The sequence below is a fragment of the Pinus tabuliformis genome, chromosome 1_1 (assembly GCF_031772625.1).
Source record: "Pinus tabuliformis cultivar Carrire ecotype Pingquan chromosome 1_1, CPIR1, whole genome shotgun sequence".
In the NCBI taxonomy this organism is placed as follows: domain Eukaryota; kingdom Viridiplantae; phylum Streptophyta; class Pinopsida; order Pinales; family Pinaceae; genus Pinus; species Pinus tabuliformis.
Window position 1 is genome coordinate 506,380,452 of NC_142297.1, and position 72,089 is coordinate 506,452,540.

At 35.4% G+C, this 72,089-nt stretch overlaps 1 protein-coding gene and 1 pseudogene across 1 annotated transcript; both read right to left on the reverse strand.

Moving 5' to 3' along the window:
- Window positions 1-30,981: 30,981 nt before the first annotated feature.
- Window positions 30,982-44,481, reverse strand: LOC149214006 (fasciclin-like arabinogalactan protein 7; annotated as a pseudogene).
- Window positions 44,482-44,836: 355 nt separating this feature from the next.
- LOC149214007 (uncharacterized) lies at window positions 44,837-50,312 on the reverse strand. The gene is made up of 5 exons (XM_089390835.1): window positions 49,678-50,312; window positions 48,488-49,586; window positions 47,961-48,398; window positions 46,206-47,809; window positions 44,837-45,273 (listed from the first exon to the last, which is right to left on the reverse strand). The coding sequence occupies exons 1-5, from the start codon at window positions 50,184-50,186 to the stop codon at window positions 45,015-45,017; spliced, it is 3,909 nt and encodes a 1,302-aa protein (XP_089246961.1). The 5' UTR covers window positions 50,187-50,312; the 3' UTR covers window positions 44,837-45,014.
- Window positions 50,313-72,089: the final 21,777 nt, after the last annotated feature.

The window sequence follows — 72,089 nt, forward strand, 5'->3', positions numbered from 1 at the left end:
TCTTCAAAACAATTCGAATTTGAGTCTTGGAGGCCACTTAAGAGTGTCTTGGAACCTTCCAAATCACCTACCATGTCACCAAACTCATTCCACTTTTAGGTATAAGCAAATACATGTTATTTTTCTAACTTTTAATCATAAGTTCACTTTAAATGCATAAAATAAATAAATTTGGAAAATGAAAATATGAACCCATATGGTAATGAAAATATAATGATAATGTGATGAAATGAGGTGACAAAATGAGGATAAGGGTGAAAATGGAGTGAAAGTGTATGTTAATTTGACGGCCCAACAATCCTGAACACACATGCATTCATGAGCACATGTACACTCAACTAAGGAACAACCACATGTTTCTTAAAAAGTTGAATTGGCAAGTGTGTGTGGTGGTTTGGTGAGCATGAAGGTTGTAGAATTAGGAACACACACGTTCATGTTTGTGTGCATTCCTTAACACCCCATTACGACTCTTTTTACAATCATCTTAGTGTGAGTATTCTAGTAACTTTAAAAGTATTGTATTATGATACTAACTGTGTGTGTGTGTGTGTGCATATTATTTCCATATATATCAACATAGATGTATACTATACCAGTATATATAGTAACAAATATATATTGCCATTGTGTGTGTGTACAAACAACAATGTAAACTTTAAAATGGGAGCTGTAAACTCAAAACAAGAACTCTAGCCAAAAAACCAAAAGAAAAAACATGAAAACTGAAAGTGTTGATGGTGGAATAACTCCTTTTTTTCCTGGGGTATTTTTTCAACATTTTTTAAAAATGACAATGAAAACCCAATTTTTGTGCAAAAAACACCTTGAACATGAAAAGTGTTGATGTTGAGTAAAAAAACATAAAAGACAAAAAAATCAAATATATATATTAAAAAAAAAAAAAAACAAAAAAAAATAACCCATATATATATATATATATATATATATATATATATATATATATATATATATATATATATATATATATATATATATATATCATAAAACATAATTAAAGAAAAAAAATATCTAAAGAAACAAAAAATAAAAATAAAAAACAAATAAATATTACTTTATTGGACAATTAAAAAAAACAACTAAACAAAAGAGAACAAAAAAACATTAAAATTAATAAATATATAATACATTAAAAAAAAACACATTTAAAAAAAATCAATGAAAATAAAAGTTAAAAATAATAATAATAATAAAATTTAAGAAAAAAAAATTAACAAAAAAATCATTAAAACAATAGAAACACGGGCTATATTGTAGATAGTACTTGTCCCTTAGCTTAAATATAACCTGATTAAATAAAAAAATAACAAAGACAAAAATTTGATCACATAAATAAAACAATTAATAAAATATTCTATTGTTGAATGCCATCACCAAAAATTAAGAAATATGAATAATTAATATTGTTTATATTGACATACATATACATATATTTGTGTCTGTTTTTTATTTTTTTTTCTTCTCGTTAAAACTATTCTATTATTTACAGGAACAAGTAAGACATTTACATTCACATAGTCATTTTACCAGAGGCCAACCTGTGGCACTTTGGAATGGGAGAAATCAAAAGGGCAGCCCTCGCAGGGGCTCCACGTCTGAACAAAACAACCCATGCAGGGGCCCTAAACCACAAAAATGCAACCATATCAAACTAGACATCCCGCGCAGGGGCTCTGGACCAAAAGTGTTCATCCCACGCAGGGGCAACAAAAGACCTTCAGCAATAACCCACGCAGGGGCAACAAAAGACATAGCAAGAACAGGCGTTAAGACAACATGACATAAACAGAAAGCCAAAACAAGACCTGAGCAACGCTGGAGGATGTGATGTTGAGCAGATGGATAACTATTCGTCCGACTCCTCCTCAACCACCTTGCACCAGCCAAACTTCTCCATTTCCTCTGCAGAAGGATAGGGATCCATGTTGACATTGTCCCCCTTGGATGTCGACACCTCCTGAGGCTGAGGAAGGTTGGAAACATGCTCTGGAGCATCCGCTGGCATCTCCTTGACGTTCTCTGAACTCTCGCCCGGGTGCTTCCCCTTGCTGCGTTGTCCATCGCCATCATCCTGAGATTCCTCAAGGAAAAGAACCGAAACGTGGGCATTGATACGGGGTCTGTCCAGAGAGCTACTAAAGGTAAAAATGGCAGAACCAAAGGCAGGCATAGGTGCTGGGTCAGAATCTGGGCTACCAGAGTCCATGAATTGGCTTGTTTGGAGGGGGTTGGCCTCAGCGATTCGATGGCAATGGCAACGAAAACAATGGGCTTGGGATTCTTTGGCTGGAGGACGTGAGGACCCTCCCCGGGCAGAGCCTCGACGGCTGAGCAGGCGCTGTCGAGGCCTAACCATCTTTGCAAGAGCACCGGGGGTGAGGAACAGTGCGGAATAGGATGGCTTTTCAGACTTGAGATGGCACCCAGCCAGTCTTTCAGACTTGAGACGGCACCCAATAGACAGGGGGATGGCAAGAGTTGTTGCCCGGAGAACCAAATACCAGGCAAGAGCTTGAACTCCAAATACCAAATACTGAGCATGAACCAGCGCATGGTGAGCCGTTCCGCCACCTTTTTTAACCTCTTCATCGTCACCTCGAGCTTTGTTCGCCATAACTGCTCTCTACAGTCGCTCCAGTTGTTATAGACATTTTTGTGCCTTACAGCATGAAGCATGAAATGTCAATAATCTGAGGGATCCAAAGTCCCTAAACATGTTGTTCCTACCCCTAGAGGAACAAGGTCAGCAAACCACAGCACTAAAAATCAGTTCTCCACCTGAAAACACTCAAAAACAAGCTATTTCTGGATCATGTCAGCTGCTCCACTGAGCATCTGCGCTGAATGTCAACTGCTCCACTCTGTACCTGCGCTGAATGTCAAAAGCAATGAAGGCTACCTGCGCTGGGCGAGATTGGCCAAGTGGCACAATCATTCTGCAAGATGTCAAATGCCCAGGAAGCTTCCAAAATGACACTTGGATCAGGGAATTCGCCTTGTGATGAGTAAGAGGATCTAGATCTCCAAGTGGAAGCAAGAAACTCCAAGTGGACTCAAGAACTGAAGAATAACTGAAGTGGGAGAGGACACTAGTCAGCTTCAGGCCAGCCTCAAGCTGACTCATCCTTTCTCCAAAACTCCTATATATAGAGCTCTCTCATGAGGTCTAGGGAGGCTGGAATCTTGTGTATGTAAGGAAGTGTTGTTGGTTTGAGTATAGAACTATTGGGTGATTTTCTTGAAGGAGGTGAAGAGGAGATTTCTTTCTGCTGGGAGGTGTTGCTGGATTGGGCCTATTATGGTTGTAACACTCTCAGAACTTTACTTCTTCCATTAATAAAGCATTTGAGGTTCTTCTATATGCATGTGTCTCAATGGTGTATTAATGCTTGTATATTTGATTTATTCTAATCCTTGAATCAATTATGGATGTATGCTTCTTGTAGTTTCCTTTTCTTGTGCTTTTACAGGATCTTTGTGTAGCTGGGCCGGTGAAAGAGCAAGGAGCTGGGAGCAAGCAGCAAAGAGGGAAGATTGGATCAACCATTAGTGGAAGACAACAGTTAGTGGATCTCTTTCTCCTCTCTCTTACATCTCATAAAGAAGTAATCTTGAATAGATTTGCATTCAGTTGTTGCTGAGGTACTATCACCCTTAGAGTGGGGTAGGGTCATTCCGTATTGGATACTTTTCCCAACAACAAATAGCACAGAATTATAATATAATAGAAGACCTGGCTCAATCGCCATCCGCTATGTCGACTCTTGAAGTGCTACAAAATTGTCCAACCCAAAGGCAGGCGTTGTTGTCAGCAATTGGTGGGGTTGATCCTAAGGATTCCAATCTTGTATCCTTTGATCATAAAGGATATGACCCTCAGTTACCAGCTCAACTAGATTTCCTTATTCAAGTGAAAGCCCTCAACAAAATTGTTCATCGGACAATTATTGATGAGGGGGCATCTACATGTCTTATGTCGATGAGTTGCTGGAAAAATTTAGGCTCACCACCCTTGTCGAAATCGTCGACGATGTTAAAAGCATTTGATGGACGATCATACACTCCATACGGGATTTTAAGTAACTTGCAAGTTGAGCTGGGGGGCAAAACAGTAGAAGTTGATGTTGAAGTAATCGACGGAAACCTCGATTACAACATCCTACTGGGAAGGCCCTAGATATATGCCATGGCCGCAGTTGTGTCGACCTACTTCAGGAAGATTGCATTTCCCTTTCAAGGAGGAATTATAGTCGTCGACCAACAAACTTTCCTCCCCGATAGTTCACAAGTTACGGGAAGCATTCCAATGGTCCATGGAAGCAATCATTCGCTTCAAAATATTGGAGTAGGCCTCCTAAAAGACCCTGCCTTAATGGGTATTTTTTCCCTACCACCTGCAAGTAATCTGACGGAAGTGGCAACAGTGGAAACCTACAATATGAAATCTTCTATATCTAATGGATTCAGAAGATTCCTAAACATTTTGTCAGTGTGGATCATCGCCCTAATAGAAATACTGTAAATACAGTGGGCTCCGAGGATGGTTCTTATCTCGTGTCAACCTCATTAAAAAATGAAACAAGGAGTCATGAGGATAGTTCTTTTACTGTGTCAACCTCATTAAAAAATGAAACAAACCCCCTTTCCAAATCTCAAAGGTAAACCTTCATTCCAACCACCAAGTTGAATGCAATGAAGCTTGGGGGGCATGCACCTCGATTTGCATTGTTATGCTGGGGGCATGCAAACTTATCATCGAGCAGTTTTAGCATAAAGTTCATGCTCGTTAAAAAATAAACGCAAGATCCGAGCAGTTTTAACGCGGTCTTCATGCTCGTTAAAAAATAAATAAAAGCAGTGAGCAATGTTTCCTCCAGAGTTTAAGATCATTTTTATCTAAAAAAAGAATCTATCCCGATAAATAACCTCTGTGATCGTAAATTTATCAGCCATAAAAATCCTTGGTCGTGTTTGCACCTGCCACCTCCATTCCATTTGGCCGATCGTTCACCCCCATATGATTGTTTACCCATTTTGAGGAACAGCTGCGAAGAGCGATTTCACCTAGCCATCCTTGTGACACTGCCGTGATTGGAAAATTCCAACCTGTACCTGGAATCTGCTGCTATCCCTGTCTATCACTCGTTCCTCAAAAGACGAGTCTTCTTTGAGATCTTTTCAATTGACTCGTAAAAAATGAAAAGTTTGCCGAGTTTTGGCCTTCCAGCTCGTTAAAAGGACCGGAAGAGCTATCCCTCCTCTAGATTTTAATCTTTTTGGACCTGAGGGATTATTACACAAAAAGGTCGAGCGCTTGTTTATTCGGCTCGTTAAATTTATCGAAAACTCATCCCTTCTGTATTGTTTTATACTTTTTCGGACTTAAGGGATTAGATGACGAAAAAGGAATTTTGGAGTTAACTTTCTGTACCTTTTCAGACTCTCTAAAAAAATGAAAAGGACCGAGTTGTCTTTGTCGCTAGACTCGTTAAAATGATTAAATAGCGACAAACTTGTCTTTAGACGAGAACGAGTTTCCCTATCGCTAGGCTCATTAAAACATAGTGATGGGCTTGCCCGAAGGGCAGGTTATAGAACAAGCATATGTTATCCTCCTCAAGCTTGACAAAAATAAAGAGGTACTGGTCAGAAATGACTGGGGAAAAATTGGGAGAACCTCAAAGCTTTAATGGTAGCAAGTCGCTCTTGAACATGACACTTTGTCCTCCGTATCACATCGGGTTGGGTTGTTTCATTCACCGGTCTCATCACCATGGTCTTCGCCAAACCATCCACATTTGGGGTAATGCTACCGATCCATCACATCAGTGTCATTATATGTTCAAGAGATGTTGTTCAGAAAGAGTCAATCGTGTCCCATCCACTGCCATACAGTATCCTTCATCCACCCATGATCGCCACCCTGAATCATATCTCACAGATTGTTTTCGCCTCCACTAAAATCATTAACTCCGTTCCGTGTCACTGATGTGGGATTCATTAAGGCCCTCCTTTGACGGATCGCTTCTTGTCGACTTCAGCTCATTATCCAAGAAGTTGATCTAGGAACACCCCCCCCCAGTACTTTGAAGCTTGCATGCCTCAATGGTAAGTTTCTCACTTCCGGCGACAGGTATACATCAATGACCTTCGACCAGAAGATTTTGCGTGGTGTTCGACGCCAAGTCCTATATTCACACCACGTGAATTGTATTGTAGTACCTTGAGGGTCATTATCATTATCGGTGATTCCTCTCGCACTTGTTAACGGTTTACATTATTGACCAGTAATCAAGTGATGTCTTTCCATGTTCGACTTCAGCGCAATTCTCACATGGATCGACTTGTACTTAGAGTGAAGATCGAAAGAGTTTGAAGACCCCGGATCTAGTTTCATCCATCTGGGCTGCGATATATATTCAGGAAATATAAAGGCATTTGATATGTACATTATTGCAGCAGATGATCATCCTACTCAAAGGATGATAATTTCAACAGAGAATTATCAGTCTACCATCAGACGATCGTCTGTTATATGTACCAAAATGAATTTATAAAGCTGAGCATGGGAATGCCCGCCTCAGCTAGATCATGAAAGCAGAATGAAAAATAATGTATTGTATTGTATTTTATTACAGGGCACCTCTCAGCGATTGAATGAACTTCGGATCCTCCTGATAAAGAATTTCACCCGATAAATGACCTCATACTTTAGGGGGCAACTATTATAGACATTTTTGTGCCTTACAGCATGAAGCATGAAATGTCAATAATCTGAGGGATCCAAAGTCCCTAAACATGATGTTCCTACCCCTAGAGGAACAAGGTCAGCAAACCACAGCACTAAAAATCAATTCTCCACCTGAAAACACTCAAAAACAAGCTATTTATGGATCATGTCAGCTGCTCCACTGAGCATCTGCGCTGAATGTCAACTGCTCCACTCTGTACCTGCGCTGAATGTCAAAATCAATGAAGGCTACCTGCGCTGGGTGAGATTGGCCAAGTGGCACAGTAATTCTGCAAGATGTCAAATGCCCAGGAAGCTTCCAAAATGACACTTGGATCAGGGAATTCGCCTTGTGATGAGTAAGAGGATATAGATCTCCAAGTGGAAGCAAGAAACTCCAAGTGGACTCAAGAACTGAAGAATAACTGAAGTGGGAGAGGAAACTAGTCAGCTTCATGCCAGCCTCAAGCTGACTCATCCTTTCTCCAAAACTCCTATATATAGAGCTCTCTCATGAGGTCTAGGGAGGCTGGAATCTTGTGTATGTAAGGAAGTGTTGTTGGTTTGAGTATAGAACTATTGGGTGATTTGCTTGAAGGAGGTGAAGAGGAGATTTCTTTCTGCTGGGAGGTGTTGCTGGATTGGGCCTATTATGGTTGTAACACTCTCAGAACTTTACTTCTTCCATTAATAAAGCATTTGAGGTTCTTCTATATGCATGTGTCTCAATGGTGTATTGATGCTTGTATATTTGATTTATTCTAATCCTTGAATCAATTATGGATGTATTCTTCTTGTAGTTTCCTTTTCTTGTGCTTTTACAGGATCTTTGTGTAGCTGGGCCGGTGAAAGAGCAAGGAGCTGGGAGCAAGCAGCAAAGAGGGAAGATTGGATCAACCATTAGCGGAAGATAACGGTTACTGGATCCCTTTCTCCTCTCTCTTACATCTCATAAAGAAGTAATCTTGAATAGCTTTGCATTCAGTTGTTGCTGAGGTACTATCACCCTTAGAGTGGGATAGGGTCATTCCGTATTGGATACTTTTCCCAACAACACCAATAACCCGGACGGAGCATTGAATTGCTTCCTCTGTTCGGCCTTACCTTAATTCCTTGGCGGCGATCCTCGCATTGATTGCCAGCCTTAAACTTGAGGCAACACATGGCTAGCATGTGGCTTCTCATTACCACCTGTCGTGTCACCCGCATCCGGGGGTGTCTGTTTTTTATTATTAATACATATAATTGTTTATAATTAAATTTATTAAAACGTGTTTGTAATATAATAATAAGACATTTTAAATTTAAAATATTGTGAAAAAATTATAATTCACAAAAATAGAAATAATAGAAAAAATCAAAAAGTTAAATAAAAAGAAATAAAACTAAACAAAAAATTAGCAACTAATAGAAATAGAAGTTACTAAACAACCCATAATAAGACCTCAACCAATCACCTTACAAATAAACAAATTTAAATAATAATAATAATAAATAACAAAAATTGAATTCCCAATATTAAACTATGGATAAATGCCATAATTTTTGGGTCAAAGAAAAACTAATAGCCAGTCAAAGCGTTGGGTATAATAAAACATAAAACTAATTAAAATTAAAAAAAAAAAAATTTGAAAAGAAAACTTAATAAAAAAAATACAAAATATTAAAACTAAAAACATTATTTTTTTTAATTACTGTTATTTTTTTAAAATTTTAATTATTTTTAAAAAATAATATAAGCAATTTAAAAAAAAAATTATGACCTCGACCGGTGTGCTAGGAATCAGATAGAGGCTGCCTAGGGCTTGAGAGCGCAATTTTTTTTTCATCGCTTATATTGTTTTTATAATTTTGTTCTCTATAATGCTTATTATTATTATTATTATTATTATTATTATTATTATTATTATTATTTATGTTTCTTTTATTTTTTTTAATTGTTTTTTTTTTTAATGGTTGTTTTTTTGAATGCTTTTTTATTTATTTTTATTTTTTTAATTTCTTTTTTCAATGTTAATTTGGTTTTTATTCTTCTTTTATTTTTAATGGGTTTTTTAATAACCCTGTTGTATTTTTTTATTTTTTATTTTTTATGTCGCTGATTTTTATTGTTTTTTTAAATTGTATGTTTTATTTTTTAAATTTAAAATTTTATCTCAATCATTTTTTGTGGAATTTTTATTTTTCAAATGTCATCATTTTTTATATAAAATTCATCAAATTTGTTATTTTTCCAACAAACAAAAAAAAGTATTCAATTTTTCCATAAAATGTTTTTTTTAACATGTCATTTTTGGTGAAAATGTCCTAAAATACATATTTTAATTATATCTATATGCAAAATGTGCATTTTTGTCCAGTTTTTAAAATTATTAATTTTGAGTGACAATTATTTTATGTGTATTGAAATATTAATTAGCGATATATAAATATAAAAAAATTCATATCCTCAATATATTATTTTTATTATTTTTTTTAACTTTGCAAAAAAAACAAAAAAATTCATTATAAAAAAAATTTCAAAGGAAAACAAAAATCAAAAATTTGGAAAACCATTAAAAACCAAATAACTCAGGACGAAAAACATGAAGAGGAATAAGATAACTTGAAAAATGGTTAAATAATCAATATTTAAAAAATAAAATTATGTATACTTAGGACATAAGAAAATTTAGTGTCAAAAATATGCCTTAAAAAAAATTATTGATGTTTTTCAAAATCCACATGAAAATCACCAACATTTAAAAAATTTTATCCACACTTCATACATTAGAAAATTTAAAGTGTCAAAAGAAAGAGGTTAACACCACATCACCATTTTTCAAAATTAGCGTGAAAATCACTAACATTTAAAAAAAATGTTCATACTTATACATAAGAAAATTTAAAATGTAAAAAATATGCTTAAAAAAAGTATATTCTGAATCAACACTTTTCAAAATCAAATGTTTTTTTGCTACCTCAAAAAAATGGGTACTCAGTACAGTTCCCATTTCAAAGTTTACATTGTTACACACACTACTAACATATATATTGACATATATCTTGATCTATATACTAATTGGTTTATATATATATATATATATATATATATATATATATATATATATATATATATATATATATAATGCTTTCATCACAATCTATTGAATACAAACTTCATAAATTCCACTCTAATTTGCAATAACTTTTGAATCTCTCATGCCTCAATGTTGTTAAAATATTAAGCTCCTTAATCCAACCTAGTAGATCAAAGAGAAAGATATAAGAATACATAAATAATGTTCAAAGCCATCAAATTTATCCCTCTTTAGTGTTTGAGAGAAAAAAAAACCTCCTCCTATTAACAAGGTATGACCTTCAAAGAAGCGTTATTATATGCTTTGTTTTCACTTCTTTTACTTATAATTTGAGATGTTTCCTTGGCGAAAAAGAAGAAGATATCATAGAAGCACCAAAAGGCTCGGTGTGTTATTAGGGAGTTGCGAGAGAATCTGCAACTTTTCCTCATATGAAGGAAATGGGGAGGGGGGAGAGAGTGGGGCTGATTAGAGGAGGTGAGGAGTGAGGGGGATGATAGAGAGGGAGGGAGAATAGGGGAAGCGGGGAGATAGAGAGGCCAAGGGAGAGGGAGAGAGAGAGAGAGAGCATACATGTGTCAATATGTAGGTTGAAATATAGATTACTATTATAGTATTCTAGAATACATATCTAGTTTAGTATACTAGTATAGTATTATACTTACATATTATGTTAGTGTGTGTGTGTGTGTGTGTGTATATATATATTATTTAGCATATATGTTGGCATATATGCTAGTATATATACTAACATTTATGTCAATATATGTCCTAACATAATAGGTTAGTATATATATTATACTAGTATACTAACCTTGAGGGTTAGCTCAGTTGAGTTTCCATTGTTAAATCACCTCTATTATTGAGAGGTCATGGGTTCAATTCTTCCAACACTGTCGAGGCCAGGGTCTATGATTGAGCCTGTAGGATGTGATACCTTCGGGTGGATCTTCCTAGTACAATATTCCATGGACATACCAGTCGCCGATCTTCATGCACAGTGAACCAAATTGAAATATATATATGGTTTATATCAATCTATATACTAGAAAAGTTTCAATATATATACCACACATATGTTAGTATATAGTATGTCGATATATATAACAATATAATAATGTAATATTTTAGAAGTTCATAAAGAACTCACACAAAGATAGGTATATATGCTAGTATATGTATATATGTTTGGATATATATTGGTATATATAGCATCATATAGGTCAGTATATATGGGAGAAATCATGGAGTTGGGCTAGAATTTTTGGCAAGAGAGGGCGCGTTTAGGTAGAAAAAATGATGGCTCGATCAAGCCATTTAAGCGCTCGATCGTTTCTTTTTTAAGAACTCAATCGAGATCCTAGAGCACTAAATAAACTGCTCAATCAAGCTCCTGTGTAACCCCAGGTTAGGAGTTCAATTGAGCTTTATGGCTCAATCGAGACCGAAAGCTAGAAAATTTAAAATTTATGTAAATATCAATAATGATATGAAAACTTTAAAAGTTTAAGTACTCAATAGTTTAAAAAAAATTAAAATTATTAATTACATTTGAATAGGTAATTAATAATGGTGTGGATCAGTCAAGTCCTACTAGCAAAATTGGTTGAGGATGGGCCTCGTTAGCAAGGCGACCCAAGATAAAACCTCATAGACACTGTTGCGCTCGTGTTAGGGGGAGGAGACATGCTAAAATCTAATCATAGTAGGGTTGGTGTGGCCCAGGCTGGGTGTGATCCCCATGTGATTTTGATAGCTTATATGCCCCTAGGTTGAGGTTTCACAAGCCACAGATCAAGCCTGGAGGAATACAAACAACTTGACAAAAAAAATGGTGTGGATTAATTTCTCATTGCATTTCTAGACTTTTGGTGTATAAATTTGAAAAATGATTTTATCCCACTTGCAATTGAAATTGTAATGTTCTTATATTTATAATTTGGTAACTTAAAAATTTGTTTTTAATATCATTTAAATTTTTAATGTTATAATTTAAATAATAAATTGATTAAACATAAGAAAATTTATCAATTTAATTTAATAAATATTATAATTTTTTGATATAAATAAGTGTATTTCAAAAATGTGAATTACGTTGTTGGAAATGTATATTTTATAAAATTCACTAAAGAGTTAATAAACACTATTCCCTCGGTCATAATAATATATATTAAAGTCACACACACACACATATCCATTTGTTTAGGAAAAATAAATTAGTACATTAATAATTAACGTAGTTGTAAGTTATAATTAATATAGTTGTAATCGATGCAATGGTATAAATCTCTCTCAAACTGTAAAATGTGATTGCACTCAATTATGTCATCACTTTGCACAAGTGCGAAGTATAAATAGATTTTTTTACTCTCTTAGGTTTGCTATCTATATATATATATATATATATATATATATATATATATATATATAAAATAATAAAAACATAAGAAAATCATAGATTTTAAAATATTATTTGACTAATTTGAATTTGACTAATCTAGATTTAAATATGTGTATGAAATTATTTTTAAAATAATAATATTATAAAATTTAGTTTAGTTTAGTTGTTTTATTTATTTACTATAATTTGATTTATTTATATTGAAATTTTCTACATAAAAAATTATAAAATGATTAAGTATAAAAATATGTTATATTTAAAATCAAAATAATAAACAAATTACTACTTATAAGAATTTCAAAATTGAAAAGAAATATTTATATATTATTATAATTATTTTCTTGGTAAAATAAAATAAAATTTCGATTAATAATTTCGGAAAATTAGAGTTTGGAATATATTTGAATATTTATAAAAATAAAAAATAAAAAATTGTGGAGTAAATACATTTTATAATTCGCTTAAGGACACATATTGAGAGGCTTCATTTTTTTCAAGGTAATTACGATAACATATCAAACCTTTGTTTAACCATGATCAAGTGAAGTATTTGAAATTGTTGAGAGCCTAAAAAATAGAGTTTTAGCTCCTCTTCTATAGATTTTTCTGCAACATCATTTTGTACCCTATCAGACTCCAAGCAAAATTTGAAATTTAAGTGTCATAGTTGATCACGTTGGATTCACGAAGGAACCCTCTATCCAATGGCATGTGAGTTTGAAATTTTAGAATTCATATGATATTTTTTATTAAACATATTGCTTGAAATTTTTTTGGACAATTTTTAACGAGGTTAAATAAAAAATCAATATCATAAAATATACACAACTAAAAGAATTCAAAAAATACCACTATCTTCGTTTACGTGAACATGTGTCTGCAAAATACAATTGAAATATTACTTCCCCAACTTCGAAAAATAATAAAAATATATAATTTTGTATAAAAAATGATTTTTTAATATCAAAAACTTAGCTCTCTCCATGTTGACTATGTCCATATATAAAAAAAAAATTAATTACATATTTTAGACTAAGTTATACTACATGAACACAAACATACCTCTTAATATGTGTGAAAATTTGCAAGGACAAACATTTCATTTAATGGAAAATTGATATATTATATGACACTAAATAGTTTTACAAAAAATATCATTAAGACAACAACATAATTCTCAAAAAAATTTCTTTTTACTCCATATCCAAATTCATTGTGCTTATATGAATTTTGAGGGATTCAATAAAAGAAGAAAAGCTCTTGAAATGTCATCGCCACATTTGGCCCAAAAGTGTAACTCATCTTCATGCTTTCACCCATATACCAATGTATTTTTCGACACATGTTGGTGTGTGTGTATATATATGTGTGTATGTGTGTACACTAATATATATATAGTAATGTTATATCAATATCTATATATTGTATCTCAATACTAGTATATACAATATTTCTATTTTATGTCTATATATATATATATATATATAAGGTATATAAAAACTAGTATATATACTAATGTATATACTATTAAAGTATCAACATACATACATATATTTCAATACAAACATTAATATATATATCAACATAATATGTTAAATTATATGTTGTACTTGTACACAAAACTATATATGTATTTTAGAATACTATATAAGAAGTCTATGTATCGAACTACGTACTAACACATGTATCCTCTCTCTCTCCGTCTTCCTTTGCCCCTCTATCCTTCCCTCCTTATCCTCCCCCATTTTTCTCTCTCCTCCTTCTCCCTCTGTCCCTCTATTATTCCCTCCTCTATCCACCCCCGGCCACCTCTCTCCTCCTGCCTCTTTACTTACCCCCCTCTCTCTTTCTTGACCCCTATCTCTCTCTCTCTATCCCACTCTCTCTCCCTCTCTCTCATGTGCGCATGCACACACATACTCTCTCTCCCATTACTTTCCTCTTCCTCGCTCTCCCTATCTCTATCTTCCCCACTATCCCTTGTTAACTCTCCCTTTATTCCCTCATTCTCCTTCTCTTCCTCGTTTCTCTCTGCCACCCCTCCCCCTAACTCCTTCACCCCATCTCTCCTCTTTCCCCTCCTCTCTCCACCATACATTCACGAGTATATATACAAACATATTTTATGTTAGTATATACACTAATATAATATGTTTGTATATATATATATATATGGACATATGTATGCCAATGTATATGTACATAGTGTATACCAACATAGATATGTTTTGTTATATAGGCTTGTGTGTGTGTAAAATCTAGTATATATGTTGACATATATACTAGTATAAAACCAACACACACACACACATACCTACTATACTAGTATGTGTACTAGTATATATATAGACATGTATACCTACATGAATTTATGTTGGTATATATACTAACATATATATAGACATATATCTATGTCAATATCATCTTAGTACAAACATTACTAATTCTTTCATTTAGTACAAATATTACTAATTCTTTTAATATCACATATCTTTAATTCTTTCATTTTTCACTAACGGTACTACAAAATGGCCGAGCTAAATTGTATGATGGATGAAAACACATTTCGGGGTTTTGGTAATTCACTGCAATTTGTTATTTTAAAACAAATTGCTAAACCCAAAACCCCAAAATTGAAAAATGGCTAAAGTCCAATTTGTAGAATCGTTAATTCACATGGGTCCCACTTCTCATTAAATCCTCCATTCCAAAATCCTGAAATTTAAAATCACCGAAATGACATTTGTTATGCGATATTACAATTGCGGTATATCTCATATCGCATATCGCAAAAAACAAATGTCATAAACTTCTCATTTAAAAACTTGCGATTGCGATTTTAAAATATGTGAGAGGTTAAAAGTTTTTACTATAAAGTTTTTCGCTCACTTCTTATACCTACAGACACCATGACCTCATCCTAACCTCACCCTCCACTCACTTCACTCCTTATTCCTCCACCTCACTCACCCTCAATTCCATTAACTCTCACCTCCCTCCACACTTACCTTTTCCCTCCATGGCATATACAGTTGACACCATGACCTCATCCTAACCTCACCCTCCACTCACTGCACTCCTTATTCCTCCACCTCACTCACCCTCAATTCCATTAACTCTCACCTCCCTCCACGCTTACCTTATCCCTCCATGGCATATACGGTTAACACAATATATGAATGTGAGTTTTTTTTCAAATATATTATTTTGAGTATGGTTTGGTGTATGGTTGATTCCAATGGTTTGATATATATATATATATATATATATATATATATATATATATATATATATATATATATATATATATATATATATAATTTTAATAAAATTTAATTGTAATATTAATATAATATAATTATAATTTAATTGAGCTTTAAATAATATTTTTTTAAATTAAGTTTTGTTAATAATTAATTTATAAAGTTTAATAATGTAGATGTAATTAATTAGCAATAAATAATTAATAACTATAGTCTAACATAGAATTAGATTTTAATTAAAAATTCTGACTTTTAGTCCAAGCAACAGAATTTCCAGAATTCTGGCAATTTTAATATACCAACTTTGGAAGCTCATAAATGAAGTTTTACTTGGCCAAATGAGGTCCAGTATGGCTCATTAGAAATATAAAATCATGGAGAACATTTATGAAATGGTTTTATTACCATATTTGATCATTTATTGTGTCTAAAATCCATCAAAAGATCAATCTTCGAATTTTTAATGAAACTAATTTCTGAGTTTAAGTTTTTGCATTATCATTTGCCCACAACTTTGTTTAAGTGCAGATATATTAGTCAATGACCTCCTTGACCAATTACATCATCACAGACACCAACAAAAAGCTCATATTTCTTTTAATTTAATTATGTAATTAAGTTTTGATTGGATTTGTTTTAATTCCATATTTGACAATTTAATTTTATTTTTTCCATTTTAATTTAGTTTTGATTTGTTTTTGCAGGGAACCAGTTGAAGAGATGAGGGGAACAGGACCTCAATCAATGAGAATTCTCCAGAAATAGAAGAATGGAATTTTGAACCAATGAAAATTGATGGAGTAGATTTATTCTTCAACAAACTTTCTTGTTGAGAATTCTTGTTGAGAATTCTTTTTGTGAATACTATAAATAACAGATTTTGGAATGTATTAGCGGCTTCTCTCCTCTGCAATTCTGGAATTCTAAAAGCACTTTTGTAATAGAGATTTAGATTTGTAAGCAAGAAGAGAGAAAATCTCATATCTGGAGATTGTTGAGGATTTTTCTTTTGCATTCTGAATTATGTATGGAAAACAGAGCTTGCGCTATTGTAACTCTTGTTGTAACAACGTAAGTTCAAATATTGTAGAGGATCGTTGCAGACCAGAGCCAGAGAAATGGATTCAATAAATTGGTATTTCTAATACTATTGTTTTAAATACTAGTTTCATTTTATGATGACGAAAATGTATCATTTTATTCATATTTGTGCACTTTTGTTAGTATGAGTAATTTGTCTCATTCATATGTAATTATTTATCTTTGCTCTTATGGGTTGAATTTTGATTTATGAGTAACTATTTACTCATAAATCTGTCTTTTAATATTGATTTAACAAATAATGATATGTTGTGAACTATTTCCTCATATTATTGTTTAATTATTCGAATTATTGATTTAACAATCAATATCATTTTGTGAACTACTTCCTAAATGTTGTTGGTTGATTATTTCAGTTAAGAGGTCTCTGAATAGAATGTGTTTTGGTATTCATAATGTCAGTTAATTGAACTACTTCATTAGATTGATATTCATTATAAGCCAGACATATTTAAATCCCAATCTTTTAAATATCTTACTCTCGATTGGGTTAGATTTGTATCTGCTTAACTGAGATAGGATTAGAATTTAGTTCTTTTTTCTTGCATTTTAGAATAATTTTGCATATTGATTTAATTCTTCATTCCTGGAAGTCCTCTTCATAAAGAGGAAAACTTTAGTAGTGGCCTAGCTGAGCCCAAGATCAGCTTAAAGATCACTTTCTCGCTTGATCAGCAAGAGTGATGATCTCATGTCTCCTATCCATTAGTGGATGAAAGTCATAATTTAAGCTTTTTGGAGATTGAGGAAAGGTAACTGGAGCTAGTTAAACTAGTCAGAACCACCATTCCAAAGGGAAAAAGAGTTGATTTAAGTCCGGACCGAGTGGTTTTCCCCCATGTTATCGCAATGATTTTTTAGGCTTCAACATTTTGGCTACTAGAAGGAGGGCCTAGAACTTATTTTTTATTGGAGTCTTTTGAATTCTAAAATTTTATTTAATCACAATGGGTCATCTTAAACTTCCAATTTGGATTTGCATTTCTGGACGTGCATCTTCCAATACTCCACCTGAAGTGGTAAGACTCTTTTCGTAAGTAAAGTTTAATGGTAAGAGAAATACTTCTGCATTTAATCATGCTTTACAATTTATTAAAAAAAAATCAAATTCTACTTTTCAAGGAATTGATGAAGGTATTTTATTCAGGATTTTTACTCTTACATTGTTGGGAAAACTTAGAAGCTGGTGTCAATCGATTCTGGTTGCCTCAATTCACAGCTAGGATCATTTCGTTGCAATGTTCTTTTGTAAATTTGACCGCTATAACTATGAACATGTGTGTGATGAAATCGAAAATTTATGAAGGTTTGATAATGAGTCTTTGATTGATTTTACCATTCGATTTTGTTTAAATTGTTTGAGATTTAAAAGTAAAGAAAAACCTTCGGAAGAGGAATTATTAGATTGGTTTGAATATATTTTCTCTCTTCCTCCCATTCATAATCCATGTGAAACTATTTCAAGCTTTGTCAATATCCTTCTAATTTCATTAACGTAATTGAGAATTCCAATATGGAGGTGCAAACAAATGATGATGAAGTGGCCTCTATTATGTACGATCAATTTCTTCATTTAATGCACACTTCCTATAATATTAATAATGATCACGATGCACCTTCACTTGTGAGTGAATCTCAATCACAAAGCTTGGATAATTTTACTATTCAAATGAAAGAAGATATTAGCAACAATTTTGAAGAAAATACCGCTTTGAAATCTGAAAATCAGTATGAGATAAATTCAGAAAATTAGAATATAACTCAACAAGTACAAGAAGAAATTAAATTTTTTAATAACACACAACCTGTTATACAAATTTCTGAACTATTTTACAATGAGAAAATGCCAAATTCATAACAACAAAGCAACATTCTTCAAGAAAGCACAAGTGGACAAATGAATGATCTCAAATCTGAAATTTACAATGAGAAGAATGCACAAGAGTTCTCAAATAGAGACACTTTTAAATCCATTTCTTATGATTCTCATTTTTCCCTTTATCCTGATATTTTTACTAACGACAATTTATCCCTTCTTAGTATTAATGATATTTCAGAAAATAGAGAGGTTTATCTTAAGGAATTTCCAATTAGTTTTTATCAAGATAGAGAATTGATTATTGATAATTCTTCTAGCATTAATGAACATGTGTTTTATATTCCTTCTTGTTTTGATACATTGGATGAGACTGAAGGGAATTCTAATGGATGTCCTGAAGTCATTCATGACAATTACTCTGATATTGAGGATGATTTATCTTCTTGTTATGAGAATCCTCATAAGCAAGTTAGGATCACATGTGAAAATGAAGAACACTCTAATTCAGAAATTGTTTTGAATAATTCTCAGTTTCAAACAATTAATCATACTCATGATTTCAACATTCGAGAAACCATTCAAATTCATTATTTATCTGACGATTAAGCTCTCATTCATATTCATATTCATAATTCTCTTTCTAATTCACAAGTTGGTATTGGAAACCATTCAAATTCAATTTTAAATCAGACCAATTCTTGTGACGAGGAAATTGTTTTAAATCATTCACAATTTTGCTGTAACAATAATTGTAGCACTAGTGTAAACTATGATTTGATTTTGTTATCTGTCCTTCACTCATTTTGGTTTAAATTCATATTTGTTTTCTATTTTTAATTTTCAATTTTTGGAAACTTTGTCCTAGAATATTGAGCAGCTCAATATTAAACACTCAATTGATGTGTTCCCTGAATTGATGTCTTTTCCATAGCTTGATAATTTTTTATTCACAAGTAATTTTGAAGATCTCATTTTTACCACTCTTGTCTTCCGATGTAAATTTGAGGTGGATGCAATATGAAAACTCATTACTTAGCATTTTTAGATCAAATAAGTAGATGATATTGAACATGGGAGAAATGGAAGATTCATGAGGTAAAATATACAATCAATTTTCATCTATGTATGCGTTTAAAGGTTCATCGTCATCTATTGTTAGTTTTACTTTTACAAATGTTATTTCTTATTTTTCTTTTGTGTCTTTTACAAGTCTTCATCGAATTGATTATGGAGACTTAAAATAAGCAAGCAGCCAGAACTTTTTAAATATGTTTCACGTTCCAGGAAGTACTTATTATTTCATTTGAATTTGAGCACTCATCTAATTTTGCTTATATTAATTGAAACTCCAATAAAAATTTAATACATCACTAGAAGTTCATATCGAATCATTACAAATCCCAACTCTCCTCATAAGAAAGTTTCGATAACATTTTTCTTTGATTGAATACTCCTGATAGTTAATTAAATTATTAAAAGGAGTTTTGTTAAAAGGAAAAGTTAAATTGTTCACTTTATTTTTAATTGAATTCTTTAAGAAGTTACTAGCCTCACATATGGAACATCTTATATAGCAATTCGCATATCGGAGGTTCTCAAATGAGCATATTCCAAATATCTCTGATCCCCTAATATTCCCATCTGCTCAATCTTCAGTAAACCTTCTACCCGATATCGCATCATCAAAATCGCAAAACCTCTATGTCGCAAACATTTGATCGGAAGAAGCTCTTAACTTTCCCGATAAGAAACCGATGATGCAATACCTTTGATATTACTTTTCTCTCATTCTCCTATAAAATGACTTCGCCAATATTGTGATGCCCACACAACCACAGACCTGATATGACATTTAAATCCAGTTCTGAAAGATATCACGTCCGTTCATAAATCGCAATTTTGGTAGGGGCGTACGTTTAAAAGTTCTAATGTCTCAGATTCGATATGAAATTAAATACATATCATAAGACTATCATGTATGTTCTTCATCACACATCGGCGTATCAAGGAGTTTACATCTCGTATTGAAATCTATTGTTCGTCAATTTCTTATAAAACCCAAATTCAGTCCCACTAATGAGCCACGTCATCTATCGCATTCCTGATATCACAAGAATAGTATCGGTGTTTCCTTCTCCTAACAGCTCTGAATTGCGATATGACTATTCACCGATATCCCAATCGCTCCATCGCAATTTCCCATTGCATATGCTCATATCATGATCCTATTATCGCAACATTTCTATCACATCGCAAAACTCAAATCACACCTTGTCTTGACATCCTTCGATGTGATGAACTCTAGTATATGCATCTCTGCCTTTTTCTCTTAACTTTTATATTCAATCACATATTGGTAAAGGTGAATCTTGTAGTTTGAAAATTATGCATGGCAGAAAAGCTTGCGATGTGAAACATCCGATGAGGCGTTGTCTTGTATAAAAGAATTTAAGGCACTTTTGGGCAGCCATTGTGGTAATTTAGAAATTCATAAGAAATTTGGAACATGGCTAAACCATTTTCAATTTCTCTTATATTTGGGTTTTAATATATCACTCTATATTTAATATGCGAAATTAAAGACCTCTCCATCTATACTTCTGCTTTACATTGTCTTGGATTTGGTCTTGATTCTAAACAATTTATGAAAATCATAGAGTTGATATAAAACTTATAATATTAAGAGAACATTTATTGTTTCGATTCATTAAGAAGTATATCTTCATTCTTATTTCTGATGGATTTGGTTTATTTTCGGTTTCTTGAACATAAAGCATCGCATGATTCTAGGTTATTGCTCGTTTTAGATTAAATTTAATAAATGATGGTTTTGGGTCAATAAATTTTCTTCATGTTTTTAATTCTAATTAAAGGAAGAAGTTATCTTTGGTTGGAGAAAATGATATCTTTCAGGTAAGATTAAATGCAATTCTTTAATGGTAAGTTTCATGTGCCCATTTGCATTACTTTACTTTTGTTTTTAATTTCGTTTTTTAATGTTTGTTGATCTTGATCTATGTTTTTGTAGGTCTTCATCGACCTTTTGCACCTTTACCAGATTAGTTTTGAAGTTCATTCTCTTTTGTTTAGTTTTCTTTGAGGTTCTTGAAAGAAGCAATAATGATTCTCATCAAATCAACCAAACTGGGGCATTTCTGAACCTCTAGTCTATTTTCTTAACCATTACTTTTATTAGAAAATGGTTAAGATTCTTTTTGCAGGTTTTGCTTTGAAACTATAACATTGCAGCAGACAAAGACTTTTCATTTAGCATATTATCCATCATCACTGCTATTTCACCCTCTCCATTTTGAGAGCCTCATTTCTTATAACTCGGAAGGATAAAAAAATTAAATCTCAACATTATAAGGAATGTATAGATGCTTATTTTCTTTTTGTTTAGATATTTGTATAAGTAGTCTTGTTGGAGTTTATATTTTAAATTTGGATTTTTCTTTCAATTTTTTATTTCTTCAATTTTATTTTTGTTTGCTGATTTATTTTCTTAATTTAGTTTAGGAATTCTTTTCCTTTTGATTTTGGTGACTTTGCCATGATTTATGTGAAAGTTTTTTTCCTCACCCAACAACGATTAACATACATGGAAAATCTCTTATAAATCTTTTTCATGGAGGAACACAGATCCTTACTAAGTGATGGAGTTTATTTTTTCAAGGAAAGAACTGATTTGAGTTCAATACAATGAATCCTTCCCACCCCTCCACATAAAAGCCTCTGATTAATAGTTTTAGCAAAAGAATTTGGAATAAACATTATGAAAGTAATATGTCCATTAAATATATATCTATGTTACCATCCCACCTCTTTCACTCAAATACATCAAAAACTAAAAGCTTGCAAAATGCGCTTATTAAAAGAGTGATTAAAGAGGAAGCATAGGAAATACAAGTAAACCCATCGGGGTTATGGAGGCTCGCTAGAAGCGGGACTAATCTTGTATGGCATAAAAGACAACTTCATTGAGGTACTGTTTAGGCTCGCTAGCAGCGAAGTGATGTCAGAGACAATCATAAAATGGATATATGCTTTATCAAAAACTCCTAACTCTACCTTATTCTATTATTATATGAGGTAGTTTTAAAACAAATCTTCCCAAATTTCGATTCATGAATTTTACTTGACTCTGTTTTAAGTACTTATCTTTACAAACTCATATTGATTAATCTATTTTTGTGGGACCTATGGAAATGTTTCGCTGTTAGATGATTTCATGATTTCCATTATTTTTAACCTTTGGGTAAATTAAAGTTCATTGTCTTTAACTACAGATAACTAGTTCTTTCCAATGTCGCAATTGTTGTAATGAAAACCCAACACCTATTTTTGGCTAAGCATCTTTCATGATTTTCATTTAAGTTAATTGTCTTTCAATTTTATCGTTTTTTCATTTTCGTCAGATTTCTATTTTGATTGTTTCATTAAATTTAACTTTTCACAAGTTTTCCAAAGATACTTATGTCGACTCATTTTGTCAACCAATTTGTAAATAACACTCCTTTGAAGGTTGATCATTTTCTCCCCTGGACTAAAAAATGGAAATAAATTTATGATATTTCATTTTTTTCACTTAAAATAGTCATTCATTGTGAATATTAACTCTTAGTTAATATTTACTAATTCTTTGATTTTTCACCAACGGTCCTACAAAATAACCTAGAGAAATTGTATGATGGATGAAAACACATTTCGGGATCTTGGTAATTTATTCCAATTTTTTTATTTTAAGACAAATTACCAAACCCAAAACCCCAAAATTGCAAAATGACTGAAGTCCAATTTGTAGAATCATTAATTCACGTGGACCTACCTCTCATCGAATCCTCCCTTCCAAAATCTTGAAATTTAAAATCGCTAAAATGACATTTTCGATGTGATATTTCCATTGTGATATACCGCATATCGCAAAAAACAAATCTCATAAGCTTCTCATTTAAAAACTTGCGATTACGATTTTAAAATATGCGAGAAGTTAAAAGTTTGTAATATAAAGCTTTTCGCTCACTCCTTATACCTCCCGACACCATGACCTCACCCTCCACTCACCTCACTCCTTATTCCTCCACCTCACTCACCCTCAACTCCATTAACTCTCACCTCCGTCCATGCTTACCTTATCCCTCCATGGCATATACGTTAACGCAATATATGAATGTGAGTTTGTTTTTTAAATATATTAATTTGAGTTTGGTTTGGTTTATGGTTTGTTTCAATCGTTTGATATTATATTATATTATAATATATATCTATTATATTTATATTATAATTTTAATATAATTTAATTGTAATATTAATATAATATAATTATATTTTAATTGGTTTTTAAATTATATTTCTTTTAATTAAGTTTGGTTAATAATTAATTTATAAAGTTTAAGAATGTAGATTTAATTAATTAGCATTAAATTAATTAATAATTGTATTCTAACTTAGAATTATATTTTAATTAAAAAATTTGAATTTTAGTCCAAGCAACAGAATTTCGAGAGTTCTGGAAATTTTAATATACGGACTTTGGAAGCTCATAAATGGTGTTTTACTTGGCCAAATGAGGTTCAGGACGACTCATTAGAAATATAAAATCATGGAGAAAATTTCTAAAATCATTTCATTGCCAGATTTGATCATTTATTGGGTCTAAAATCCAGCAGAAGATCAAGCTCTCAATTTTTAATGAAACTAATTTATGAGATTAATTTTTTGCACTATCATTTGCCCACAACTTCTTTGGAGTGCATATCCATTCGTCAATGATCTCATTGACCAATTAGATCATCACAAACATCAATAGAAAGCTCATATTTCTTTTATTTTAATTATGTAATTAAGTTTTGATTGTATTTGTTTTAATTCCATATTTGGCATTTTGATCTTATTTTTTCCATTTTAATTTAGTTTTGATTTGTTTTTGCAGGAAAATAGTTGGAGAGATGAGGATAACAATTTCTCAATCAATGAGAATTCTCCAGCAATAGAAGAAGGGCATTCTAAGCCAATGAAAATTGATGGAGTAGATTTATTCTTTAACAAAATTTCTTGTTGAGAATTCTTTTTGTGAATACTATAAATAACAGATTTTAGAATGTATTAGGGGCTTCTCTCCTCTACAATTCTGGAATTTTAAAAGCACTTTTGTAATAGGGACTTAGAGTTGTAGGTAAGAGGAGAGAAAAACTCATATATACGGATTGTTGAGGATTTTTATTTTTCATTCTGAATTATGTATGGAAAACAGAGCTTCCACTACTGCAACTCTTGTTGTAACAAAAAAAGTTCAAAAAATGTAGAGGAATGTTGGAGACCAGAGCCAGAAAAATGGATTCAATAAATTGATATTTCTAATACTATTGTTTTAAATACTAGTTTCATTTTATGATGATAGAAATGTGTCATTTTATTCATATTTGTACACTTTTGTCAGTATCAGTAATTTGCCTCATTCATATGTAATTATTTATCTCTGCTCTTATGGGTAGAATTCTGATTTTCGAGTAACTATTTACTCAGAAATATGTCTTTTAATATAGATTTAACAAATAATGATATGTTGTGAACTATTTCCTCATATTATTGTTCAATTATTCGAATTACTGATTTAACAATCAATATCATTTTGTGAACTACTTCCTAAATGTTTTTGGTTGATTATTTCAGTTAAGAGGTCTCTAAATAGAATGTGTTTTGGTATTCATAATGTCATTTAATTGAACTACTTCATTAGATTGATATTCATTATAAGACAAACATATTTAAATCCCAATCATTTAAATAGCTTTCTCTCGGTTGGGTTAGATCTATAGCTGCCTAATTGAGATAGGATTAGGATTTAGTTCCTTTTTCTTGCATTTTAGAATAATTTTGCATATAGATTTAATTCTACATTCCTTGAAGTCCTCTTCATAAATAGGCAAGCTTTAGTTGTGGCTTCATTGAGCCCCATATTAGCTTAAGGATCACTTTCTTGCTTGATCAGCAAGAGAGTTGATCTCGCGTCTCTTCTCCATTGATGGATGAAAGTCATCACTTAAGCCATTTTGGAGACTGAGAAAAGGTAACTGGACCTAGTTAAACTAGTCAGAACCACCATTCCAAATGGAAAAATAGTTGCTTTAAGGTCTAGACCAGGTGGTTTTACCCCATGTTGTCGCAGTGATTTTCGAGGCTTCAACATTTTAGCTCTAGAAGGAGAGCCTAAAACTTGTTATCTATTGGAGTCTTTGAATTCTAACATTTTATTTTATCACAATGACTCATCTTAAACTTTAAATTTGGTAAGACTCTTGTCTCAGGTAGTTTAATGGTAATAGGAATACTTCTGCATTTAATCATTCTTTACAATTCATTCAAAAAATTTCAAATTCTACTTTTCAAGGAATTGATGAAGGTATTTTATGCAGGATTTTTACTCTTACATTGTTGCCAAAATCCAGAAGTTGGTGTCAATCGCTTCTGGTTACCTCAATTCACATCAGGGATTAATTTGTTACAATGTTCTTTTGAAAATTTGATCGCTATAACTACGAACATGTATGTGATGAAATCGAAGATTTACCAAGGTTTGAAATTGTCTTTGATTGATTTTACCATTCGATTTTGTTTAAATTTCTTCCGTTTTAAAACTAAACAAAAACCTTCATAAGAGGTATTATTAGATTTCTTTGAATTAGTTTCTCTCTTCCTCCCTTTCATAATCCATGTGAAATTATTTCAATCTTTGTTCAATCTCCTTCCAATTTCATTAACATAATTGAGAATTCCACTATGGAGGTGCAAAAAAATGATGATGAAGTGGCCTCTATTATGTACCATCAATTTCTTCATTTAATGCACACTTCCTACAATATTAATAATGATCGGGATGCACCTTCACATGTCTGTGAATCTCAATCACAAAGCTTGAAGAATTTTACTATTTAAATGCAAGAAGATATTAGCAACAATCTTGAATAAAATACCACTTTGAAATCTGAAAATCAGTATGCGTTAAATTCATAAAATTTGAACATAAAGCAACAAGTATAAGCAAAAAGCGAAGTTTCCAATAATACGCAACCTACTGTACAAATTTCTAAATTATTTTACAATGAGAAAATGTCAAATTCAAAACAGCAAAGCAACATTCTTCAAGAAAGCACAAGTACACAAATGAATGATCTCAAATCTGAAATTTACAATGAGCAGAATTCACAAGAGTTCTTAAATAGAGACACTTTTAAATCCATTTCTTCTGATTCTCATTTTTCCTTTTATCCTGATATTTTTGCTGATGACGATTTATCCCCTCTTAATATTAATGATATTTAGTGGTCTGTGTGGATGACCGCTTCCTTCCCTAGAACATAATCCTTCTATTGATGGCATACCTGCACAATGGAATACATTTCTTTATCGTAAGTGGGGTACTTTCGGACCTGTGTCTAAAAGTGTCTCACTATGGTAAGCCACTGGATACCCATGCTAAGTAAGAACCACACCAATAGCATAGTTAGAGGCATATACCTCATCTCAAATGGTTGTTGTAGGTCTAGTAATGTGAGCACTGGTGCATAACAGAGGTGATTCTTCAACTCAGAGAACGCTTGTTGTTGGGTTTCAAACCAAAAAAACTTTTCTTTTTCTCCGCCCTTGGTGACTTGACTTAAAGGCCAAGTGATATGAGAGAACCCCAACATGAATCTACGATAGAAGTTGGCACGACCCAAAAAGTTGTGGAGGTTTGTTAGAGTGGTTGTGGTTGGCCAATCCAGAATGAATTGTATCTTGGATGGGTCCACATGTACACCCTGCTCATTAATTATGTACCCAAGATATTGAACCTGGGTAAGGCCAAAGGTGCATTTCTCCTAGTTAGCACACAGCTTGTGTTGTTACAGGGTTTGAAGGAACTGTCGAATATGGTGGAGGTGCTCGTCCCAACTCTAGATGAAGATCAAGATGTCATCTAAATACACCACCATTAATGCATTGGTGAAGGGTCACAAAATGTCATCCATCAGTCTCATGAAGGTTACAGGGTTGTTCATCAATCTGAATGGCATGACCAACCATTCGAAAAGGCCCTTCTTGGACTTGAAGGCAGTATTCCACACATAAAAGGGTTCGATAGGCACCTAGTGATAACCTGACTTCAAGTCAACCTTGCTAAAATATTTGGCCCCCTTGAGCTAGTCAAGAAGGTCATCAATCTGTGTGATTGGGAACCTATTCCAAATAATGATCTTGTTCAATGCCCGGTAGTCTATACAGAGCCTCTAGGTCCCATCCTTCTTCTTTACCAATACAATTGGGCTCCCACATGGTGATGAGCTTGGCCTGATGTGCCCTTTCTGTAATAGTTCTTGAATCAAACTCCTGATCTCATCATTCTCCAGAACAGAGTGTCGATAGATTTTCCCATTGGGTAGCGACGTGCCCAGGGTCAGATCGATGGAGTCCTTGACCTAAAAGTGTAGAGGCACCCCCGTAGGTGAGGCGAAGATATCCCCGTACTCCTCCAGAACCTTGTCTATCTGTTGTTGTTGTGTAGAGGAGCCCTGCCGAGAAGTCATGGCCACAACCTTCTTCTTTCCTTGAGGGCGAATCATAAGGAAAACAAAATTCTCGTCTGGGAAATGATCTTATTGCATTGCTTTACAGTGATCAAAGAGATGACGATAGGCCGGGCTACCTCTGGTATCCTGTACAACTTGTTGGCCAAGGTAATATTCACAGAGTGAGGTCTAGACTCATATACAACATGTCGCTTCCACAAGTATTGTTGTCCTAAAAATACATCACAAACTTCAAGAGCAGCAACATCGCACAGTACCTCATCCGTGAAGGGCTTAATGTTGTATGGAAGGCGACATTGTTGGCAGACGCGAAGATCTTGTCCTTGGTGAAGCCACCCGATGGTCTACGATTTTGGATGTGTTGTAGTCTTTGGGCCCAGCCGCTTCATGACCTCTGCTGAAATGAGGCGCTTTTGGCTCCCACTATGGACAATGAACTGTAGTGGAGAACCCTTCACCCACATCTATGAGTGGAAGAGGCATTCCCCCTCCTCTGGATCTTCAAGCTCAATCTTCTGGATCTTGGTGGTGGCCACAATGGCACTGGGCTCTGCATCAATGATCTACTTCCCTTTGTCAGTTCCCTTATTGGGTTCTGATTCAGAGTTGGAACATGTGTCTGATTCAAAACCCTTCAGCTCGACCACTAGTGATTGCTTGGCTCGACACTCACTTGTATTGTGTGTGGAGCTCTTATAGAACTCACACGATTTTCCTATGTCCTTCTTTGTCTTCGTCATGTTTTTCTTTTCTTTCGGATTTGGCGGGTTGTCCTGGGTAGCCCCGCCTTGGCTTGGTCCTTTGTTTTGTGGTTTTGGGGTGCATTTTCCTTGCTTTGGATTCACGGACCCAAAATCTTGCTTCTTCTATTTAAATTTCTGCTCAATCTTGACAGCATACCAATACGTCGTGCCGAGCGAGGAAATGTCCAGGAACTCCATCTCCTCCTGGATGTACTTATGCAGACAACCGCGATATGAGCTCCAAATGCAACTCAGTATCCTTGATACCAAGATTTGTGCGAAGGGTATGTAAAGTATTTTTGAACTCTAACACATCTTGGTCCCTTCCCTGCCGTAGCGTGGTCCACTTTATGTATTTATCTTTATAGCTCCTATTAGAGTAATATTGTTCCTTGATGGCGTCTCAAAAAGAATCCCAAGTGGGTGCGACTGAAAACATCGAGATTCGAGGGTTCACTCTCATCCTTTTGTTCATAGTATGTCTCCCACCAGTCCTTGACGTGTGGGGTGGCTTTGAGAAGTTAAAAAGTAATATTTTCCTGATTGGAAAAGTCATGAACTGAAAAATATCCTTCCAATAGGTTTAACCATTTATCTATGACGTCTGCATCTATCAAGCCTTCAAATATGGGAATATCGAAGTTAACTTGTACCTTAAAAGGGGTGGCATCTCCAGAGTGGTTACTGGATGAATATGCATCACCTGTGGGTAGCCGTCGAAGGATCTAGGCAAAATTATCCATCATCGCATCCCTTTGTTGCTCGAGGGCTTACTCGAGCAACATTTTAAAAGGATATCCTACCCCCTCGTCTTTCTTTTCTTCCACCATGGGAGGTTGTCGGGTTTTGAAAGGTTGATCTTGTAACAGTTCAACCAGATCGAGCCCTAATTCCTTATACCCTGACCTCGTTGGGGACATCCAAAGAAAAATAGAGAAAGAGTAGACCGCTCTCATACCACTAATCCAAACTTAAACAGGAATGCAACAACTTACATATATAATCATAAATACAGAGATTCAGCAGAAAACCACTTCATTTCATTAATAGAAAAATACTTAACTATGTTTACAAACAAAATGGAAATAAGATAGATTAGGCGATGGTAGCTTATCTCTGAGAAGAGATGTGGCAGCTACATACCTCTGAACTGTGTTACAACGAGGTTTAAAGGCCTATTTATTACTAAGAAACAATGGAAAACCCTAAACATCCAAAAACCTAACCCTAGGAGATGAAGTGCCAAAACTATGGACCCCGTTTGGGTTAATTGGTACATCAACTTCCTGGGGTCATAATGTTGGCATAGGATCTCCGATTGGCTATCATAATACCTCATTTTGAAGATCTCGAAGAGAAGGCGAAAAAAAACAATTAACCGAATTTATAGCATTTTTTGTCCCTCCGTTTTCCCTAAAAACGTCGTTTAGGGCCTCAAAACGGCTTCGGAAGTTCAGGACCCAAAAAAAATGCCAAAAATAGTAAATTGTGCTACAATTAAGGAAACCGAAAAACTGAAAGAGACAGGGTTGGAGATCCAAGTGTAATAGGCGGGTGGCCACCAATATCCACCTGGATCACACGGTCCCATGCAATCCGTCCATCCACTGTCGGATTACCCCAGTCCTGGTCTCGCACCATTATTTTATAGATCTGATCCAAATCGTCATCACTTTCCTCATAGTCACGGACAGGTATAGTATAGCGCGGTCCTTCTTCAAGGTCCAATGGTACTACCACATGGAGCGATTTCCTTTCAAACGACATTGTCCGCTTCTTCAAATTGATGACCCCATTAATATCGATAACCCAATCAATTCCAAGAAGTGCGGGGTATGGATTGTTGTCTGACCTGAAAATGGGGTCTAAGACAAATTATAAGGTATTACAAACAATGAAGCATTAAGCAAACATAATAGATAACACATGACACAAAACATTTAATAAGGAGTTCACCCAATACTCCTAGGCTACATCTCCTGGTCCAACCTTTAGTGGTGGCCTCTCTATTATGTCTTCAAAGTAGAGTGTTGTTTACAAAAGTGAGCTTAGTTTGAGCCTCGCATATCAACAAATTACAATAACAAAGAGCTTCACTTGAATCCGTCAAGCTCTCTTTGAGTACATAGACTCCCTCACAGCTCTCAATCTATCTTAAATTTGTCTCGGCATTTGCCTTTGAACACTGCCTCCGCCCCCTACTGTGCTCTTTGTCTGTGGAATTATAGCCAAAAAAATGTGTTGCCTGTTCGTTTCATGGACCTGTCTCTTGGTCTCCCCGACCCCTTGAACGCTTTGAATCCATCTCCAGCGTTATACCATCATTGCTCAACGCATGGAGAGGAGGTGGCCACCCATTTCGCAGCGCTAGAGTGCTTCGGGCTTCTAAAACGCATGTAACGGCCATGCTCTATTTTTACAGTGAAAACACAGTTTAACACAGAAAAACTACCGAAAATATGATATGTCAGACTTCAAGGTCCTTTAAGTATGGTTCAATCCCCCATCAGGTCCACCCAAAGGTCGTATATTGCATATCACATATCGGGAGGGCTCTGTCCCTTTGTGTTTTGGAAATACATGAAAAATCGTGAAATTACATTGAAATAGCCCTGTTTTGGACTTGAAACTATATCAAATTCCCTTTTGAATGCTATCGGGTCCGCAATATCGCATCGCACATGGGTATCGACCTTTTGCATAGTTTTGATGTGCTGCAATGTATCGCAATCACCCATCGCAATATCCCTCGGCCATTATAACGTGCTCCTCTGAAATCCCTCGATAGCAATCTGTGATGTAATAAGGGTCGTCAATCCGCACACTTGATCGATGGTCCAGATCCACTCTCCATTTGCTCATCGAAATATATATATAAAGCGCCAATAGTTACTGCCGATAGCGATCCGCCGATTGCAGTCGCAATACCCATGTGGATCCCACCGATCTCTGGCCAAAGGCTATCGCTGATTACGATGGCCGATCCGATCTGGACCATTGATCGGCCAGATCGGACGGCTATTGTGTGTCCTCTATTCTGCCTACGATTACTCTATTTTCTTCACGATTTCACAAGTTTTGGGGCTCCCGATAGTGTATTTCTCCATTCTAAAGGTTTTCTCCGCCATGCTTACAATATCCCTTTGTGATATTTTTGATCCTTTAAAGGATTTTGGCATGATTTTTAATAGTTTGATGAAGACTTAGAGGCATTCTTGGATCCATTTGGATCACGCCTTCCCACTGAAAAAGGCTTTTGGACCACCAAAAGTTGGTTTTCAAGCATCAATTAAGTGAGGATACAGTTGCCTCACTTGTCCAATCTCTATCAATTTTGCACTGCTGGGTTTTGAACCTTTGAGTCCAATCCTTAGGTACTCAACATCTCCTCTGCGCGTTGTCCTCACCTTCCTGTCCAAAACTGTATCTTCTTGCAGCTCATTGAGATATTCAGGGAAAAAATCATCAATGGAAGGCAATTGACTTTGCTCTTCAGGATCTTCAATTAATGAAGGTTCAAACAGTCTTAAATTTTCTGAATTTACTACTGAATAGATGTGCATATATGTTGATAGATCAAGGCGGAAAGCATTCTCACCAATTTTCTCAAGTACCTTAAAAGGCCCATACCTTATTGGTTTTAGCTTCTTTCTTTCACCTTGCATTTTTTCCTTGCTGATGTACAGCCATACTTGATCACCAACTTGGAAGCTATGCTCCACCCAGTGTTTATCATGTCTTTCCTTGTATTTGGCTTGGCTCTTTTCCAACTGTTCCTGCACTACCTGGTGAATCTCTTGGATCTATTCAATGAATCTGGTTGCTTTGTCCACATCACTGTGTCAAGCAACTGCTATGTCCTTTTCAAAGACAATATCCAAGGGAGACCTTGGTATAAAACCAAAATAGGTCTCAAAAGTAGATCTTTGTGTAGAAGAATGTTTAGCACAGTTGTAAGCATGTTGCACATAACACAAATGTTCATCCCAAAGCTTGGGATGGTTGCTGCAATAACCCCTAAGCAACTAGATCACTATCTGGTTGACTACCTCTGTTTGGCCATCTGTTTGTGGATGAAAGGCTATGCTTTTCTTCAGTCTAGTGTCCATTAACTCCCACAGACTTGACCAAAACTTCCCAACAAATCAGGAATTTCGATCAGATACTATGGAAGTGGGTAGCCGAAAATGTACCTAGACATGCTGTAAGAACAATTTCGCTATTTGTTTAGATGTAATCTGCTTATTACAAGGTATTAGAATACACATTTTGTTGAACCGGTCCATAATAACATATAAATAATAATGACCTTTTCTAGATTTAGGCAATCCCCCAACAAATTCCATGGAAACACTTTCCCAAGGACGGGAAGGGACTAGCAGTCGAGTGTACAAGCCTAGTTTTCTATTGTTGGGTTTGCTTTTAGCACACATGGTAAACCCTCTTACATATCTAGAAATTGTTTCTTTCAATTTTGGCCAAAAGCAGTATCTTTGTAGTTGTGCAATTGTTTTGCTTACACCAAAATGACCTGATATCAGAGAAGTATGTGCTTCCCTAATTATATTAATTCTCTCTATTTTTGGAATGCATAGCTTCCCCAAATAATACAAGAGTTGGTCCTTAATGTAGTAATCCACTTCTTCTACCTTTTTGCCATTACTTAAAGCTGCATAAACATCTTTAAATTCTATATCTTAAGCATATTGTTCAATGTAGCTTTCGTGCATTACTGAGTTATGCTTAAGTATAGTAGATGCATTTATGATTGGTCTGGACAACATATCTGCAACTTTATTGTGTATGCCCTTTTTATATCTGATGACTAAATGAAACTGCTATAGGAAACCCATCCACCTATAGTGTCTTGACTGTTGCAACTTAGTTTGTGAGTGCAAGTACTGAAGTGGCTGAATATCAGTGTGTATTACTATTTCTTTTCCCATTAAGTAATGTTTCCACTTTTTCACACTCTGAACTAATGCATACAATTCTTTATCATATGTAGGATAATTAACTACTGCAGAATTAAAAGTCTCAGAATGGTAGCATATGGGTTTACCATGTTGCATCAACACTACTCCCATGGCATGATCACTGGCATCTATTTCGATCTCAAATGAAATGAAGGGAGTTGTCTTTTCTTGGAAGTTTTTCCGGTGGATTTTTCCCGTTTAATTTCTCTAAAATCTGGCAGGAATTCATTGAAGTCACAAGATTGATGGGTAAATCCTGCACAATTTCACTGCCACAACTCTCCCTAGGTCTCTGAGGTTATGATGCATTATTCTATAGTTGTTGTGGTCGACCTCAACAAGGCACTTGTTCTCCAGGTTCTGAAAACCAATGCCTTCTTCCCAACCAGATCGCTCCCATATTTTAATGGACTTCTCTGTGTTTTCTTGTATGAAGAAACAAACAGTGTCTAAGAATAAACCTCTCTCTTGCTCATCAAGGCTATCAAAGATAATTTTAAGTCTTCCTTATATATTCGTGGGAAATGCTTCTGATATTTTTTGTAACTGGGATCTCCAATACCAAACTTTTAGCTTTCTGAGTAAAGAAGAGCCCCTATCAATTTGAGAGACCCTATCACTTTTTTTTAAAGAGATAATGACAATCCTTGGCACTGATCCAAAAACTGGTTAACAACTTTGTCAAATCCTCCTACTACAGGGTAAGATTCCTAAAAATCTTGCCAGTAAAAAATTTCTTTGAATGTGCATTAGTTTATTTTTAACGAACAAAATTAGTGGTTTATCCATAGTTTAACATTGGGAAATTAATTTTGATTTTGATTTTTTTATTATTATTTAAATTTATTTATTTGTAAGGTGATTGGTTGAAGTCTTATTATGGGTTGTTTAATAACTTTCATTTCTATTAGTTACTAATTTTTTGTTTTTAGTTTTATTTCTTTTTAATTTAACTTTTTAATTTTGATTTTATTTTTCTTTTTTCTATTATTTCCATTTTCATGAATTATTATTTTTTCTCTATATTTTTTATTTATTTAAGATGACTTATTATTATATTAAAAATATATTTTAATAAATTTAATTATTAAAAATTTATATTAATAAAAAATAAAACATATATATATTAAAGTATATATATGTTAATATAAACAATATTAGTTAATCATGTTTCTTAATTTTTGGTGATGGCATTCAACAATACAATATTTTATTAGTTATTTTATTTTTGTGATGAAATATTTGTATTTTTTATTTTTTAGTTTATTGTGATTTTGAAATGTCTTTCTATCACAAGATTTCATAACTTGGGCCAAAACTTTTAGGGTGTTCACACATCGCACACCAGGTCCTTCACTGCATACCACTCTATTTACTTCATCTCTGTTCTTTTTATCCATCTTACCACTCTCTCGGCTTCTTTCCTTACGTTGACCTGGCATGTCCATTGCATCTATCGTTGCAAGTTTGCGTCCTTCTAGCACTTCCTTTTCGCTTGCTTCTTATGTCCACATCCACTGTTTCGACCATTACAACCAACAACGTGACAATTCCTATAAACAATGTTTGGCTGCCTACTGAATGACCTCATCGTGCAGTACAACACATTTTTTGCAGACTTCATCAAATGATGACAGATGCTTCCCACAATGTTTTGGTCTTCGTGACAACTTCTCTCCTGACACACAGGTCTATTACAACTGTTTTATCCAAAAAATTAGATATCATCTTTACACCCTTTGTAGGCTTCACACTCTGACGAATTCAAGTATCACGCTTCACTTTTCACGAGCTTCTTCTCACATAATCAATGCGCTTTCTACGCTAACACACCTGATTCTCCCAATCCATCTCTTTACCAGGCCATTCTAGCTCTGATATTTACTTCTCTGACTCTGATCACTCTGGCTTCGATACCAGATGTTGGGATTATAGAGCACCGAGAGAGATGGTGTTGTCTAAAGACACTGTTATTTGTTCTCAGTGGCCACTGAGAAAATTTACCTTCAATATTTCCAGTCTTTAAATAGTTTCCATTGGAGATGAATACCATGGGAAAAAACCATGGTTTCTCATATACCTAGAGCCAAAATACCACCAATATCTTGATCAAGTCAAGTTTAATCGAACAACCCAAACAATTTTTTTTCTTTCCCAGAGTCCTTCTAAATCAAGGTTGAGGTGCATCACTTAATTGCAATTTATTTGGCATACAAATTTTCATTGAATTTTTCTTGTTACACTGTAAGGTGTTGCCTGTGAGAAGAACTCCCCTCCCATGCCACCTATAACTTTGTGTGCCTTTGATTTAGGTGTTAGATGATGGAAATAACCTCTGCCATTATATTGAAAACTGGTATGAGTGTGTTACAATTCGTTATGTGATAGTTACAATTCATTATATGATAGTGTGATAGAATTAGAGTACCAAGATTCATCCACATGAGCTAGTGTTCATCACGCATCCTCGTATAGACGATAAACTCTCATAGTGTGGAAACAAATATATTGTTTTCAACAACAAATGTTGTATTGTTTTCGACTCGAGCGACAACCTTGTTTTTAGAGCGAAATTTCATGCTTTTGGGATCATTGTGAGAACATTTTGAGCGATTAGCTGGTGGGTCTTGCGCTATCTGGATTTTAAATGGTGTCGAAGAATTTCAATTTTTTTTCTCTTGCGTTTGGGGATTATTTTACCTATGGTGTCTCGGCTCAACTCGTGGGTTGCAGACAGTTTGTTGGGGATTGAATTATCCCACAAATTTGCCAATCCCTATAGTGCCAGGGATTTGTAAAACTCGTCAATGTGAGGACGAATCGTATGAATATTCATCATTGTCTCCTGTGAATGAGAGTATTTTTCAGAGGTCATTAAAGGTCTGTGTTTTGTATAGCCATGAGTTCCCGGCCAGGATGTATCATCCTTTGGCTTGTGCTCTGACCTGTGACTGAAAGGCACCAATCTAGGTCCTTCTAGATCAAAATAAGGAATCCCATGTGCATGTAGATGCCAACAACATAGCAATAGGAACCATTCTAACCAAGCAGGGATGTGGATAACCCCATACATTTTTCTAGCAGGCAGGAAGAACCTGGTCACAGAACAAGAGGCCCTAAAGTACCTGATCACCCAACAGGGAAGGATATTACACTAATGTTGTTCTAGGAGTTCTCATTTAGGGTGGTGGTCAAGTTTGGGTGCGAGAAAAATGGACCTTTGTCGAAGATTTGGGACTTCATATCACATTGGTAGAAGACCTTTTGTAGCAAAAAGGCACTACTTTCTTCCATCTTTTTGGGACCTGTAACCACTTCCATCACTGTTTTTCCTCCATCAATATTTTCTCCAAGTTATGAGCTCTCTAATTGGATTGTATTTTCTTTTGTACAAATTTGGATGCGAGTGGACAAGTGATTTCCAATAATGTAAAACCTATGATCGTGTGAATAAATGGTGGAAATATTAGGGTTTCTCTAAATTGAATTATGTTTGGCATCGTCACGTGAAATACTACACTTTGGCCTCTTGCATTGCGACCGATCCTAAACATTCTTCTTTTCGACTCAGCTTTGCCAAAATGTGTCACCTTGTCATAGTTTTGGACGATATCTATGACACCTTTGGAATGATGGATGAGCTGAAACTCTTCACAGTAGCAGTGAAGAGGTGGTACCAGTGGTGAATGAATTTTAGAAGAATATTTTATTGCTTTTATAATGCCTCTGCAACAACCAACCTATTTAATAAAAAATTGTGGTTATAATTGCATATGATCATATGGGATCTGTCCGCCACAGAGTGGCTTCCAGAATATATGAAAGGAATGTACATGGTGCTTTACGAAACTATAGATGAAATGGCACGAGAGGCGAAGAAGTCTCAAGGTCGAGACATGATCAACTATGTTCGACAAGTTGTATGGACAATGAGAATTCGTACATATATTTATGAAAACAAAAATTTTTCTTTCACAAGATTGTTTTGGCCAACTATCTCACTTCATTGATGTGTGATTAATTAATTTGCTATACCTATGGTTGTGCCTATGTATGTGCAGTTGGAGGTCTATATTCATTCATATATGAAAGAAGAAGAGTGGATCTCCAGTGGTTGTCTGTCAGATATTGACGAGTACTACGAGAACGAAAAATTTAGTATTTTTTATCGCATAATGACATTACAACCCATCCTCACATTGGACATTCCCCTTCCTGACCACATTTTGTAGGAAATTGATTTTCCATCGAAATTCGATAGCTTAGCATTTGGCATCCTACAACTTAAAGGTGACACTCGCTATTACAAGGTAATACCTATATCAAACCAAACAGGCATTGCATTAAGCAAATTAATTTGAAATTTTTTTATTATGCTGACGATGGCATGGTAAATGCAGGTAGATAGGGTTCGTGGAGAAGAAGCTTCATGTATATCATGTTATATGAAGGAGAACCCTGGATTGACAGAAGAAGATGTTGTCAATCATATCAATTCCATGGCCAATGACTTAATCAAAGAATTAAATTGGGAGTTTCTCAAACCAGATAACAATGCCCCTATCTCTTCCAAGAAACATGCTTTTGACATCACCCGAGCTCTCCATCACAACTACATATACCGAGATGGGTACAACATCGTCATCAATGAAATGAAGAATTTGGTCATGATAATTGTCCTTGAGCCCGTGCCTATGTAACCACACATGAAATCAAGTGATAACTTTATGTGGTTTATTACAGGCTATTGTTTCACACAGGAACAAGGATCATCAGATTGATGAAAATGTAACAACTTTTGTTTTCTTAATGAAAGTTTGTCAATTTTTCCTCTTGCAAAAACAAAAAAAAATTGTGTGGTTTATTGGCTAATTATATTATGGATAAGATATTCAGTGTTAACATAAGTTGATAAGTTACACCTTTGCAATATGCCAATGGGAAAATCCTTTTGATTCATATGTGAAGCTTATATCTAATAATTTCCAGAATGTTTGATACCATTCCGCATATATATATTTGAATCTTTTTGGAGAACATAATTCGGTATCTCCATTTTTTCGATGAGAAAATCCTTTTAAGTCATATAGATTATATTAGACTATAGTTGTGTGAATACGTCACACATAACTCTGGACTTTTGAAAATGTTGAGTATCATTACACATAAATTTGAATCTTCTAGTAGCACTAGTCTTAAAAATAAATGGGTACACTTTATATACATATATGTTAGAGGTTTGAATTATTTCCAAATTAAAAGAACAACATATAACTCAATATAAACAAAAATAAGTTACTTCAAAAGCATATTACTACAAATAATTTCCAAATTAAAAGAACAATATATAACTCAATATAAACAAAAATAAGTTACTTCAAAAACATATTATTACATATCAGACAAGTGAATAGAATTGAATAGTTGATTACCTCTTTGGTGTGATCATGATGGTCAAGATAGTTGCATACACAAAATAAATTTATTTATCAGGTAGGTTTCACATACCTAACTATCCTCTTACTAGGAATAGGCCTTATTTTTTCTATTATCCGAAAGCCTCCAAGTCATTTTCAATAAAAATACTACCTTCTCTAATCACATGTAAACAAGGGGTGCATTAGGGGAATTTTGAGGTCTAAAATGGGCCTCCTAAAAAAAATGTACAACCAAAATAAACTTCATAAGAACTAAAAGGATTCAAGATGATGATGTCAACCATGGGGGGTGATTAATCATTTTTGGAGTAAAAAAGTAAAAAGATTAAAAAATAATAAAATAATAAAACTTATTTTTCAAATCATATTTTCAAGTCATTTCCCTAAAGTTTTACTCAAATTTCAAGCGGGAGTACTCATTAGATGCAAAATTTAATTCCTCATCCAAGGAGTACCATGTTGCACACTTTTGATGGACCCTTCTACACAAAAAATGAGAAATACATGAAAAAAACGTGATTGCAATCACATTTTTCATGTATTTCTCTTGCATCGAAGAAGTACCCATGTTGCATACTTTTGATGGACCCTTCTATATGAAAAATGATAAATACATGAAAAAATGTGATTGCAATCACATTTTTCATGTATTTCTCATTTTTCATGTAGTAGAGTCCATCGAAAGTATGGAACATGGGTGCTCCTTGGATGAGGAATCAAATTCTACATCCAACAAGTGTTGCTACTGGAAAATTGAGTAAACCCATAAGGAGATTAGTTGAAAATACGAGTTGAAAAAATAGTTTTTCCTTTTTTTCCCTCTAAAATTTGATGATGTAATCTAATCTTATTTTATTATTTCCACTATTATTTTATAATTTCCTTAGGAGGCCCATTTTAGACCTCAAAATTTTCGTAATGGAAAACTCAAATCCATTTATGATTTAACAATAAGAAACTACCTCCTTTTTCGAGGTTGAGGTTTGAGATTAATTATTGTGTTGTTTTAGGGTTGATTGTGCAAGCACTTTGAGACCAATATGGTGCAATGAGAAATGAACCCAAAGGTATGAAAATATTCATTATTTCCAAATCTAAACAACAATGTATAGGTGAATATAAACGATTTACTTAAAAATCATATTATCACAAGTGTATATAAACAAGTTATTTTAAGACACATGTTAAAATACATAGTCTTACCCAGCTCCTGGTATAGACATAAACACTAGTTGTGGAGGAAGAGGTAGGTAGCTTTTCTGGATGACTTACATGAATTATGTATCATAAATGCAGAAGGTTCTTTAAAAATTCACTAAAGGAACAATTTTTGGATTATTCACTTACAACTCCTACAAATCATACTTGTGTAAAGTGTGAGGGGATTTGTAACATGCACAGTTCTAATGATTGGTGTGGTCAAAAAACCAGAGGACACAGTCACAACCTCACCATCTCTAGTGATATTCAAATTGTATTTCCCCCCATTGTTGCCAATTTCCATTGTGTTGGCATGGTTGTTAAAGGTCTTGAAAATTTTCAATGTGTAAAACTTGGAAATGCAATGGTCCAACAACACATTTTTCTTCTCATCCACAGTCAAATTGGTGAGAATTTCTTTGGGAGAGAAGAGAATGCAGTGTTAGATGTTGCAAATATTGTAATACCTTGCTATGTGTTGTTTGCTTCTGCTTGTAGAACTGTAAGCAGGTTGTTGGATTCCAAGAGACTCAAGAAATTCTTGAACAATCCAGCTAGCGATAACAGATTTGTCAGATTGGCGAAGGTTGGTGCCAGTGTCGGTGTTGGTGTTGGGGTTGGGTTCAATGTGGATGTTAGTTCAACCGTTAAAACTACAATGCCTCCATTCTCATTACAATGGCTACCTCCAAATTACCATGTTGAAGGATGTTATGCCAAGCATTGCTTCAACCTTGTGAACAACTCTAACGAGGTCGTCGCAGAGGTCTGTATGCTCCCATAATATGTATGCTCAGAGTAATTCATTAGACTACAATCATGCCAAGTTCTGAAAATATTTGTTGTTTTGCAGGTGAATCCAAAGAAGGTCAAATCAAATATAAGCATGGGAGCAGATGTGTTCAAACTGATAGTGAGGCATGGCTACAACCAAGCTTTCATTATGGGATTGATTATCACTCTAGATTAGATCACATCATTCGTCTGAACGCCCATACTTTATAAGGGGTACCCGAAGGAAATAGAGAGAAGGAATATTTTTTAGGCATTCCTCCTCTCTCATGGCATTAGAAATTCCATATCCTGCTAAATATGAATTAAACGTGTAGAATCCCACTTCAGAATACGCAAAGATTATGGAATCGGATGTTTTTCCGGATTGTGATGCCATGAGTAGAGTGTGTTAGCTTATCCTTTTTTCATGTATTTTTACAACACAAAGTGGAGTTTGTAAACTCCTTTTGCCTAGGATAAGAATTCTTAACCTTGACCGTCTACAAGGTGTCTTCATTGATCACACAAGCATAACCCTATTTTACCAAAGATGTCAAACATGGTGGCCCATTCCCATGTGCATATTGCAAATTGAAGAACTTGGTGGTTCATTCCCATGTGATTTGCAGTTGAAGTTTATGATTTTACTCATAAGAATTTTGTGGCGATGTTGAATGCACTCCAAAATAATGTCACAAACGATAGTAACCAATAAAAATCAATTAGTTTATCTCTACATGCTTTAAAAAGGAAAACCCTACCTAATGTGTAGTTGACAATTTGAGCACAACTCAATAGTGACCATCCCTTGTTTTATGGCTTAGTAATTAATAATGTTGGCAAGATTAATTCATTAATGAAAGTTGGATCAGTTTGAATTAAGAGTTCCTATAAAATCAATGTGGTGTGGTGATTTGTGTTTTGTTGCATTTACGTGGAATGAAATATGTATATATTCATAGTTTCTGGATGAGAGGACTCTTAATTGTTGTTTCACAAAGATGACATTATTGTCTCTTTCCCTACACATTCTTGTGTCTGCCACAACAATCTCACTTCTCCTAGAGCTTGTATTGAGTATGTCAACCTTATCCACTTTGGTAGAGTCCTCTTGATTTTGTTATTTTTTTAAGGAGTTGTCTAACGAGGTGGAGGAATTGCCCAACCCGGGCAAAAAAATTTCAAAAAATCTTGTAGACACAGTGTTTGAATCGTGTTTTTGATGGTGGAAATGGATTCAACACCATCAAAAATGTCTAGGACACCTAAAAATTTGAAGTTTAACAACTATAACTTGCATTTACAAAAATCCTTGTCAGATTTTCTCTAAATATGACCGGAATTTCCATAACTTTCCGAGCAATTCCTCCAGCTAGTTAGACTACAACTTTTTTTAATTGAATCAATTGACATGATACAAATATCATGCAGTTTCAAGTCATTGCAGGAGAGATTCCCCACATCTGACAAGTCTGGGTGTACAAACACCCACTAATAGCAATACATCTCCTCTCGTACAATGCACTTTTCACATGTGCCCAATTAGAATACATTGGCATGTCAAGCTCAACTACAAAGAGTATAAGGGAATGAAAATTCTATCACAAACTTCAATTACATGATGAATTACGGTGACTGGAATATTGTTGCTCAACATCCAAACTTCAACAACTTGACCCAAATTTTCAGCTTCAACTACAAGCCACTTGATACATATGCATCTCTGAGTAAGTAACTCAATCCTTTTCCCCTATGTTTTCACACTTCACTGTTTCTGACAACACCTTATCAAATTTTCATTTAAATGCTAATAAGTTAAGATATCCCAGTCTTGTTTATGTCTTTTGCCTTTACATATGAAAATGCATTGTTTTGGGGAATCAAATACTACAATGATATGCTTTTGGAAGCTGAACCAATGGGGAATGTCCAGTCTGAATTGCTGCTTCAAAAGGATACACAAACATTCACTCTAAAACAGTGGGTATTCCCTCAAAGAATCTACTTCTATGGCGAGGATTCACTCTTCATCTATGCTCTTTTTTCATATTCTACCGACTTACAACGTTTCCATTGCAACATTTGGTGCAATTGCTTGTTAATTCCCTCATGTCATTTGTTAACACGTTCTCTGGAGTCCCTTTATTATCATCTTTGTGAAATGCTTGTGTTGTTTTAAGGTATGGTTGGTGGGATATATGTATGTTGCTTGCAAGTCGTCTTTAATGAGTAATTATGACAGTGTAGGTTAGAGTAATGGCAAGGGTGACATTGTAGGTTAGAGTAATGGCAAGCATTCTAGCATGGTGCTAGGCAATTAATGCACAATGGTTGTATATGCACATCGTTTGATCTAAGCGAGTATATTTGTTATGGGGATCCAATGATGTACATCAATCAATCTAAGCGTCTATATTTGTTATGAGGATCTAACGATGTGCATATACAGCCTCTATGCATTAACTTTCGTGCAACAGGCTGGATAATTGTTACCTTAAAATTATATTTGTATGTAATTTTGTGCAAAAAAGCGTGGATGGATTTGTGATGGCATAGAGAGTTGCATTCCACATAGGTTAGATTTATGCTTGCATCGTCCTCTAGTTTTTCCCCAAATTACTCTAAAAAATATTCCACACTAAATTAACCAAAATTTCATAAAATACTAAAAAAATTATCATATCACTTTAAAAATATATAAATACTAAATATTGATAAATTTATTAAATAAGATTTCAAAATGTATAAATACTAAATATTGACAAACTTATAAACTTGTTAATAAAATAATAATATATACTATCATATCAACCACATATATATTGTATACTCTTAACTATATTGTATGCCCTTAACTTACAAATTGATTAAACAAACTAATGAAAATAACATTTTAAACTTGTTAATTAAATTCGTTAATAAAATAATAATATATACAATCATATCAACCACATACATGGTATGCCCATAACTTACAAATAGATTTAAAAAATAAATTAAAATAGCATTTTAAAAATTTAGGAACTTAATGGTTGGAGTTGATTTTTTTAATTACGCAATCCCTGACATCCCATTGGTGAAGGATCTAGATCAATCATTCACTTTGACAATAACACCCTATTTAATTAAATTATACCAAGATTAGATGAAGTCCAGTGGCAAAATAGTTTTAAATGGTTTACTAATTACCGTGGACCTTTAATAAAGTGATTTATAATAACTAAAAAACTTCATATTTTAGAACCTTTCGTATTTTTATTTTTATTTATAATAGTTTCAAAACCTCATCAGGGGTTCAGGGGTACAAGGTTTAACTCCATACAAAACGCTCATGGTTTTCATGACGCTCTCTTACTCACCTGACATGGTAGTTCCTTGAAATGATCAGTCGTTAACGAGTCAATTCGGTAGTACAGCAATAATTAAAGAAATAACAGACAATTCAGTAGTACAGCAATAATTAAAGCAATAACAGAGTTTCATCCAGCCCACATAACTAGAACACTGTATCATTATTCAGGGGTTATTGTAAACACTACCCTGAAATTTTAAGAGTGGCAAGCAAGTGTTCCTTATCTCCATTAAATCTGTGAATAATTTCAAAATCATAATGCAGGGCTTCCAAATGATTTAGTTCCAAAAGCTTGAATACAAATCCCTCATACCAGACGTTCCGTTCTGTAAATTAGAAGTAAAATCTCAAACGAAGGCAAAATAATAACAATATCCACCTCTATTTCTAATTTGAAACTAAATAAACCAGACAAATAACAGATCCAAGGCCTGGGAATTGCAAAATCAAAATTGCATACATGAAGTTTTGAACAAAACTGAGTCTACAATGAATTTTTCCATGTACAATTTCTATTATCCTAAACGAATTTCATGTCATCTTTCGTTCAAAGCGCAGGAGGATAAGAAAACGAAGGCATCGAAACCACTCCAAAAGCTACCTTGGCTGACCCACAAAGTGGGCATTTTTCAACCCTGCTCTCACAATCCTTGCAGACGCAGGAATGTCTGCAGGGAATCAAAAATATGCACGGCCTGTTGGTTCTGCAAACTCTGCAAGTTCTCTGTTGATTGAGCTCTCGGATCTCGGAATGGACATCCTTTGTCTCCACGCCCGGAAAGGGCATCCTCTGTTTTAAGTATGACCTATAGTTCATCAAAAAAATCCAAAGATATAGTTATTTAAATTGAAAGCACCATTCAAGAATCAATGCTAAAGAAATAAATAAAATTTATAATTTTTTATAATAATATTTATTCAAATAATTAATTGTTATTAGTTTTAATAAATATTATTTAAATATTTATATTTTTAAATTTATAAATAATAAATAAGTAAATAATCTCTAAGTTCAATAAATCATGTTTAAATTATAGGTAAAAATTATATAAAATTTGAAAGAAATTTTAAAGAGCAATTTAATTTTAGCACAGTTAAAATTTATAAATTTTTTAAACTAGTGCCTAGTGCATCTATACGTTGAATTGATGTTTGGGGATCAGAACTTGTTGCATCTGTACATTGAATTGGTGTTTGGGAATCAGAACTCGTTGCATGGGAATTTGTTTTGGCGTATTGATTTATTTAGGTTGAGGACAGCTTCTACTTTTCAGGTTTAAACTGGAAACTAGAGGACTGAACCTCATAAAATCTATAAAATCTACGCTTCCGAGTACATAGGAATTTTCAAATTACCAATAAATTTGATAAAATTAAAAAAATAGTTTAATGAAGCTGAATTGTATGAACCATTAAAAGTCGTAGGAATTTTGGCAAAAATGTTGTAGAGTTAGTGAATTTGGGTAAAAAAATCTTGTAGAGTTAGTGTTTGAGGGTGGAAATAGATTCAGCACCATTAAAAAAAGTCCAAGACACCTAAAATATTAAAGTTTAACAACTTGAATTTATCCAAATTTTCTATAAATATGACTAAAATTTCTATAACTTAGATTTACTCAAATTTTCTATAAATATGACTAAAATTTCTATCTTTCCCGGCAACTCTTCAGCCTCGTTATACTAAGCCTCGTTAGACTACGCGAATTAAAAATTATCTATTGAAAAAACGAATAAATACCTGTTAAATTCAATCGTTGCCCCAGCCTGGCCTCTCTCATCAATGCCCATAGAGTTGTCCCCCGACTGCAGTGCGGTCGCCTGCCAGTCATGATCTTCAGCCTCGGATCGCAGTGCAGTCGGCCGCTTGCCAAGATCTTCAGCTCTCCTCCATAAAATTCGCTGACTGCTGTTCGTTTTCTCCCCGAAATCTTCACCATCCAACTGCGGTTCGTTTCCCCCCATGAAATCTTTACCCTTCACCTGCAGTTCATGCAACTCCTCTTTCCACAATTTCAAGTCTTTAAACAATCCCCATTCTATCAAATCGCTATGAGGAGCTTCAGTGGCTGGTATTCGAAGATTAGTTGCCTGCGCCAACCCCCTTATGTTCTTAAGACTGACGCATCCAGAAACCCGGAGATGCACCAAAGATATCAACGTTTCAACACCTGGCAACTCCTCCACCGCTTCACACTTTCTCAGGTCCAATTCTTTAAGTTTTGCTAGACCACAAAACCCTGTAATTTTCTTCAGTGCATCACACCCATTCAAGTCCAATAATATAAGTGTTGTGGGCAACGCTCCAACCTCCACCAGTTCTAAACAATCGCTGATGTCCAGCTGACGAAGGTTGGGGCAAATGCCTTCAGCAAATGATAATTCCTTTATTCTTGTGCCGTGCAGGTCTAATTGTTTGAGTCGAAGAAGCATGCCCTTGTGAATAGAAGAGTCCAACAATCGGCGCTCACTCTGATGTGGTGATGCATCTTCTACCTCAAAGTTTTCCACTCTGCCAAATGGCACTTCTCGCAGCGGACATCTAGTTACTTTTAAAATTGTAAGACTCTTTAACTCTGTTGAACTTGCTGGTAAATACTCTATTCTTCCACAATCGATTTTGAGATTTGTCAATTGTTTCAACTCTGCAACTGAGGCCGGTAAACATTTCCAAATCCCGCCAAAGAGTGTCAAGTGCTTTAAGCTCTTTAGCTTACCAAGCGAAGGAGGCAGCATTGCCATAGAGGATTCCTGAAAGGATACTCTCAGAATTTCCAAGTTATTTAAGTTTCCAATATCACTTGGCAATTCTTTAAGGTTTGCATTCCACAAGTAAAGTTTTTCCAGGGACCACTGACGTGTGACCTGAGGAGGCAATACTTCTACTTTCTGACAATCTGAAAGGTCTAAGCTTTCCAGTGTTCTGATATTTCCTAGAGTTTCTGCACCGAGGATCAACTGTGAGCAGCCCCTCAAAGAGAGATGTTTAAGTCCAGTTAAACTCCCGAAGGAATGTGGCAGCGTTTCCAAACGGGAGCACCCATACAAGCTAAGATACTGAAGGTTTGTAAGATTCCCAAAAGAGTTTGGCAGCGTTTCTAAATCGTAGCTACCAGTCAAGTTAAGATGTTGGAGGTTTGAAACATTCCCAATCGCATTTGGCAGTAACTTCATGCTTACGCGCATTCTCAAATGTTTCAGGGAGCGGAGAAGAAAGAATTCTTCTGGCAGTGCTTCGATAGTGCATCCCAGTTCAATCTTTTCCAGGTGCTTCAACATCCCAATAGACCTTGGCAACTGTAAATGGGCTACATCAATATTCAACTCTCTCAACTGAATAGGTACCTACAATGAATTGTTCGTTTTAAATTTAAAAACCTCTATTTGCTATGAAAGGAGAAAAATACACAAAATCTTTTGATCACTGAAAAGAACCATAACGCAACACACAAACTTTTAATTACCGAAAAGAACCAGACCGCATCAAAAGAGTTACCTCACTGCCACTCTCCCAGAGTGTTTCCAAGTGGTTCTCGCCGCCAAAGATTTCTAAAACTCTCAAGTTCTTTATTGGAATACTGGAAGGCAAAGAAAAGTAGCGACACGGCCGATCAGAGGAAACAACAACTTCTGAACACCCAAAACGTGAGGAAGAAGCAATTTCCGAAACACTTTCCGAGAACCCATGTGAGAAAGATACAGTTTCCGACACACCTTCCGAGACATGTGACGAGATCCGATTGAAGGAAGAGAAATCCCACCGGAGCCATAGAAGATTTGACCATCTCAAGTGATTGGATAGGCTTTCACACCATTCACCTTGAACTATCAGCAGCTGCAAGCCGCGCAGATGATTTTCCAAAGAAAAAGGATTGCCGATCTCCAGATGATTTTCCAAAGAAATGCCTGATGTTTGTAAGTTAATTCCGCGTACCTAAATTGTTTAGTGAAAACTGTTAGAAACAATAATAATTCAAAAGATGAAAAACAGATTAAATTGACCATAAATTTAAGAACACTAACCGATGATTGGTGGAACACATTACAGAAGGCGTTGTCTGTTAAGCCCCAAAGACGAACCTTAGGTTCTTTCACTGCCAAAGCTCTGCCCAAGTCTTGAAGATGAGAATGCATTCTTATACGGTTTCTGTTGTCGACCTCTACGAGATACTTGTTCTCTAGGTTCCGAAAACCGATGGATCCTTCCCAGTTAGATGCGTCCCATATTTTGATGGCCATCTCTCTGTTTTCTCCTATGAAGAAACAAGCAATGTCTAAGAAGATCTCTCTCTCTTGCTCATCAAGGCTATCAAAACTAATTTTAAGTCTGCCTTGTACATCACTGGGAAGTACTTTGGATATTTTTTGTAACAGGGCTCTCCAATACCACAAGTCCTGGCTTTCCGAGTAAAGATGAGCCCCTATCACTTTGAGAGATAACGGCAATCCTTGGCACTGATCCAAAAACTGGCTAACAACTTCTTCAAATCCTACAACAGGGTTAGACTGCTTAAAAGCGTGCAAGCAAAACAGCTCTCGAGAATCTTCTCTGTTCAGACCTTTCAGATTATAAATGGACGAGTTCATTCCACAGTTTTTAAGAAGAGCCTTATTGCGACATGTAACTAAAATTATGCTACATGAACTAAGGGTATCCTTCAGTGGTGAAAATAATGCCCACAGCTGCTCAACAGAATCCACATCATCTAGAACTACGAGAACTTGAGAATTCGGGACTTGACATTTTAACATCGCTATGCCTTCATCAATGCTATTCACCGTCTGAGCCTGTCCAGTCAAGTCCTCATAAAGTTTACTTTGCAACGATGTTAAAGAACCCCTAGATGCAGCTTCTCTCACGTCAAACAAAAAGCAAGATCGATCATACTTTGATCTCTTACGGTTAAAGAACAGTTTCGCAAGAGTCGTCTTGCCAACTCCACCAATGCCTGCTATCCCTGCAATCTTGGCTCCCTGGCTGTGATGTTGTGATAACACCGTCCATTCAAAATCTAGTAGCTTTTCTTCTAACCCAGTTTGATAGGTGGCCACATCCAATAGGGGTTTTCTGGCCCTTTTCTGCACTAAGTGCAAAACCCTATCCACGAGCTCCCCCTCGTCCCTGATTATTTACAAATACATAACTAAAGCTAGTGAGAAACACGCTTAAAGAACTTAAAGGTCAGTCGGGAAAAAGGAGTTAGAAATCTTACCCATTACACTCCTGCAGTTCCAAACCGCTTATATCTGCAACGCTAGAAAGGGCCTGTCTCCATTTTTGAACAGTGTTAGGTTCGTATCTCTTTTTCTTTTCTAGCTGGCGAAGGGCTTCAGCATACTTTCCGCAATTGCCTTCATCCTGCGTCCTCCGAAGCTCAGAAGGATTAACATGGTAAAAGACAGGGATAATGGTCGCCCCCGACTTCAGAATCAACAGGAGCTCGTCGAGACACCATTTTGACTCCGCATATCGCGGAGAGAAAATAGCCACATGAACAGAGGCCGTTGCAATAGCTCCTTCAATTTGACAAGTTATATTTTCCCCTTCCTGCATTTCTTCCTGGTCTAGAAACACTCTGAATCCAGAGGAAAGAAGCCGTCGGTAGAGATGACTGGCAAAGGTTTTCTTAACATCCGGCCCTCTATGATTGAGGAAAACATCGTAAATATAATTGCTGTTGGGAGTTGCAGAGGAAGAAGCCAATGTCTGATTATTCGCCATTTCTTGTATTTAGGACTGATAAATTGCACTGGGCACGGAGATGGGAAGATGAAATGCCAAAAGGGGCAGACTCAGTGTGAGAAGAGGAAAGGATTTGAACGATCAGTTGATCTGACAAGTACTAAACTGCTTGCTAACAAAAGTTAGCTCTATGCAGCTCATCTCTCATATTTATTATTGTTTAAATATTTAACTTCGGTGGGTTATTGTGCGATGACATAGGATATGGTCTGGCTGTCATCTTTTAACAGGTTATTGGATCGGCCATTAATAAAATTAACCAATGGGTTGAATGTATACTCCGGATTAAGTGTCTAATGTATATTATGAACTACAACATTAATTAAAATGTTTAAATATCAACTAGGGTTTGCATTCACCGTGGTAAAAGGTAGAATTTGCTGCCTAATTTACAATATCAGAACTTCATGGAAGAATATAACTCAAAACCTTCCCAAAAAATAACGAATTTTATCCAAATATGTTTTTTTAATATCTTTTTATCGGACCACCATGTCATTCAAAAAAAAGTTCAGATAAATTTGACGTATTATCCAAAAATGTATATTTTAATTAGTCTATTATTAAAAATACTTTTCTTGGAATTGCAAAAGATTCTCATGGTTCTGCTCGTTATTTTTAATTCAAATATGTTTTTTTAATATCTTTAATCGGGCTACCATGTCATTCAAAAAAGAGTTCAGAGTTTGACTGAAATATAAGATATGTACCCTTAAATTTGACGTATTATCCAAAAATGTATATTTTAATTACTGTATTATTAAAAATACTTTTCTTGGAATTTCAATAGATTCTTATGGTTATGCTTCCCAGACCAGCCAAAATAAGAAGGTGCCACTTGCTTACACGGACAAGACTGAGGTTAATTAAAAAAAAGGCTTTGAAATAGTCATTGGTCCTTACAATGTGCGTCATCGGTGACGGTCCTTTGCGCGGAAGCTGCATTTCATGGCGCAACATCATTTTATATAGATATATAGAGGAAGTACAGAACAAAACAAATATGTTAAAAAATCTTCGACGAAGTCAATTTTATTATTTAATTAAATTATTTTTATGTTTTTTTTATTGTTATATAAATTTTATATAAAATAGGGGGCACAATAAATATTTTATAATTATAAATTTTGTCTCAATTATTTCTATAATCTTTTCTATTAAATCTTTATTTCTAATATTTTGTATTTTTCTTCCTTTCTCATTATTATATAGATTTCTATAATTCGTCCATATCTTTACCAATAATTATATTATGTAGATTTCTATCTCTAATATTTTGTAATTTTCTTCCTTTCTCATTATTATATAGATTTCTATAATTCCTCCATATCTTTACCAATAATGATATTAGGTAGATTTCTAGAATTAATCTATATCATTACAAATAAGGATATTATTTAGATTTATTTATGATTATATCTAAGAGTTTTGAGTTCCCTTTTGCTCTAAGTACCATCACATAAACTTTGTTTCATTTTTATTAGGGAAATTTTGAGGTCTAAATTGGGTTTTCTAAGGAAATTAAAAAATAATAGTGGAAATAATAAAATAAAATTACATTACATTATCAAATTTTAGAGAAAAAAAATGTTTTTGACTCATATTTTCAACTCATCTCCTTATAGATTTACTCAAATTTCGAGTGACAACACTTGTTGGATGCATAATTTGATTCCTCATCCAAGGAATACCTACGTTGATGGACCCTGTTACATGAAAAATGAGAAATACATGAAAAACATGATTGCAATCACGTTTTTCATGTAGATCTCATTTTTCATGTAGTAGACTCCATTGAAAGTATGCAACATGGGTACTCCTTAGATGATGAATTAAATTTTACATCAAACGAGTACTCCTGCTCGAAATTTGTGTAAAACCTTATGGAGATAAGTTTAAAATACGAGTTGAAAAAATAGTTTTATTATTTTATTATTTTTACTTTTTTACTCCAAAAATGGTGAATCACTCAGTGGTTGACATCATCATCTTGAATCTTATTGGTTCTTATAAAGTTTATTTTGATTGTACATTTTTCTTACGAGGCCCATTTTAGACCTCAAAATTCTCCTAATGTTTCTTTGCTCAATCGGGACAAGCCTTTTTTTATGAATTATCTTCTTGACTACCTTTACCACTAAGATCAAAGATTTTATCAAGTGTGGACTATTTAAATCAGTGGTTTTGTGCACTATGAAGCTTGTCTTCGTCACTGGCCACACCTTCATTTTCTTTAGTGGGTTATTTCTAGTCATACGTGGTTTTTGGGTTCCCATAAACCTTCATTACGCTAATGCTAATGATTTTTTGAGCACCTCTAGTTTTTTTTTAACGTGGGTACCCTTTCTTTTATTAAGATTACATTATCATTGACACAGGTACATACAATATCAACATTTACATTAAGCTAATCTAGACTTTATACAACATGTGAGCAAGACCATTTTCTTTTCATCATTACAAAAAAGTCATTTTTCAAGTACCATTCTTTAGGGATGTCATTTTCGGTGATTTATTGCATTTAAATGGGGCTTTATTATTTACCTTGCTTTGCTTCCTTCTTCATCGTCTACACTTTGATTAATTTATTGTGCCCCACATTTGCTTCTTTTGATCATATCTATAAGTCTACATTTTGTTCTCTTTGTATTCTTCACTCATCTTGCTCCTAATTTTTTCTCTTCATCAATATTAGTGTGATGAATAAAGTCCAAAACAAAAATATAACCTTGGAATGGAACTTAATTAACTAACATCATGATTTAGCATAACTTAAACTTGAATTGACAATTGATTTTATCTTCATTTACTTTGACTCCACACACTTAACTGGATTTCAACTCTCATTTGACTTGTGGGATGAATAAAGTCCAAAACAAAAATATAACCTTGGTTTGGAACTTAATTAACTAACATCATGATTTGGCATAACTCAAACTTGAATTGACAATTGATTTTATCTTCATTTACTTTGACTCCACACACTTAACTGGATTTCAACTCTCATTTGACTTGATATAATTTATTAGCTTGATCTTACACTCTTCTTTGTACAACAAATAAATAATTTCCGCGCAATTAATATTTTACTTAAATTTAATTAAATATCCCAACTTAATTAGACTTTAAATCAATTTATAAAAAAATGCCTTTCGTCTAACTTAAAAAAATAAAAATAAAAACAAAAAAAACAATATAAATCCTCTATAAAACTTTGATTTAAAAAAAAAACAACTTTATTATGCTCCCATTTTACTTTTACATACCCTACTTATATATATATATATATATATATATATATATATATATATATATATATATATATATATATATAATAATGATACTAAATTCTTAGATAAGAATTTTGCCATGTTTACATCTTACTTTCATAACTTATTTATTATGCTTCCATTTTACTTTTAGATACCCTACTTTTCTATATATATATATGTGTGTGTGTGTGTGTGTGTGTCTATACGTTTCCATTTTATTTTTTATTTTTCGATACCATATATATATATATATATATATATATATATATATATATATATATAAAAGAATGATACTAAATTTTTAGATAAGTATTTTGCCATCTTTACATCTTACTTTCATAACTTATCCTTTAACCAATTTTTATAAGTTATCCATGTTTGAAGCACTCAAACATCAATTTTTCCTTTAATGTTTGAACCTTAATGCCATATTGTAATTCATTTTATACATAGTATTTATTGCTTGTGGCAGCTTCTTTACCTCTCACATCAATTCTACTTTTGGTGCAATACTAAAATAAATTTAATTACCAGCTTCGACCTTTCTGTGATATTTTGATTTTTCTCAAATTGTTGAACATCCCATGAATGATGAAGATTTGTCAATTAATAACATCAATTTTCAGTTTTCACTTTAAATTTTCATCTTGCTTTTTATTCTCAGAAGTATTATCTTGGCTTCATCTTACCTTTTATTCTCAAAAGTTATCTTGGATTCATTACTAACATTAAATGTCTTGCTATCCATAAATAAATTTATACGTTCCACATGCATTATTTTAGAAGTCCAAGCACGCCATGCACATGAAACCCAACTCTTCTCTGGAATAAACCGCAACCACAGGCATTTTTTGTTATTCAAATTCATTGAAAGAGAATTAGATATACTCACAGGTCTTCAATTTGCACATATTTTTCCTGCGACCATGAGTTCTTCAATCCCACTTCAAGGAAATACCTACAACTACTACATTTTTCAGCCACAACTTGGATTTGCTTCATTTATGACCACAAATTGGTTTTGATTCCACGAACATGATTTTCTCATGTAGAAGTGTAGGCTTGATCTTTCCACATTTTATCCATTGCTCTCAATTTTTGTTGAATCACATCCTTCGACCTTGAAAATCGGTCACTCACTCGGAAACAATATTTCTTGTAGCTTGTTGTAGTTGTTACAATAGCCCTAAAATTTCAGCCTACTCAAAATTTTGGAGAACTCCATACTTAACTGCCTATCATCCTTTGCTTTGTTGATTTTTTCACGACATATGAGAATCTGGCTTGGGTCTTAGAATCTCTGACACAAGCTCACTCAAATGCCACAAAAATATACTTTGCACAATGGAATCTGTTATCACTTAGAACTAAAAAAATAAAAATAAAAATTATGCATATAGTTGTTTGTCCTAGTCCAATTACAAAGGTTTGTGTCAAGTTGATTTCGTTTTATAGGTCTTACTTAGGATTTGGAGTTTTAAAGTTTTTGATTTAAACTATACTCGAATCCTATTGGTTCCCCTCCACCATCATTGTTCCATAGTCATGTCTTGTCTTATCCGAGTCACCGAGTCTTTTAGGGATTTCGCAGCGTAATCCTATTGGCCAGTTTCGCAGCGCAATCATGGTTTAGCAATTTCGCAGCGCGTTATGATTAGGCCGTTTCGCAGCGCATCATTAGAATTTAAAACTAACAGCGCTGCGAAATCGTGGATTCGTGCATTTCGCAGCGAACCCTTCCCGAAATGTCAAGTCCGTAGGTGAGTCATCAGTTGTGTCCACTCATGTCAGTTTATGTACCTCTCGTATCACGTTTGAGCGCTCATTTGCCACTACCCCACCAATAGATCTGTTGATATGCACAGAAATATCATTCCCAATAGATTCTACCGTGCATAGACCTTTATGATAGTCGTAAGTGCTGCATGAGTGACCTGTCTGTTTGATTATGTATGGAAGTGTTTCAATGAAAAAATTTGAATTTCAAGCGAGGCTGATTTCAAGCGAGCCTGATTACAAGCGAGGCTGAATTAAAAAGAACTGAACCACCATTGCAACTGAAGCTGTTAGACTCTGTGTGTGTGAAGATTTTGAAAGGAAAATGGAGAGGAAAGAACACAGATCCGGTAAATGCCAGAGGACTGAACCTGAGGGCCTGGATATAGCGTTGAGGGATGAAGGCGTGAAGAAAGCGTTCAAAGATGTCGGGTGCTGGAACTTTTGCAAAAAGCTTCAAGGAGGACATGCGCAGGTAACTAAAGAATTTGCGCTAAACTTCACTGGTTTAAATTCAAAGATAGCTATGCTAGAAGTCCAAGTTTCTCCAGAAGCCATAGCTGCTGTGACAGAGATCCCAAGAGGACGGGAAGAATGGTTTAAAAATTTTAAGTTTGATATGAACCCTTGTAAAGAGTTTTTAAAGGAGGCATATGTAAACGAAGACTTAACAAAAGCAGTGCCCAGAAATTATGTCAAGGAACATTACGCTCTTCTTCTTACCTGCATACAGAAATATTTGACCTGTGAGGGAAGGTACAATAAGGTTTATTCTTATCATTTCAAACTGCTTTTGCATTTCACTGGGAAAGTCTCCATAGACATTCCTTTTTATTTGTTTCGCAGTTTGAGTAAGATGTGTGACAAGGTGCAGTTAAGGAAAGAGGACTGTGAAACCTCCTTGTTTCATCATGGTTTGATCAAGTTGTTAGTTTTGGATGGCCTTCAAAAGATAGGCAGAGACTGGAATTCGTTTATTTTCATGGCTGGATTCCAAAGCAAGACTGGCCTTACTCCACAACCAGCCAGAGAACTCACAATAGCTGAGCTTCAAAAAGAAGCAAGAGCTAAAAAGAAAACCAAATCACAGCTAAAAAAACCAGTGAAGCCACTGATCATTCAAGAACAACCTCAGAAATCAACAAAGGAAAAAACTCAGGATAAGAAGACTGTACCTGAAACAAGCAGATCTGAAGCAGTCTCAAGCGTAAGGACAAGAGGCCAAATAAATAAGGAAAAAGGTAAAGCCATAGCTGTTGAAGAGAGCCTAGTGTCTAAGGCAAGTTTGAAAGATCTATTACAGGCCATTGAATTCGAGCAATCTGAACCAATCCATATTGATTTGACACAGTCATCACCAGAAAGTGGCAAGAAGTCTAAAGCCTCAAAAAGGCTTAAATTTGATGAGCCAGGAGAAGAATTTATTTTTAAACCCAGAAGACCTATTACAAGGAAGCAAGTAAAGGAAGCTCTGCCCAGAACAGTGGAAACCGAGAAAGTTAGGCAAAAGGATACAAGCAGAACAGTCATCACATCTCAAGGAGACAATATAGCAGCCATAAAGAGCCAATTAGAAGCAGCTAAATATGAGATTGCCAAATTGAAGCAAGGAGTTAGAAAACATGCATATGTGTATACAAATTATCGTAAAGCTCTGTGGAAAGGAACTGAAACCTTTCAAAACCAGTTGAATTCAGTAGTTGATGGCCATGCACAATTTCACACATGGACAGTACCAGCCATCAAAGAGGCCCAGTTCATTAGAAAAATAAATATGCAATTAAGAGCTGAGAATAAAGATCTGAAGAAGAAGATTGAAGACCTGAAGGTACAGCTACGCCAGTTAGCTGCCAAATGAATTTTCTTTTCAAAGAAAGGTTTTGTTCCAAGTTTTTGTCAAATTTTCTTAGTCTTATTGTTTTTGAGGACGTGTAAATCCCTGCTATTATATGAAAATTCGAAGGGAGTTTTTGGCAATCAAATGTTTCGGTGATAAAGGTCTCGGGTTAAAGGCAAGTTGTTTTAAATAATTCAGCAGTTTCGTAGCGCGCTACGAAACTGCTGTAGGTGATGATTTTAACGCAGACAGGCAGTTTGGTATTATGAGCGGGAATTTTGAAAGGGAGACACCTAAAGGATATGCAAGATATCAGATGGAGCTACAATAGCCGTTCAGATCAAGACAGGTGTACCTTAAAAAGGGTGGAATATTTTAACCCAAGTTAAATTTCTGTTATAAAGCCACTTTATCACCGTTCAAAGGGTATTAAATGAGTTGCATACAAAGAACTTTTGCCTGCACACATATCCATCGATGCAGCCTCCAACACATCAGGAACGTGGCAGTGTTCCATATTTTGGGTTATTAAAAGCTAGAAGACATGCTGCTGTACATTTGAGAAATTTGAGGAAAACTGGAACCGAGAAGCAAGGGACATCTCCCAACACTACTGAGCAGTTAAAGGATTTAGCGTTCAAGGTCGATATGGAGTATTAAACATCCAGCTCAGCCACATCAAAAAGGGGACCAGGTGTCAAAGAACAAGGAGAAGTCATTATGCATGGAAGATAGAGTTAGAGTCATAGTTAATTTAGAACTCTTTAAAACTCCAGTCAGCACTTTATTGTATTTAATAGTTAGTTAAATAGCTGATAGGTGTCATTAGAGGCAGTTATCGAATTCCCCTCATGCTGGAGGAGGAAGTTCGAATTAGTTAGAATAAGGATTCTATATATAGCTGAGACAACGATGTAATGAGGGTTGGATATTTTATAAAACAGAGTACTGTTTTGGCTTATGTAAAGACAGAGTTCAGTAATATAAGTTGACTGCTTTTCTTCTCAGGATTCATAAAGGATTTCCATGTTTAGAATGATGATTTTATTCTTTCCTTCATGTCTTTTACAGTTGTATAAATGCATAATCACTCAGAATTCACTGATTGTGCTCTGATTTCCTGTATGCATTTGTAAACTTTGGTTTTATATGAGTTGTGTTCTGAGCATCTAAATGCTAAATGCCCTGACTTCTATGTAAAGGCATTATCATTGTTTACTGAAGTATGATTGACTCCATAGGCCCAATGGAAACTTATGTAATGTTTGTCCAGCCTTCATATTTGTCAATGTTATTCCACAAGAGTTAGCCATCTTATTATTAGTCAAAATCAATAACCCTTTGAGAGAGCCCTCTCAGGCTAAGGAGGCTAAGCCTTAGTCAAAAGATTGGTTTGAAACAATTACTTGAAGTCTTCCTGGTTTGCAGCCTTCCAGGGCCTGATTTTGATATAACAGAATCTACACACATCAATGAATCAACTAGTTCGCATGACAATTTTTAACTTTTCAAACCCACTACATGTTATATTACAGACTAGAATACAATAGCCTTAGGGCTCCCATAGCAAGGATCATGGCCCTTACATACAACCCCGATACAAGGGTACAACTAAGGCTTGGTGTCTATCACTTTGACAACCAAACTACCTTGAGCAAGACACACTTAATCTACTTGCTAATGTGGTACCCCACAACCCTTTCAATCCATGTGTCTTGAACACATCTGGCGAGTCCTCTTGGCTCCCATTTTTCAGATATGCAATATGCTTCGATCAATGAACACCACTCCTTCGGGTCACTAATCTTTGGCCCAATGTAAACTTCCATTTAGTTGGTCTTTTTTCCATCAAAGATCCTAACACATAGGGTCTTCAACCTTCCCAATACTGTCATTCTTGATGTTCTGATAATTATCATACCTGGGGCTTGGAGGTTGCCCTCTTACCATTAAAGTTTACCTCTTGCAACTAACTGATCTAGGGCATAGGATCTATCCCACTTGGATGCCCTAATTCCTTCAAAGATCAACCTTCAAGGCTTTAAGGTATCCTCCATCTAACCGTCATGGTTTCCTTCTCCAGGCACTGTCATTAGGACTTGAAGCGAGCCACTATAGTCCTCCAACCTTATGCACTTTGGTTGCTCCACAAATCTACCTTCTTGCACTACTCCCTGTACTGCATCCTACACTATTCACAACTTTGTTTGTCAACAATTATCACTTCCCACTTGTAAACCTTCTAGTCACCTTAGATTGTTCATCTTAGGTCTTACATATTTTCCCTACCTTTGTGACACATAGTTTCTCCTGTCACTGTCCTTAGGTCTTGCATATCTGCCCAATTACACTCAGAATCTTGATTGATCTAGGTATCCATAAATTAAGTTCTCAATTATGCAAATTGAATTTCTCTTCTGTTGTTCATAATCTATTAACAAATCTCCATAACCAACAATTTATAATAGCACAATCAACCCTCCTTTCTTCCGTGTTCCCACTGTTTTTGTGGCATCTTGTATCACTTATACATTTGCATTATACCAAACTTAGGGAACATATCTGAGGGTGATTATGTGCATGGAAAGCAACCCTATTTATGGCATCAACGACCATTGTTCAAACCCTTGAACAACTCCTCCATCTTCTTAGCAATCTTATCCATGACCAACCCTCTTCTAGCAGATCCGCGCGACCCTAAAAACCATGACCAATATACCAATAACTCTAGAAAATATGCGACCTCACTTTTAGACTTGATTCTGGTCATACTAGCCCACGTAAGCCACTCTTCCTGTTATACTGAGGTTTGAGGACACTCTACCCTCCTGCTCGCAAAAATTTTAGTCCTTAAGACCTTCTATCATGCACATTAGGGCTTGTATCCCTCTACCTGTAATTTGGACAAAGATTTAGGCCTTACATCCCCTCTACTTTACAATGATAGGATGCATCATACAACAAATCTTCAGAGTATACACAAATGTTATGGTTGAATAATATCTCCATAAGAGAAGGCATACTTGGATAGAAACCCTCTTCCTGGTTGTGTATCTCCTTGAAAATTATTCCCTTAGGCCTCTTTCCACTTAAACCTCAGGAAATTTTAATTTTCTTTCTAATTTCCTTTTAGATTTTAAACCCCAACTTGGGTCTAAAACCCCTCTACCTGGGTTCTTTTCCCACAAACCCAACTCCTATTCTTGTGGAGTACCTCCCAAGCTACACAATTCAACATTCCCTCTTAGCGAGGGAGGTACTTCCATTACTTGGAAGTAACCATCATCATCGGTGACACTAGCCCATCTGGAATTCATCACTGCAGCATACCCTGTAGAATGGATCACACTATCTCAATAGTGTCCCTACCTCATTAGAACTTTAAGATCTCAAACTTCAATACGGATGCTCCCTCCGAAGCTAGACTCCCTCTGAATCTACACGATCTCCACTGGCTCAACCTGCTTCCATTGTGCACACTCAGATCCAATGGCCCTTCAAAGTAACTCTGATACCATGTTGATTTTTCCATGGCACATATGAATATGTTTTGGGTCTTAATCTCTGACACAAACTCAGTCAATTGCCACAAAAAACTACTTTGCATAGTGGAATCAACACACATTAGTGGATCAACTAGCGCACATGACAATTTTTAACTTTTCAAACATACTACATGTTTTAACCAAATAGAATACAACAGTCTTAGGGCGTCCATACTAGGGATCATGGCCTATACATACAACCCTAATACAAGGATACAACTAGAGCTTAGTGTCTATCACTTTGACAACCAACCTACCCTAAATAAGACACATTTGACATAGTTTTTTATGTGGAACCCCACAAAACTTTCATTCCACATGTCTTAAACACATCTGGCAGGTCCTCTTGTCTCCCATTCTGTAGCTATGCAAACTACCTCCATCAATTAACACAACTCCTTTAGGTCATTTATATTTGGCCCAATGTAATCTACCCTCTAGTTGGTATTTTGTATAGGGTCTTCAACCTTCCCACCACCGTCATTCTTGTTGCTCCAATAATGATCAAACTTAGGGCTTGGAAGTTTCCCTCTTACCACTAAAATTTCCCTCCTACAACTCAGTGATCTAGGGCATAGAATCTATTCCACTTAGTTGCCCTGCTTCCTTCAAGTATCAACCTTCAAGGCTTTAAGGTATCTTCCCTCTAACAATCTTGTTGTCCTTCTCCGGGGATTTTCCTTAGGGCTTGAAGCAAGCCACTATAGTCCTCCAACCTTATGCACTTTGGCTAATCCACAAATCTACCTTCTTGCATTGCTTCCTACATTGCATCCTGCATTGTTCACAACTTCATTTGTGAATAGTTCTCACTGTCCACTTGTAAGCCTTATAGTCACTCTAGAGTGTTGATCTTAGGGCTTAAATATCTTCTCTACCTCTATGACACATAGTTTCTCTTGTCATTATCCTCAGGGCTTGTAGATATTCCCAACTACAGTCAGAATCTTGACTGATATAGGGCTCCATAGATTCATATCTTAGTTTTGCAGTTTGTCCCTCAAATTGCACTGATCCACTATTGTGCATAGTATATGAACGAAACTCCATAGCCAACACTTTCTCCTAGATCAATTACCCTCCATTCTATCATCTTCCCAATGTAGTTGCAACCTCTTGTATCACTTATAGATTTGTTCTATATCATCCTTAGGGAACAAATCTAAGGGTGATTTGTGCATGGAAAACAACCCTATCTAGGGCATCAACGACTATTGCTCAAACCATTGAACAACTCCTCCATCCTCTTAGAAAGATTCTCCACAACCATACCTATTTTTACATCTCCACACAACCATAAAAGCCATGGCCAATATACCGTCAAATCTGGAAAATCGGTGGCCTGTGTTTTAGACCTCATTCTCATCATACTAGCCCGCATAGGCTTCCTTTCCTGCTGCGCTGAGGTTTGAGGACACTCGACCCTCTTGGATGCAAAAATTCTAGGCCTTAAGACATTCTAGCATGCACTTTAGCGTTTGCATCCCTCATCCTACAATCTCGACAAATATCTAAGCCTTATGGCCCCTCTACTTTCTAATGATAGGATGCATCATACAACAGATCTTCATAGAATACACAACTGCTAGGGTTGAAGAATATATCCATAAAAGTCGGCATACTTGGATAGAAAACTTATTCCTAGTTGCGACTCTCCTTGAGAATTCTTCCCTTATGCCTATTATATAGCCCTTGCTAGGCCTCTTATGAACCCTCTAGATATTAGCGGTTTTTTCCACTTAGACCTTAGGAAATTTTATTTTTCTTTTAATTTTCCTTTTAGATTTTAAACCCACACTTGGGTCGAAAACCCCTCTACTTGGGTTCTTCGCACAAAAACCCTTTTTGTGACCAAACTCCTCACAAACCCAACTCCCAAGCTACACAATTCAACATGCCTATGGTCTCCCAGGGTCTCATCCCTCGTTTGGCTAATCTAGGTTTTCCCTATGACCTAGTGAGTTCAGTTGAAAAACAGGGCAGTGTGACTTTGGATGATTTTGTGAATGTTGTGGAAAAATGCTCAATAGAAGGCCTAAAAATTCCCACTATTTCTAAGAATGGTGAAGAGGAGAATCTCAAGGAAGATAATTTGGAAGGTAGAAACTAACGACCTCAAGAGAATTGTGAAAGACTTGGGCGTGAAGAGAATCAAAGGAATAAAAGAAATTTGTGGAATGATAACAAAAGCTCAATCTCTAATTCAAAAAGTGATGAAGAAGACAACAACAATATGGCCACAAATTAATGACAACCTCTGGCCTAGATGGCACATTATATTTTGGATATCCGAGGTATTATTCATGACTTTCCCATCATATAGAAAAGCATCTTCCCAAGTATGACCCAGACAAAGGGACTGTCGTTGAAGATCATATTAGCAATTTCTATCTTTCATTACAAATGATGAGGGTGCAACATGACGATGTTGCACGCATATTGCTTCCACACACCTTGGAGAATAAGGACACTACTTGGTATCATGCCATACATGTAGCATCTATACAAATTTGGGATGAGTTTTGGAAGGCCTTTCTTAAAAAAATTGATGAAGAGAAGACACCTGCCATGCTCCTTTCCGAACTAAATTCGCTAAAGATAGAGAGGAAAAAAAAGTTCAAATATTTCAATCAACATTTCACTACTATATTTAACAAGTTCACAACTAATGTTCCTCCCCATGATTCTATCAGGATTGATTATTATACTAAAGTGCGTTGTCGAGTTATTGCTATGTTCGTGAAGTGGGAAGAGAAAGAAACATTTTTGGAGAAATTCGTAGAGGCTCTCATGGTTGAAAAGGATTTAATATCCATAGGAGCACATGAACATGAAGCACGAGATGATTCAAAAACTACTAGTAAGAAATCTCAAGCCTCATCCATTAAATTTAATGATAAAGATACCTTTGATTTTGAAGCTCTGGCGAAGTCTCTTAAGCAGTTTACTAATGAAGTGTCTGAATTGAAGAGGATAACAAGTGAAATATCTTCTGCCAACAAACCTTTCAGGACCTTTTTCAAGAAAAGTGGAAATCTGTTGGCTAAATCAACCCAAAGCTCAAATGTGAATATTAATGTTGAAGAAGTGGGCATGGAAAATTACTGCACATTCCACCAAGATGCTCATTCAGGGAAGATGTGCCCATAGTGGGTGCATAATATGACTGTAATGGTGAAATTTTTTCTTGATGACTAGACAATTAAAGGTGGGGCCAAGAAAATGAAGGAATATGAAGAAGAAGCCTCACCTCCCAAAGGCAATGTTGGCTCATTTGTGATGGATTTTGAAGTCATTAGAGATGGTGAGGTTCAATCCATTCAAGAAGCTCTAGTTGGTGAGAATCCTCTTGATAAAATTATAAAGACTTATAGTTAAAGTAATAAAGGACCAGTGGCAAAACCCACCTTGGAGGACAAGAAGAAAGCACTGTTGAGAAGGATTATACCTCCAAAAGACCCTGTTCAGACTACAACATCCAAAACTTTGACCAGGAAGTCTTCAAATAATGTGTTAGAAAATACTAAGTGTAACCCAAATTCTCCTAACGTTGATACCAAAACTACTTATCTAATGGCCTCATCTCATTCGTCCAAGGATGAAAGTGTATCTTCTGTTATTGGTTATAATATCGTTGAGAATATGAAGAAGTCTCGAGCGAATATCTCCCTCTATGAGCTAGCCAAGCTATCTGGGCAAAGGGAAATGATTTTCAATACTTTCATGCCCATTCCTTCTACCAAAAAAACCTCTACCTCTCCTAAGGCTACTTCCTCTTTTCAGTCTAAAATATTGGTAAATCTTGAATCCATTGTTAATGTTGCGAATGCTAATTCAAGATCTTCAACTCCTCCTTCCTTGCTAACGTTTTAGATTATAATGTGCATAATTGTATTGTTGACTCTGATGTGTTGGTTGCTCTAATTGTTTATTAATTAAACAGTCAAGTACCACATTAAACTATCAACCCGGGAAAGTCCTTTTATCTCAAAGGTGACCTCGTACTGCATGCACTCAATTCTAAAAGCATTAAAGGCTGTAGTATAAACAATATATTCTCTGTCAAACCCTTACTCTGTGTTACAGTAGTTATAATCTATTGTGGGAATGGAATGAAACAGATGACTAATTAAAGGTAACAAATCTGCAAAAAGAAATGATGGTTGTCTTGTAACAGAGGATCAGGACCTTATCCTCAGAGTAAGAACATTCAGCACTTGCCCCTGTTATCCAGTTGCCAATATACTCTGTATATCCTAATCACCGGTGAGACACTCTTTTACAACATCAATTGATTAAGAAAACAACATAGCAGCAAAGGTAAAATATCAGAAGCAATGCTCATGGACTAGTGATACACAGAAATCACACACACACACTTAACAGAAAAAGAAATGGGTGAATCTTGTGATGAAGGTGGGCCCTGTCCTTTTCACAAGATTCCCCAGAACACATATGCTAAGTTAAAATACTCAGAACAATGCTTTATTCATCTGCCAATATGCCAAATTACAATAGAGATTTAATCTTGTTCCTTCACTACAATTTCTTTTGTTACAACCTGTTCCCCCCCGTTCTAATGTAGATGTCTCCCCTTTATAGGGGAGACATCTATTACAATAGATTGTCATTTTTCATTTCATTTTGACCCTTTTGTACCAAAATAGTAAATCAATTCTTGTTACAGCATGCTGTTACAACAGTGTGTAACTGTGTATTCCTTCATTGATCAGATCCCTTTTCTATCTCAACCGTCTCCTTGAAATTCACGTGTTGTCCTTTGTTGTTTCACCATTGTTGCAGATTTGGTAAACCTCAACTGTTTCCTCGAAGTTCTCATGTTGTTTCTGCTGTTTCAGCATCTGCGACTGAGGTCTTGCCGGGTTAGACGGTTGTTGATCCTGCTGTTCCAGTGACTGCAAAATACAGTTTTACCAGGTTTAGACAATTGCTGTTTCTGTTGTTTCAGCAACTGGTTTTGCCAACTTTAGACAGTTGTTGTTTCTGCTGTTTCAGCAACTGGTTTTGCCAACTTTAGACAGTTTTTGTTTCTGCTGTTTCGGCAACTGCAAAATATAATTCTGCAGACTTTGAACAATTTCAACAATTACTCAACAACCTAGTCAACTTCAAATATTAATTATAAAGATAACATGATTATGTGTTGAATGATTAAACATATAGCAATGAGGAGAGTTAGTTCATACCTTTGGACTAATTAGGACAAAATGCTAGCAAAGGCTTTCAACTATGGGTTGAAGAGGGTAATATAATGGCAAAATATATGGTAAAAAATGGACAATATGGGAACCTAACATCCCCCCTAACTGAAAAATGTTGCATGTCCTGATGCAACGTCTACTCTGAATCGGAATCAGAATACAGGGCTGAACAGTGTAAATTGCTTATATAGTAAGTGTAGAAGGTGTTGTCAACCATGTCTCTGAACCCTTGGACATTCTGAAGTCTCTTCCATGCTGCCAACTCTTCCTTTTTAGTCAGTGTAAATTGAGCCTTGTATTGTTCTCCAGGAAGCCATAAGAGAGGGAAATGAAAATGGTAACCAATCCACCGTTCAACACATTGTCTTATGCATTTTACATAATCAGGTATTCGTGAGATTGCCGCCTGAAGGTTGAGGGGATTGTAGGGATGATATTCCCGTCTTTCTTTGGGACAATGTTCCCAGAATAATTCATTTGCTTTTATGGCCAGAGGTCCTTTAGTTTTGACATAATGTTGGCAGTCTTCCAAGACTGCTGCTTGCAGATTCCTCATATGATCGGTCATCCCTGGTTCTCGTAGATTCCGTTGATGTTCCATAAGGAAGATGGTTGCATTCTGCGGTTCCGGACGAATCCAGAGAAGACAGTTCTCCTCATTGTGTTTTGCAGACATGAAAGCATTCTGCCAAGTTAGCTGGTTGGCCAAAAAGGAAATAAAAGCTCTTATTTGAATATCACCACAAATAGGAAGTAAATTAATCTTTCTATCTTCAGGCATAGCCTCATTGTGAAGATAGAGTTCACAGAGCAAGTTCTGGTCGTTATTTGGTGCTTCTGTGAAAGTCTCAATAAATTGCTCTGGTGTAGCAACCTGGTGGGGTCTTCCATCTCTGATTGCCTTTATTTGTAAGAACGCTAAGCGTTCTCTCAAGAATACTGCATAATTAAAAGAAGGTTTCCTTGTAGCAAGTACCTTCTGGACCAAGTCAAAGATATAGGACAGCCTAGCTTTTAATTTCCTATTCTCTTTGTGTTGAGCTCGAGACTGTTCGAGGGCTTCCCAATTTTTGTATGCATAGCTGAACCAGGTTGACTTTTGTTGCTGAAATGCCCTCCCTTGTGAGAGCTCATATTCTGTCTTCCATGTATCCTTTAGTTCTTGAAAACTAGAGGTCTCAGTGTAAGCAGTGCTGACACAGGGAGGTTCGGTCTGTGTATAGGCATCTGTAAAAGATTTCTGCTCTGTGATAGTTTGGGTAGGCCCGGGTGGTTCTGTGTCTTCTTCTGCAATTCTTGAAGAGCCTGCTGGTTCTTGTGTAACAACAGGTTGTTCTGTTTTGATTACAACAGGAGAAGTCTGTGGGCTGGCTCCAGTCATTGGAACTTCAACTATCTTGTATCCCACTTGAGTGTAAAGCTCACCACACTCACTACACATATATTCATTGTATTGACTCTTTTCGATTGCAGATGCTACCCGTGCTAGGATGTGCAGATTGAATTTGTTTTGATAGGATTCTTTAACCATTATTATCTCCTGCTGATAATTCTTAATTTGAGATTTTAAAAACTCAATTTCTTCCTACAGGGAGGCTAAGGTAGCCGGGGCTTGTGTAGCTGCAGATTCCAGTGGAGGAAGGGATCGTTGTTCGGCATTAGTTTGATCATTTGCATTCGCAACAGGTGGTTCTTGTGTATCACCTGGTGTAACAGCCATATGCAGGTCATTGTCTTTTTGTTTCCCAACAGGTGGTTCTTGTGTAACACCTGTCGGGTCAGTGGCTGGTTCTTGTGTAACAGCCACATGCCCAATATCATCTTGGGTGTCTACTTTAGATGTTTCGGCCGCTGGTTCTTGTGTAACAACTGCCACTTTTAAAGAAAATAATGTCACAAAATTGTCAATGCTCAGCATTTCAGCACCAAAGGGTGAGGCAGGTGAATACTCAGAGCTAGTTGGGATACGGGATCTTAGCATGATGGGTGGGGAACTGGGGATAATGGGTTCAGTTGCTATAGACGACCTTGTTCGTCGCCTTGGTAAGGAAGCAGGCAAATTAGTGATTTTTCTCTTATGGCTGCTATCCGTTAGAATAGGGGAACTATCAGGAATAACGACTTCCTTAACTGAAGCCCTGGTTCTTCTTCTTTTTGGTGGGGTTACAGATTTCTGCTGCTTTTTCCTTTTGCAAAAGATGATGGGGGTATTATCATCGGAGTCATCGGTGGAAATGTCAACTATGGGAGTGTATGGTTCAGCTTCATTGGGGGATGGGGTCCTCTGCAGATTTTCAGTGCTTACTTGGGGTGTTTCTACTGCTGATTGTTGATTTTCAGCAGCTTGCTGGGGAATTTCTTCTGTTTGCTAGGGAGGGTTAATGAGGAGAGGTGCGTGGTTCAAGGAAAAGCCTCTATTTATTAGGAGTTGGACTAAAAAATGGTGTTTGAGGGAAAGGAGCTGATGCTTTGCATTCACAGTATAACGTGACATATTTTTTAAACAACCCAATAGATAATAGGGCATGTTTATTAAATGACCATGCCTCAAATGATTTAGTAAAATGAAGTCGTGTTGGTAGATTACCTGATAATGACCTTCGCAAGTGAAATATTGCTTAACGAATTCCGCAACCTTTGGCCATGGTGAGGGCAGTGACCGAAGTGTGACTCCTCTGCCTTTGGTTTCCACATGCTCGCCTGGTAGCAGAAAGTCTTGCTGTGCATTAAGAATAAGATGTTTCCTGCTGAACCAACGAGTACCATTGGTTGGTAATCCGGAAACTTGCGCTATGTCTTCTTCTGTCACTGGAATTTTCACCCCTTGGACAATGGAGAATCCCTCCCTTAAGATGCATGCAAATTCCAGAACCTGCTGTGTATTAAAATCCGACAGTCTTCTGAAATACTCTACCCATCCTGCTTGAAGAAAGGTTTGGTAAGCCTCTGGGTAAAGTTCCAGTAGTGCTATTGAGCCAGGTTCATGTGTAATCGTATTCCCCCCCATAGTTGCTGGTTCAGACAAAATACACAGTGCAGAGCCGAGTAGCCAAAGTCGAGACAGAGCAAACCGTTACAAATGAGGTTATGACACGATAAGGTACAGTCGAGGTGACTTAGATACTACCAGGAGAACTAGGGATGGCGGTGATTGACGTGCTATGTCATAATTACGATGTTTTGGTAATCCCCCCAAAGCTACGGTTGAATGATCTAATTGGTAGTACGATGGTTTGGGCAATCGTATCACATCTCCTCATTAACTATAATTTAATATTCACACTTAAACATGCGTACCTTTATATTTACCTTTAGTTGATGTGCCAAAAAGTATTATCTTGTCTTTTCTGGATCAATAATGATTAAAAAGGGTCTAAAAGTAGAAAAATATAGGCAGTTTTCATTATTGATGGGAAGTAGTAGTGAAGAAATGTAATTATCAGGGCGCATGGCTGGTTCCTTTAATGAAGAATGATATATTCCATCAGAATAATGGTTCATTTTCGGGAACAAAAATGGGGAAATTGGTACTCTTTAGTAAAAATGAAAAAGATTGGTGTTAAGCACTGGAATGTGGTGTTTCACCAACGGGAAATGGTGTTGCAGCAACGGGAAATGGTGTTGCAGTAACGGGAAATGGTGTATGGTCTGAAAGAGGTTCCCAAGCTGCAAAGTGATTCTTTTGGATTTTTTTTTTTTTTTTTTGTTCTCACCCGTCTTCCGAAACTAAGATCTACAAAACAGTTAATTGTAACATGGCAACCCTTGACAGGGATTATTAGTTAAGAAATCTAATCTAAAATAAATAAACAAATAGAAATTTAAGTGCATTGAGGGACAGCAGGTCCCCCCAAAAAAACATAGTGTATGTCTGCCATGCAAGTAGCTTTGAAATCCTCTTTAGAAATAGGTCGTTGATACAAACAGAGTCGATACCCATTCACTAATAATGGTGTTCTACTATCATCAATCGTTAGGAGTCTGACTGTTCCGTTTGGAAAAACAACATCTACTTCATAAGATCCTAGCCACCTTTTTCTTAATTTACCTCGAAAATTTTCAAAACAGGAGTCATACAGTAGAGCCCAATTACCTTTCTGGAACTGCTTTTTCTTAATGGTTTTGTCGTGCCACCTGATTCTTTGTTGTTGTATCATGGTTGTTTGATGGATGGCATCCATCCTCTTTTCGTCCAATTCCTGAAGCTGCTGCAACCTGGCTGTCTGTGCATCAGTCAAGTCAAGGTTAACAGCTAAAGCAGTCCTTAAGGTTTTGATTTCAAACTCCACAGGGAAAACAACATTTTTACCAAAAACTAATTCATAAGGTGAAAAGCCCGTAGTGTTCCTCCAAGTGGTTCTATAAGCCCATAGTGCTTCAGGCAACCTTTGAAACCAGTCCCTTCTATTCTCCTTTATTTTTTTTGTCAAAATGGCTTCTATGACTTTATTGGTACTTTCCACCTGCCCATTTGCCTGGGGGTGATAAGGTGTAGTCATTTTATGCTTAATATGATATTTCTGAAGTGTATCTTTGAAGCCATGAGAGTTAAAAGGAGGTCCTCCATCTGTGACTAGTTCTCTAGGCAAACCAAACCTAACAAAGATTTCTTCAAATAAAAATGTTAATACTGATTCTTCATTAGCTTTGAGGAGTGCCTTAGCTTCTACCCACTTAGTCATATAATCTGTGCAAACTAGTATATAAACTTTTTGATTGGATGGAGGATTAATGGGACCTATAAAATCTAGTGCCCATCTTTCAAAAGGTTCAAGAATTACCTGGGGATTGAGTGGCATTTCATCCCTGTGATTAGGCTGGCCCATTCTTTGACAGCTATCGCAGGCCCTTACATATTTCCTTGCATCCTTGAAGAGTGAGGGCCAATAGTAACCCATTCTGAGAACCTTGTGTGCTGTTCTTTTATCTGCAAAATTCCCTCCACAAGGGCCATCGTGAAAAGCTTTCAATACATCATAAATTTCATCTTCACTGATGCATCTCCGAATTTCCTGATCAAGTCCGGTGTGAAAAAGACACCCACTTATCTAGCTGTACCTAGCACTTTGCTGAATGACCTTTCTTTTTTCTCTGTGCGATAGATGTGATGGTAGTTTCCCTGCAACTAAGTAATTGGAAATGTCTACATACCAAGGTGAGTGAGCAGATACTGCAAATAAATATTCATCAGGAAAATAATCATCCACTGGAATATTTTCATCAGTTTTTAACTGAGAAAGAAAATCAACAACTACATTTTCTTTACCTTGTCGATCTACAATTGTGATATCAAATTCTTGTAATAATAATAACCATCTGGTAACTCGAGCATTTGTAACTGATTTGTTCATTAAATATTTAATGGCCGAGTGATCAGTATGCACAAAAGTAGTGTAACTAGTAATATAATGTCGAAACTTATTAATAGCATAAATAACTGCTAAGAATTCTTTCTCAGTGACTGTATAATTAAGTTCAGTAGGGGTCATATTTTTACTAATAAAATAGATAGCATAGGGAAGATTGTTTTCTTCTTGACCCAAGACAGCTCCAATTACAGTATCTGAAGCATCAGAGGATATATGAAAGGGGAGTGCCCAGTCAGGTCCTCTTAAAATGGGAGCTGTAGACAATTGATGTTTAAGTTCATTAAATTCTTTTTGACAACCATCAGTCCACTTAAATTCAACATTTTTCATAAGTAACACAAACAAAGGAGAAGCTATTTTAGAAAAATCCTTGATAAAAATTCTATAATATCCAGCATGTCCTAAAAAGCTTCTTACATCAATTTGTGTTTTGGGGATAGGGAGAGTCTGAATTACCTGTACTTTAGCTGGATCAACTTGAATTCCTAGGAATGAGATGAAGTGTCCCAATACAATACTTTGATTCATCATCATATGGCATTTTTCAGTACTCAGGGCAAGATGTGCTTCTATACATCGCTTAAGTACTTTTTCAAGGTTCTGTAATGCATCTTCAAAAGTCACGCCATAAGGAGTAAAGTCGTCCATAAATATTTCTAAGGAATCATTAAGCATATCAGAAAAAATCCCTATCACTGCTCTTTGAAATGTTGCTGGGGCATTACATAGCCCAAATGGAAGAACTCTATAGGCAAAGGTCCCCCATGGGCTAGTGAAAGTGGTCTTGTTCTGATCTTGGGGTGCAATCTTAATCTGATTATATCCCCTAAATCCATCCAAAAATGAAAAGAATTTCTTACC

Excerpts from the sequence above, each read along its gene's own strand:
- LOC149214007 (XM_089390835.1), bottom strand. The coding sequence starts at position 50,186 with ATGGCGAATAATCAGACATTGGCTTCTTCCTCTGCAACTCCCAACAGC. Across the intron at positions 49,587-49,677 it reads GAACTGCAGGAGTGTAATGG|GGACGAGGGGGAGCTCGTGG; the intron begins GTAAGATTTCTA and ends GTAAATAATCAG. Across the intron at positions 45,274-46,205 it reads GCAACGATTGAATTTAACAG|GTCATACTTAAAACAGAGGA; the intron begins GTATTTATTCGT and ends GATGAACTATAG.